Source organism: Xiphias gladius, chromosome 18, assembly GCF_016859285.1.
Source record: "Xiphias gladius isolate SHS-SW01 ecotype Sanya breed wild chromosome 18, ASM1685928v1, whole genome shotgun sequence".
NCBI lineage: Eukaryota > Metazoa > Chordata > Actinopteri > Istiophoriformes > Xiphiidae > Xiphias > Xiphias gladius.
The window spans coordinates 1,617,189-1,689,277 of record NC_053417.1 but is presented as its reverse complement, the minus strand read 5'-3'; the positions used below and the strand labels follow the sequence as shown (position 1 = coordinate 1,689,277).

The following is a 72,089-nucleotide window of genomic DNA, read 5'->3' as shown; positions in this document are numbered from 1 at the left end:
TTTCACATCTGTCATGGTTGTGTGCCCTCTTCCTTTCTTTTTGGGTTGTTATTTTCATTGTTGCTCACTCCCTTTGGATTAGTCTTCATGTCTTAACTTTATTTCTGATACCACTGTTCTGATTAACAACTCAAATTTGCCTAAATGACCATCAGTGTACCACAGGGATTTTCAACCACTTGGTGATATTTGAAGAGCAGCTTATTTCCTGAGGCTTTTCATATTTTTAATAACTGGCCCAGGACACGGTGGAAACAATTCCAGAAAGAAAAACTAGAGAAAAAGAAAATAGTCTTCTCTTTGCTTTTGACAACAGACTAGGGCTGGGCGATACCAAAAAATCTGCTTCCGGTCCAATAACACGTAACACCACGGGCAGAATCACCAGTAATGATACTGATACTATCATGCAGGGGAGATAATGTGTCATCTCTCCCCTGCATGAGGTCAATGCATTTTTAATCTACTTCTAAATACATTTATCATTGCCAAACATTATGCATTTCTTTTTAGTATTCCCGTTAATTACTTAATCGCATAGTTGTTTAAATATAGGACAGTTTTTAATGCTAAGTAAAAGATCTAGAGATGTCCCGAGCCAATTCTAAGGTTCAGTATTGGCTAAAATAAACCTGATCAAAATCCAGATATTCTTTTACTGAACTCTACTGTGTTTTGGCCACCTCAGCCTGCAAGCGCTGCAATGCTGCTCTCTTTTACCACAGCTGGGCCTTACAGTCAAATATTGCAGGTAGTATCAATGTTCCCTTATTAGGGGTCCAAGCCGTAGTGGACTGGGGGCAATGCATGCAAAGCAACGTGGCTCCCCATACCAGCGGTGGTGGGAATCCTATTGTAGTTGCTCAGATTTTTATATATATATTTTTTTTTTTATTCTTCCCTTGGTGTAAGTGGCACTGCAGCATACACCCTAATGGTTTTTACATGACATTTTTAGGGGAGGTGTAAAATGATGCACATGTCAGACACTAAAAATGAGCAGGTGCTGGTGGACGTGGCCTACATTGTTCACCACACTTTACATTGCATATTCAAAACACTTACAGGCATCCATTCCTTGAATTTAGCTGAATCTTGTGATATAGTCCATGCCCATTTCTGCTATCTTTTTTTTCTCAAAATTGCAAATGGTGAAACTTTTTTCAATTTCCTACTTTTTCAAACTCCTCCTAGGCTGTGAGTCTGATCTGCAAGAAATTTTGCACATGGGATCAAAATATGGATATGAATATGGACTCCCATACTCAAAAATTATTAAAAGAATTTTGATCATCCAAAAAAGCACAAGTTATGAGGGAAACAACTTCCTATTGGTTTCAGTCAAAACAGGAAGTGTTGCATAGCTTGGCAACAATCACTCCTATTTACAAAAAACTCAGTGGGTTCCTATGTTCCACTGTGGCTCTGTGCAAAATTTGGTAACAATGGGCCACTAGGTGGTGCTTTTGTTGCAAACTCATGAAATATGCTTAAAATTATTTTTGCAAACTACACTTAGGCTGTAAGTGCACTCTGCATGAAACTTTGCACCTATCATCTGTGTATTCTCATGATCACAGGTTAAAAGCGCTTTCTGGAATACTCCGCTGGAATACCCCTCAGAAACATTCCAACCTTGGTGGAATGCTGGATGACTAGTGCTTGGACCCTGTTAATACCTGCCTGCTAATCTAGTTAATCTTACATCTGTGAATAATTTGATGGCCAATATACTTGTCTGTTGTCGTTGGTTTGTGTGTCTGTACTAGTCAAAATTAATTTGCGAGTTAAGATGCTACACTCTGTTACACCACTTCCTGTTGTCCCAAAACTCCAACAGAGTGAGATGTCTTCTCTCTAGCTGACTGCGTCATGCTGGTTTCAGGAGCCGCAATGTACCACTAAAACCTTTAATCATATCCTATTAATAATTTAAACTTACATTACGTACCAGCACCTCCAGTATTTGGATCAAGTAGCACGTGGGATAAAAAGGTGTCAGATCAAGTAGCTATAGCTGTTATATCAGTGTGTCAGATACATATTTAATCAACATTTAGGAAAATAAAAGTATCAGATCACACTCAGATATCCAATTTCAAAGGATTTGGATCAGGATTGGGGACAAAAAATCCTGATGGGTACATAATTAACATTAATGTTAATTGTGTGAACCACTCCCATCTGCACTGTTTAACCCTCATATTTATTCCTTCGAGTTGCTGTTTTCATATCTGGCATACTTTGTGTTTAGACAATGGCCACATGTCAACAGACTGCTGTCTTGTTGTAACTCCCTCTCATTTCCTGGCTAACTAAGTACAAGTATTAGGCCCACAAAGTGAAAAAAAAATTCAAACCGAGATTTTTTGAATAATTCAAAAATCATACTTACACAAAAAGGTTGAAAAATATTCTGACTTTATTTTTCTTTAAAATAACTATTATACACTAATTACAAAATACTAATAAATACTAATTAGAATTTTTTTTTTCTACTTCCTTAAAATATTTCAACTTCACTCTTACTTTTTGGCCCTGATGGTCACTAATAGCCTATATACAGTTGTATGAAAAAGTTTGAGCACCCCAGTCAAAATTTCTGTTCCTCTGAATAGCTAAGCGAGTAAAAGATGAATTGATCTCCCAAAGGCAAGAAGTTTAAGATGACACATTTCTTTAATACTTTAAGCAAGATTACTTTTTTATTTCCATCTTTTACAGTCTTTTACACATTGAGGATTTTGAGGTGTGTTTAGGATCATTATCCTGTTGTGCAAGCCATCCTCTTTTCATCTTCAGCTTTTTTACAGACGGTGTGATGTTTGCTCCCAGAAATTGCTGGTATTTAATTGGATCCATTCCTTCCTCTAACAGTGAAATGTTCCCCATACCAATCACTGTATGTTCCCCATAAACTGATTGTTCTCTCATTAAAATGTAGGTTCTCCTAATTCATGTATTTATGTAGCACCATGTGAGGTTTCTTGGGGACTTTTGATTCTTAAGTTCCTAAGAATGGCCTTCATTTTCCATAATAATAAATAGTACTACTGCAAATACTAATGCAATGCTACATGAGCCGAGTTAATACTTATTAGCTTCCAGTCCCAAAAATAAAAACAACAAATTTTAACAGTATCTCAGCTATTTCTTCACTCTGTTTTAAAAAATGTCTCAAAGTAATTTTTGCGGTAAAGCAGAGTGTAAACATTATAACTTTTATCCCTTTAGTCTAATGACATCAGCAGGGTTATTTTCTCAAATTTGACAAAGCTCCCCATGATGCGTGCACTGATCTTAATGTGTAAAATGAACAAACATGTATGCAGAAGAGCATACCTTAGCACAAAAATCTGCACTATGAAAGAGCACAAACAACTCACTTTATGTAGTGGAAAAAGTCTGAGTTGATGAATGTTGTGATACTATAAGGACACAAAGACAAAAAGCATTAAGTCCATTTATCTTACAAGGTATAGTAGACAAGCTTTCAGGATTGTTACCCTTTAAAATGAAGCAGTGTCTAATGGGTAAAACAATTAGCTGCTCTGCCTCCATTAACCCCCATTCCTCCCAATCCCTACAAATGTGTACAGCTTTTCTGTGCTAGAATGCTACTTGGCCCCAGCTTTGCTGTGTAGTGAAACACATTAATTTAGGAAAATATATGCATAAAACTGTTAAGAAAAATGGACACAGGACCCACTTTATTAACTGACATTCAGTTAATATTGTAATTGAGTGGTACTTACAAACAAATGATCTATCTATTATCTATGACAGGACTGCTTTTTTTCTTGCAGGGCTGAAATCTGTCTGAAAGCACACTACGCCTTAAGCTTTCAGGTATGTATGTATGGTGACTCTAAGAAGACTACTGGACATACAGCTGATGCTCTGCCAACGCTCTTTTACTGTATTTAAGGCAGTTCCATTCTTTGTGAAATTGTCATTCTCTGCTACTGATTCTGCCTTTAGCATGAATGAAAAGAGCTCGTCATCTGGCCATCTGACTCTTTCTTAAAGTATGCAGACCTTATCCCTGAAATCCACAATTACAACTTTGTTTGAAGCATACTGACCCTTCTCGACTGGACTTTTAGTTCTGCATAGATACAGGTAAATGACTGTGTCAATCTAGGCAGAGAAAGGTATTTATGGGTAAATGTAAGTCGCAATGAATGTAAAGAACAACACCGGTGTACCTTTACTTATGCATATGTCCAGCCTTTGAGGTGGCCATAAATTGTGAACAGTGTAACCAAGAAGTGATTTTTCCTCCTCAGATGGTTTAATTAAATAAATAATGAAAAGTGTTTCAAAACAAATTATTTAGTATTTCTTCTCCACTTAATCATCTTCTGACCTATCAGTTTTATCTTGGGGCTCTTGACCCCGAGGTCGGGAAGCACTGCTCTAACCCAGCTGTCCTGTGCGCATTATTGTTTTTGCCCACCCAAAGTGGGCGATGACCCATCCCTACCCTGCCTCTGACTGGCTAGTACTTGTTGCCTTTGTTGGTTGGGTTGGTTAAGTTTAGGCACAAAGAATGATGATTGGTTAGGGTTAGGGTAAGAATATCAGGGTAAGCCAATCAGAGGCAGGGTAGAAGTGGGTCTTCAGCTACCTCAGGTGGGAAAAAAATAACACATCCTTTGCAGTGTAGCAGGAGCCAGGTGCCTATATCCCAGCATGCATTTGACAAGAGGTGGTGTACCCCCTGGACAGGTCAGCAGTCTATCACAGGACTATCAAATATAGACAACAATACTTTCATTAATAACTACAGGTGATTTAGTTTCTAGTTCACATCAGTATTTCAATGCTTACTTAAAAGAAAACTTTGTCATACACAAAAACACTTTTTTTTGTCATTCTCAACTTTACCAATCATAATATACACATTTCAAAACAATTCTATATTTTATCACAAAATCAGCCATTACTAGAAACAGAATGGCTCCCAGACACCCTCTACCTCTCACAGCACAGGTCAAGCAGTGTGGAAATTAGTTCATTAACCGTGGATCTCTTCAGAGATGAATGAGGGCATCCCTCAAGAAATCAGCTTTCCATTATGAGGAGTCTGATGCCAAGACAATGACTTAATTAAGGTACTGTCTGTCTTTTAAGGAAAATTATGTTGAGCGGTTCTGAATAAAGCAGTGTCCGACTGAGATACTAGGTTTAAAAAAGGACGGAGCTGCACTGCCCCCCTCTGATTGTGTGTACTATAGAGTAGAAAGAAACAGTACAACATACTTAACCTACTGACTTATTAAAATGTAGTAGCTGTATCTTAATGAAAATTATACACTCTCTATATTCTAAGGTAATTTAAGCCTAAATGAGGGGTGTAATATTAAAATTCCAAAATGCAGAATTCTGATAACATCAGGTATGGTCTTTTTTATGAAAATAACAGTGAAGTGCTATAATAATCTTTATTTCTCAGCAGAAAAGCTTCACAATACATCCAGAGCTTCCACTGTCATTTTGGCACAACATATTGCTTCATCTTCGCATTTAACACAGCTCAGATTGTCTGTTTTGTCAGCTCAGAATCAATCTGTTTTATGATTTGACAAGGTTATGGTTGAAGTTTGGTTAAGTTTAGGCACAAAGAATGATGATTGGTTAGGGTTAGGGTAAGAATATCAGGGTAAGCCAATCAGAGGCAGGGTAGAAGTGGGTCTTCAGCTACCTCAGGTGGGAAAAAAATAACACATCCTTTGCAGTGTAGCAGGAGCCAGGTGCCTATATCCCAGCATGCATTTGACAAGAGGTGGTGTACCCCCTGGACAGGTCAGCAGTCTATCACAGGACTATCAAATATAGACAACAATACTTTCATTAATAACTACAGGTGATTTAGTTTCTAGTTCACATCAGTATTTCAATGCTTACTTAAAAGAAAACTTTGTCATACACAAAAACACTTTTTTTTGTCATTCTCAACTTTACCAATCATAATATACACATTTCAAAACAATTCTATATTTTATCACAAAATCAGCCATTACTAGAAACAGAATGGCTCCCAGACACCCTCTACCTCTCACAGCACAGGTCAAGCAGTGTGGAAATTAGTTCATTAACCGTGGATCTCTTCAGAGATGAATGAGGGCATCCCTCAAGAAATCAGCTTTCCATTATGAGGAGTCTGATGCCAAGACAATGACTTAATTAAGGTACTGTCTGTCTTTTAAGGAAAATTATGTTGAGCGGTTCTGAATAAAGCAGTGTCCGACTGAGATACTAGGTTTAAAAAAGGACGGAGCTGCACTGCCCCCCTCTGATTGTGTGTACTATAGAGTAGAAAGAAACAGTACAACATACTTAACCTACTGACTTATTAAAATGTAGTAGCTGTATCTTAATGAAAATTATACACTCTCTATATTCTAAGGTAATTTAAGCCTAAATGAGGGGTGTAATATTAAAAATTCCAAAATGCAGAATTCTGATAACATCAGGTATGGTCTTTTTTATGAAAATAACAGTGAAGTGCTATAATAATCTTTATTTCTCAGCAGAAAAGCTTCACAATACATCCAGAGCTTCCACTGTCATTTTGGCACAACATATTGCTTCATCTTCGCATTTAACACAGCTCAGATTGTCTGTTTTGTCAGCTCAGAATCAATCTGTTTTATGATTTGACAAGGTTATGGTTGAAGTTTGGTTAGGTTTAGGCACAAAAACAACTTGGACAGGTTTAAGGAAAGATCATATAGTTTGGGTTAAAATAAGTATTTAGTTAAGATTACAGAAATATCATGGTTTGGGTCACAATTACTGCTTCATTAAGCTTAGGTTAAGGTAACTTGTAACATTGTCATGGTTACAGTAATAAACACATGGTTAAGGTTACTGAACAATCATGGTCATGGTTTAAAGAAACCAATGTTGATTGTCAGTGGGAAACAGGAAACAAACCCATGTTAATAACCAGTGTTATGTTGAGCCATATCCACCCTGACCTTCTCTGTCTGTGCATTTGTTGCCATATAATAACATCACTGGAGCTCCTCCTTTGCTTGTATCATAATTACTAGTGGGCTTTTTCCCTTAGAAACACATGGTTGGGGCACCTGCTGAAACAAATTATGCTCTCTTGTTGGATAGGAATGATGGACTAAACTATGACAGTGAGACACGACCATTTTGTAGTTATCCTTTACCCAGATGACTGGCTCTATGTCAAGGACAGTATGAGTCGTTAACTGTGGTAAATGTGAAACAAATTACTCTGAATGCTGCTTAACATCATTTTGAATTTGAATGATTTTACTCATACACTTCCTTTGCCTTCCTTTACATAATGTTTGATTCACTAATGGTTAAAAACATAAAAGCTCCTTGCATTTATTCTTAATTTTTGTAAATCAATCAATCAACTGTTTTCCAGCCCACTTCACAAGCCTGCAGCCTCAGTGCCATCCATTCACACATTTTCATTCATACACATTAATTCCCTCCATCTGCCTGGAAGTGCTTGCTGGTTGCTACCTGCTACTTTGGGAAAGTGGTCTCAGAGTTTTGGACTCCACTGTGTATATATATATATATATATATATATATGGTGTTGGTTGAAATAAGTGTACTTAGCAATTACACATTTTAAACTGTCTAAGTCATGGCACGCTGTTCCTCGTGCCACTCTGCATTTGTTTACCAGTGTAGCTTGTGCTTGTGTAATATAATGCTTGTGCGTTATATCCTCAGCATCCGACCGACTCTTCGTTGGTTTAGCTAGCCCTAACTTGTTAGCTGAGTTGAGCGCCTGCAGTATAGCATGTCATGGCGAGCTACCTCTTACACCATCTCTACAAAGGATGAGTGCGCTCAGAGCCCAATAAACAATCACTGTAGTTACATGCATAAGAAAAAAAAAATAGATGGGCTGCAAATTGCTCCAAGTATTGTAAAGTGGGAGGGAGCATGTAAGATGGACATTGAATGCTGAATCCCCAGACACGGCCTTGCTATTCAAGGAGCATGTTGACCATGAAAAGTGTGAGCAAGAGATACCCAGAGGAAGAGGAAGTTATTCAAACAAATCTTTTCAAATTTTGACACAAGAATTTTATTTAAAAGTGCTATATGTAAGTTTTTGGTATCACTACATAGCCAACGTTAGCATTAACAGCTGTTTACTTAACACTGTAAAAGAAATGTTGTGAGTTCAGTATCAAACTTCCTTCCTGTACTTGCCAAGAGCTGTCTCCAGCAGTGGAAAGCAACACCAATGTTAACTCTTGTTTTGCTTCTGTTTCTATCGTTTCTTTTCTTTGCCGCCAAACACGGTTTCTTGCCCTCTGGGCCGTGCTTCTTCTTTATCCTCTCATGTGGGACTGAAGTCAGACTAGACGCTACAGTGAGTCAGTATCGTCCCTTGAGGTACAAAGTGGTATAACAAGACAGGACGGGCTAGCTGGTTGGCATGCTAACTTCAATAGACATCTCTCTAAGACAATACATTTACGCCTTTGACAAAACATCAAAACTTCTTCACATTCTGTTGATAGTTTTAGTTAATTTTTGGTTGTTTGAAACTAAAACACCTACATATAGCACCTTTTACTCAAGCTGCTCACTAAAATTGGATTGTCTGTGGCCTGACAAATTTCACTGTTTGCATTGCACCAGGCACTATATGTATGCTTCATATATATGTTCCTCTCTAACCTCCACCTATACAACAATTCAAGAGCACAAATTACTAGTTAAGTAATTAACTTACTGTTAATTAATTAACAGAAATTAATTACTTGTTAAGAAATCAACTAGTAATTTGAGTGTGTGATTTAATTAATTTGAAAGCAGAAATTACCCTTAGAGGTTGCAACGTTCTTTATATCCAAATAAATGTTGTGTTGGATAGGAGGCCCAAGGTGACATGAGAAATAAATATATTTACACATTTGGCCATGAATGAATAATTTAATTTTTCTATATTTAGTTCTGTGTTTCTATTTATTATTGATTTATTTGCATTTTGCTTTTTATTTATTTGCGTTTTTAATGTATTTAATTTATTTCAGCATTTTTTTCAGTTGATAAAATGTGGAACTAAATGTTATACCATTAGAGACAGTTATTATGGTCAAAAAAAGAAAGCTTCAGAAGTCATAATCAATAAACTTGTATTTTCTGGGGGGGGGGACAAAACAACAAATTTCAGAACAATGCAGCCCAACTGGACAAAACGTTTTTATAATTCTTGTCAATTAATGATCATATAAGCTCTGCCAGACACATGTTGATGTCATTGCATTTTTGTAGTTGGAATTCACATTTTGTTAGAGTATGTGTTGTATGTTGCTGATATTTTTCTGTGTGTGTTCACCCCAAAAATATAAGGTCAAATGTATTTGTAAAGCTTAATGCAGTCAGTAAGGTAGTCTGCAGCCTCTTGTCTCTGTTGTTTTGGTGCAGCAGAACTTGGCACCAACGTTTCTGCTGCCGAATGATATTTGTGTTCTTTTCAGCCATGCAGACAGATAAAGCTAGGCCACTCCAGCAGCTTTCTCCAGGTCTGGAGAGCGAGAATATCAGTCTGATCAGAAATAGCAACACTGCTACTACCCCCTCAACTTTTGCAATTGCTTGATTATTTATAAAGGATACAATTCTGTGGCATGACAATATATGTTAGCTTTTATTAAGCTGCCATGCAAAATTATAGCTTTGAAAATATTCACAGAAAGTAAGCATTTTGGTAACTTTTCTTTTCCGGTATAACTCAAAATAATCACATTTTGCATATATATCATATTCAACCACGGAGGATGGTTGATCCACAGCCTACATGGTGAAAGCTGCTGTGAAGTACATTTTAATCAGCACTATCATGCATTGATATTTACTTACTTACTGTGTAACAGCTCTAAAATGGGAATGGAGTGTCTAAACAAGGCCTTACAAGTCCATCAGAAAAACTCCAGATATCCCCATTAGCTGCCTTCTTGCAGGTTATGTTCTTTTCTACATAAAGTTTTAATGAACACATGCCATAGAGTGCTTTTACCACCTTTGAGCCTGTCATCACCATGCTCTAATTATTCTGATTGCACCACATTTGTTGTAAAGGCAATTCAAATGAATATTTTGCTTATTTTCTTGCATTTAATGCCAACTGAATTGTTTGAACACATAAGAGTACAATATCTTCTAATAAAAGAAATAAAAACTTGACACTGAGAGTTTTTAAGAGGGTGCTATCATTACTGGCAGACATAACATCATCACCAGGATCTCTGACACAACTGTATCAGAAAACAGTTAAGAAACATGTTAGATGTTAATATGCAGATTAAACATGTAGTCACATATATTCTGGATGTTCAGCATGGTTTTGCAACCCGTAAATAGGATTTTAATCTCAAAAACAAATATTTGTTGTGTGTTTGTTACAGTGAAATTATGTAAAACACGTTGGGTGAAGTGACAAAGACTGCTCCACTGGTAGAGAACATATTTTAGAGAATGTTTAGAACATGTTATATACCATACTGCACACTATTCCAATAATGTATAACTATGTCCTGCACATGATATTACATCAATCATATAAATAGACATTCCACTATTGCACTGTTTCAATAGAGAGGGGACACCTGACTATTCTCACTGATAATCACTAACAATCACTTTCTGAATGGTGAAACGTTTAATGTTCAAACTGCAGTCTTGCTTTACGTAATTAAACTATTCAGCTGTGGCTGACTTTTCTCAACATCGGGCAATAAAAACCAGAGAATCAAACCCTGTATTAGAGCTTCTTCACCACATGACCACAGAGGACAGAGAAAAATATGCAAAGGACATTCTTCAGTTCCTTACAGACCACAGTTTACAAGCAACTGAATTCAGAGTGGGAGGGGACCCTTAAGAAAAGATGACTATACCTGATGGTGTTGGAAGGCCTGATCGCCTAAGCTGGACTGAAATAAGATGCTCAGTGGACTGAGAACAGCTTCGTTAGAACGAGAGTTCATGACATGACAAAATGCAAAGTTCCACTAATTCTGTGGGTGTAGTATTGGACGTAGTATTACTGTAGAAGTGGTAGTGGCCATAGTGTTAGTATTATCAGCAGAATTTACCAGGTAATACTAGTTTCATGCCAAAGTTTAAAGCCTTCACATGCCAACTAGAATGCCATTTTTCAAGTGCCAAGTTAAAAAGATGTTTGATTAAAGAAATGGCAAAAAAAAGTTTTCTATGAAATAGAATGATTCTTTGAGTCTTTGTACGGCCACTGGCCCCACTGATATCCTCTTATAAACTCTTATGTGCAATTTGTGGGTGGTATGGTTAGTAGTACAAAACTCCTCTCTCTGACCTATTCGTTTATACACTAGGGGTGTTCCCAAATCCAAATACATTATTAAATAATAAACTCTGAACACATATAGAAAAACATCAACATTTTTGAAACAATATTCATCCTCACCACACTCCCCTGACCTGTCTCTAGACTGACACAATTTACCACAAACATAACACCTCATCTCCAGTTTCCATCAAAAATAGGCATCTATAAATCTGTTTAGAAATCTAATTAAAAGGGCGCTCCTTAAAATTCCTCAGATATTGTCTCCTAACTATCCAGATCCATCCACATTGCAATTTTTTTTTTCAGTATCAGAGTTCTCCAGGTCATGTCTGGCAACAGTGTGGACAGGAACTGCCAGCAGCCAAAGTAGTAGGACTTTTCATGATACAGGTTTGTAAGAGTGTAAACAAATAGACTACAGTCTAGAATACTGAGGTGTACTTTGGCTTAAGTTAAATACCTAGATAATCAGCAACACTCTCCATTAAAGACTAGTTATCCAGTGTTGAATAAAGCTTGACTGATATGATTTACACTATGAAGAAAGGAAAACAAGGAGTTGAAACTAAAGACCATCTCAAAAGTGTATGGTAATGGGTAAACGGAGTACACTTAACTAGAAGTAAAGATTACGTGCTCTATGTGTCTTGGATAGGTGTGTGCATCTCCATCTTTTCAACATTTTCATCAGATTCTTTCTAGGCTTAAAAGAACTCTGCAATTGAAATTTGGTCTTTCTCTAATGAGACTTGGTTACATTAACACATGTTTTTTTTATATCAAATAGTCCTCCATCCAAAATGCATACAGAGATGAGATTCAATCACTCTCCACCTCTCTGACACACAATCAGCTCCTCCTGCACCTTGCAGCCTCAAGTCCATGACCTCTTTATCATCCCTGTATAACATCTGCATCAGACTCCAGACAGTGATGTCACATTGTGAGGTTTTCCTTCATATTTGAGACAAGAAGTCATTGAAGTCTTCCACCATTCTTAATTACTGAAATAAAAGCCTAGGCTTATTGTTTTCAGCAAAGCAACAATATGCATGAAGTTAAACAGTTCTAAACACCATAAGTCAGCAGAAACAACAGACAGCTCGTCACAACATGAGACCTAACACCTTAACACCTACAGACAGATTCCTGGCACATCGTCACTCTTCATTAATGAAACAAGCACTTATCACCATGCAAAGGTACCTTGCAGATCACGGAGGCAAACACTTACCAACACTGATGACATTGGCAGACAGGAAGTGGCTGCAGGGAAGGCTGGCAGTGCTCACAAAAGAGTCGCCGTCTGCTGTCACAGTAGTCCTCGATCTCAGCGACGGGTTGGGGGAGTCAGTTACCATGGCCATTCTAGCTGCCACAGACTCCATGACTGCAGATGTATGATGGACAATTGTAAAGTGCCAGGAGTTCACACTGTTATCAGATTTTCAAGATGTAGTTGCTGACCTCACACCTCAAAGAGTTGGTCTGTCAGTGCCTTTAGAAACTGTGATACAATCCGATAACACAAAGTAACCAAAGGGTTCAACTCAAGTAACATTGTATCTCATTCTCAAAAATATTCCGCAATATCACCGGTAGAAGTAAACCTTGGATGAAGGAGAAATGCAGCCTGAGAGGTACCTAAAATTGAAGTTCAGTGGTAGTGAAAAGGTGCGGGCATCATGGGACTGGACAGTCTAGAATTCAATTAATGACTGCAATCTAAAGCTTTCAAACTGTCAGACAATTCAAAAATTCAAAAAGCAACAGATTTAAAAACTTTTAAAAAACTAGTCCAATCCAACATTCAGAGATGCTAAATTAGATCCTTAAATTAAATGTTTTGTTCAAGTTGTGAAGTTGCAGAGGCCAAAGGGACTTCTCGTCTTTCCTCTGTGGAGAGCAGATTATAATGAATGACGTCTGTCAGAAGCCATCACCCAAAAACTTCTGGTACTCTTGGTGCAAACCATAATCATAGGTAGGCCAAGCTGCTACAGTCACCTACAGAGGAGAAGACAGACAAAGATACGGGGGAATATGTAAGACACATGAGAGACACATGAGAGAAACATGAGATTGTACATGGTTTATGATGAGAAACAACACATGGTAACAAATACTACACGTTTCAGTTTCTGCTCAGAATACATAATTTAGTCGAAAACTCTTAGATGTATTATATACAGTAGCTTTAAGTAATAATAACCCATTTGATTTTTTTGTGTATTTGTACTTTAAGAATTTTATGATCTCAGTGTCTTTTTTACATTATAATTAGCAAAAAACAGAAGTTGGGAATTCATGAGTGGACTTCAGTTCAGTCAGTTTGCATGGAGCCAACATATTGTGGCCATGACAGAAACTGCAGCCTAAAGTAGCTCAACACTGAGTTCTCTCATCCATGACGGTTGCTATTTGACCTAAGCCAACAAAATACAACATTGCAAAAAAGTTGACTTTTTCTAGTGTAGCAATCATTATCGATAGGGTTTAAGAAACAGAATGATAACAGACCCTCAGGTTAATGATTAAGAAACAGCTTTTACATATGGACTAATGCACCATGATACAGAAATGGCTGCAGGCAAACCTTCTAACTGGACAGCAAATGTCAGTGAAATAAACAAGAGACGCTCTGGTGGCCCAGGGGTTAAGGAACTGACAATAAAGACAGAACTTCACGCCCCTGTTTCGAGTCTGGTCTGGGACATTTGTTGCATGTCATTCCCTTTCTCTCTTCCAATATTTCCCATTTAGCTCTTTACTGTCAACTTGAAAATAGAGGCATAAAGTGCATAAGAAGACCTTTAAAAAAACAGTACAGAGCAACTGACCTTTACCTTAGGACTATGATATAGTATAAAACACTGGAAAAAACTGACTGCATATGCGTGTGTGTATTTTCACGATGCAACCCATCATGAGTAATTCCTGTACAAGTATGGTATAATTAAGTTGCAAAAAGCTGATACATTGTAAAAATACACCAAAATGTATTAGAACACTTAGCTTACCCAAGTAGTGTTGACACACAACAGGTTGTTTTAGCAGAAGACATTAGGAAAATCACAGGTGTAATTAATAAAATAGTAAATAATAATAACTATACCATACAATTTCTGAAGAAATTGCGGTGGGATTGCTGGCTTCTTGGAAAGCTAATTCTAAACTGCGTTGCTGGCTGCTAAAAAAAAAGGCTGAAGCTGAGCTTCATTACTGGAAATGCTGGAAACTCATCTGCATTGGTGGCATATAATTGTATGAAGGAGTAGATGAAGACATTTAGGGACTTGCAATTAAAATACAGAAAGCTTGAAAATTGAGGCTAAATTTGATGTTTCTTGTTGACATATTATATATAGACATATCACATTCTGAAAATCTATTGAAAAGTAGTCTAAAATACAGAGTTGGCTGTTAGCTGTTTTTTGGCCTTCTACCCTGTCAATGAGCAGAATCTAACTGACTTTGTCCCAAATTCAAGGACTACCATCTGCCTTCTTGACCCCATGCCCACTCTTCTGATAAAATCATGCCTACCTGTCTTCTGCATCCTGCTGAGACAAATCATTAATGCATCCATTCTGTCTGGCTCTGTTCCCTCCAGTCTAAAAATGGCTGCTATCAACGCAGTCTTAAAAAAACTTGGAACTAATCTGGAGGAGCATAACAACTACAGACCTATCTCTGAATCTCCCATTTCTTGTCAAACTCATTGAGCAGAACATGGCCAGCCAACAACTAATGGGAAGAGTTTCAATCTGAGTTTAGGACAAAATACAGAACAGAGACATTCCTCACCAAACTAACTAATGATAGCTTCGGACTGTGGTTACCTCCACACACTTATCCTGTTAGACATCACTGCTGCTTTTGATACAGTCAGTCATAATCTCCTGCTAAACCGGTTAGAAAAACTACTTGGTGTCACCAGCACTTCACTATCTTGGTTGAAGTCCTACCTCACAGCTGGAAAACCATTCGTTTCCATTAGTAGCTTTAGGTCTCCCACGTCCCCCCTTTCCCATGGTGTACCCAAGGGCTCAGTTCTTGGACCATTACTGTTCATTATTTATATTCTCCCTCTTGGACACATAATTCGTCAACATGGCCTCAATTTCCAATGCTATGCTGACAACTCTACATTCACACCTAGCCCTTGGACACTCTGCCACCATCAAATCTGACAGACTGATTAAATGGTATTAATGCTTGGATGACCTGCAATAACCTCAAACTTAACCAGGATAAGTATGAAGCTATCCTCAAAGTTTTCACATCGTGAGTGTTTAACATCTTCACAACATCATCAAACGTATGTTTCTATAGTCCAGATGCCAGCGTGGGGAATGGGGAAAAATTCATCCTATGGGGGAAAATTGCTGACAAAACATTGAAAATATCAGAAATTATGAGACATATCACTGACCATAGTAATGCTCAGTCACTGAGCATTACTAGCATTACTCAAGCCGCACATTTTGACATTCGAATGGAGTTTCTACAACTTACAGTGTAAAGTGAGCAGAAATTATAATAATAATAACTATAATATATATATAATAATAATAACTATACCATACAATTTCTGAAGAAATTGCGGTGGAATTGTTGACTTCTTGGAAAGCTAATGCTAAACTGCATTGCTGGCTGCTAAAAAAAAGGCTGAAGCTGAGCTTCATTGCTGGAAATGCTGATAACGAATTTGCATTGTTGGTGTAGATTTGTATGAAGGAGTAGATAAAGGAGTTCAGAGACCCTCTGTAATTCCAGCTCTAAATACAGAAAGCTTGAAAATTGAGGCAAAATTAAATTTCTGTATGTGTGTGCATGGTTATGTTAGTCACACAAATGATTGCAAGTCAATGTAATGTCCTCTGAAGTCAGTTAAGCATGATTGTGTGTGTGTGTGTGTGTGTGTGTGTGTGTGTGTGTGTGTGTGTGTGTGTGTGTGTGTGTGTGTGTGTGTGTGTGTGTGTGTGTGTGTGTGTGTGTGCGTGCGTGCGTGTGTGTGTGTGTGTGTGCTTTGTTTTTTTGGAGTCAGCAATAGGCACCAATTGAAATTAACTGCAGAATGTCACCTAAGTAACACCTTACTAAAACATATTATCTGTGAAATCTGTTGAAATATGTGTAAATCCATGTGTCATGTATTTAATGTGGAAACAATATGTAGCAGGACTTTGACAGAAATGTCAGTCAAGTGTTTGATAAACACCACAGAAATCAGTGAAGTATTGTAACTCCTGCTATTCAGTCAAAAACCATAACTCCTATCAACAGTTTAATGCCTTCTCCCAATCTGGTTGTGATGTCACCCACTCTATCTTCTGAACATTCTGTCCATTTATTTTTATGGTGAAAAATTACAAAACATTGAAAATATCAGAAATTATGAGACATATCACTGACCATAGTAATGCTCAGTCACTGAGCATTACTAGCATTACTCAAGCCGCACATTTTGACATTCGAATGGAGTTTCTACAACTTACAGTGTAAAGTGAGCAGAAATTATAATAATAATAACTATAATATATATATAATAATAATAACTATACCATACAATTTCTGAAGAAATTGCGGTGGAATTGTTGACTTCTTGGAAAGCTAATGCTAAACTGCATTGCTGGCTGCTAAAAAAAAGGCTGAAGCTGAGCTTCATTGCTGGAAATGCTGATAACGAATTTGCATTGTTGGTGTAGATTTGTATGAAGGAGTAGATAAAGGAGTTCAGAGACCCTCTGTAATTCCAGCTCTAAATACAGAAAGCTTGAAAATTGAGGCAAAATTATCTGTATGTGTGTGTGCATGGTTATGTTAGTCACACAAATGATTGCAAGTCAATGTAATGTCCTCTGAAGTCAGTTAAGCATGATTGTGTGTGTGTGTGTGTGTGTGTGTGTGTGTGTGTGTGTGTGTGTGTGTGTGTGTGTGTGTGTGTGTGTGTGTGTGTGTGTGTGTGTGCGTGCGTGCGTGCGTGCGTGTGTGTGTGTGTGTGTGTGCTTTGTTTTTTTGGAGTCAGCAATAGGCACCAATTGAAATTAACTGCAGAATGTCACCTAAGTAACACCTTACTAAAACATATTATCTGTGAAATCTGTTGAAATATGTGTAAATCCATGTGTCATGTATTTAATGTGGAAACAATATGTAGCAGGACTTTGACAGAAATGTCAGTCAAGTGTTTGATAAACACCACAGAAATCAGTGAAGTATTGTAACTCCTGCTATTCAGTCAAAAACCATAACTCCTATCAACAGTTTAATGCCTTCTCCCAATCTGGTTGTGATGTCACCCACTCTATCTTCTGAACATTCTGTCCATTTATTTTTATGGTGAAAAATTACAAAAAGTTGAATATTTCAGAAATTATGAGACATATTGCTTCAGTTTCAGGGTCCTGGTGTTGTTCGTTTTGGCTCACAGTCACTGTCATGGCTCACTGGGTCACATGAATAGAACAGACTCATCATTGATGTTGTTAGTTACACTTGTGATTTTCCTACTATGACAAGTAAAAATGTCTGCTTTGAAAAAGACCCTATGAACATCTAATTCTACATACGTATTGGGGTGAACCCAGTACATGCAAGCACATGTTTGACCAATTTGGACAGATTTAACAAAGTGAATATTAAATGCTGTAACCACCGGGGATCATTCAGATGGACATAGGACTCCAAATGTCCACTGGATGTGTAAATTGGCAACTATTTACTAGCATGATTAACAAATTTTAAGGTGGTTTTTAGTCTGTTTTGCTGGTGACAGGTAAGAGAACTCCACTGATTTAACACTGCATTCCTTTGACATGCCAGATGGACAGTTTAAAATACAAAGGATCAAAATCAATGTGGCAGAGCCAGAGATATCTTTTTCTATTCTACACATTCTTCTCCCTTGTCAAAACCTGGCGCCTACATTACCCCCTGTGCAAATTGATCCTCCACAGTTTGCTAGGAGATTTGGGTGTATTATGCTAGTAGCAGCTAATATAGCGTGAAGCCTATATCCACAGCCCCAGGGTTTTTCACTTTTCAAACTTGTAGTCCTCAGACCCAACTGAAGCTGACTCAGGTGACATCACCTGAGAACATTTATCAGACTTCACACAGATCCCTGTGGAGAAACTAAGGGCTTTACAATATATATGTATCATATATGTAAATAATGAGAGTGGAAAAAGTGGAAATATCGCAAACAGTACCAGGCATTTTTTTTTTTTAAAGCCAATAACAGACCCATATATCAGTTTACAAATGGCATCCTAGTTTGTTGCATCTCTGTCAGTGTGCATAAATACATATGACCAGTATAAATACATAAGACTGTCAGGGGTCACTGTGGGTCACTCTTAGTCCCCTTTGGGCTCTCTCAAATTTCATTTGACCTCAGATTCTACTTTGGCTGCTATATTTGGTTTTCACAGCACAAGTCACACATTAAATTATTCAGATAGCTGTGTTAAAATGAAACCTGGAGGTAACAGTGAACTCACACAAAACTGTAGACAGGGAAAGAGAAGATAGAATGTAGAGTGAATCATAAAACTAGGGATTGCATTGAAAGGTTCTAAATTGTTCAACACATTAATCTACTCCTTAATACCTCAGTGTGCATACAATGTAGCATGACAGCTGCCGGCATGTTAGACCACACCTCAGGCTCACTTCACCTCTCCTACCTAAACTTCCTTTGTTTAACTACCTTGCCACTTTCCGCCACGCATCCCATACAGAAACCTGCTCACGTAAAGATTGGATAAACCTCAGTACAGCTCAACTCAGCTTGAAAGATTCCTTTGAATAAGCTTTTAAAGTTGAAAGCTTTAATGCTGTGTATGTGATCCGCGACCCTGCTACTGAATAATGTGTGTATGTGTAATGTGTGGTGTGGGAGTCAGTCACAGTTAGCTAGATGTGGTGGGCCGGCTGGAGAACATGTTGAGAATTGTTTTTGAAAGGTTGGCAGTCAGATTGTCTGAGCTACAGGTCTGGGCACGTTGCTGTTACCAACAAACATACATATACACACTCCACCTGGACACAGGAGAAGGGGTGTGCGTGTGCAAGTGCTGGGGATTGTGTGTGTGACAATAGCTGAAATGTGAAGTGGTAATTCCAACACCAACATGCTGACAGAAGTATTTTTCATCCATTAATTCATTCAAATCTAGGACAGGTATTTTGAAATAATATTAAATTTAGGGAGATATTGCAGTGTAAACCAAAACATCTATGGTGAAAAGCATCGATTTAAAGAAAGACTACCATGTTGCAATCAGCAATCATTGAGTGTATATCCTAACATGAAATATTTAATAAACTCTTTCTATTCAGTGTTGTGAGTCAAAGACGACAGAACTGCAATAATTCAGTGCTGTGGGGGCAACAGGATGTTCAGTGTACCCCTAATTCTTTAAAAAAAAAAAGGTTTTGTTACATTTTGAAAGCTTAATACAACCCCAGTGCCATTGTTGACAATCCACTGCAAAACAAAAATGAGGTTCTCACAAGTTTGTTTACATTTATGGTATTTATTAGACACCTATGAACAGAGTTACATTAAGTCTTACTCAGAATTCATGATTAAGACCAGCTCAAGGTAGACCTTTGTCATTCATGAAATGATCCCAGTGGATCATAAGAATTATCAATGGGAGTTCAAGTCATCTTTTATTTGGGACAATCTGACAATCTTAAAGGAGCTCCTCTAGTAAATATTTTTAGATTAACAATGGGTCAAATGACTATGTGTAAAATGAAAGCTTTCACTTGTTATGATGAATCCACAGAAAATTATCACCAACTCTGCAGTTGCCCTAAGCTCTATGGAGCTTTTTTGCACCTTACGGAACGCAAATTTACTGCTTTGGTTTTTACTCTCATCAACTCTCAGCAGCAACAGGCAGTTGTATTCAGCAAAAAAAAAAAAAAAAAACTCTACTGTACACTACCTGCCCAACATCAAAAAGTAATTAATAAATATATTGGAGTATTTATCAGTTAAAAAGCCAGATATTTTCCTCAGGAGTTGCTGGAGACCAAACCAGAAGCAAAAGCAAAGTGAATATTGAACTTACATTCATCAGGTGGACACAAACACAACTCCAAATAAAAGGTAATGTTGCTCCGTGTCTGCTGGATGTGTAAACTGTGTGCTATATCAACTTTATAGGGTGAAAATATATCAGTCTATTTGCTTGTTGCACTGCCCCTGTGGCAGTGGCCAAAAAAATCAGTTAAAGCAGGTTTGAAGTGTGATTAACATAATCAAATGTGAGCAAACTGATTCAGTAATGTTTGTTAGACAGCAGCATCTATCTAAAGTTTGCTAACATTTGTTAACTTTAGATAGACCAAGTAAGACTGCAGCAGCACAAACCGCTCAGTGTGTTGAAATGAACGAAGATATGTTTTACTGGGTGTGAATTCAGCTTTCATTTGTAAGAGGAAGATTTTGTTTTTCCTTCTCACAAATGCTCTTTTAGAACAAAGACAGAACAAGACAGTATCATACTGTAGATGCACAGCACCCTGCTCAGTGCAGCAGTATACCAGAGTAGATGTGAATGTGTGATCTAGCTCTGATCCCTAATCACACTGCTAGCAAATGTGGGCAGGTTAACTAACCAAAGATAGTGAGTGAATAAATGAATGTACGTGTTGCTGGAAGTGACTCATTTTCTGAATGCAGGAGGTGCTTCCGCAATCAAACACAAAAAAAATATCAGGCACAAGGTTGTGTCCATGAAAGCCTTATTGTGGAAATGTGAGATAAGCATCTAGTCTCTCCACTTATCTTTGACTTGTACTGACATGTACATGTGGTGACTTTTCCTGAACAAGCCACACTACTCTTTTTGTCCAGGGTTGTGATAAGGGCATTGCATAATTAGAATCACCATACATCATCAAATAAGCAATCCTCAGTGGATATTTTACTGCTACATGTCAACACGGTGGTGTTATGGAATTCAGCACTGTTTTAGAGCATGAGCAAAATGGCTCACAACATCAAAAATTTACGGCAACAGGTAGAAGGATGCCTAAATAGATTACATCCATCGCAGGCCTGCTCTCTTGATTCTATTGCTGTGAGTTCTTCTGATCATATGATTGATCATGTGATTGAGGAGCTACTGTTTTTGTAGTCATGAAAGTGTCAAAAGTACCTGTTTGTCCCTCAATGTTCTTTAAAGTATTCATAATCACTTACAGTTAAAATCATACAATAAACCATTCTCTTCTCGCGCTCACGCTTGTCAGCTCTGAAAGATTAAGAACCTAAACCCTAACTACACAGCCTGGTGAAACAACCACGTGAAATAATATGAAACAACAAAGACACAGGACCAAAATACTATAAGGAAATGTATTATTGCATATGTTACGTTCAGTAGTCTCTTTCAATAGAATCTATTATGTGTGTATTGGTTTGAGAGGGAAACAAACCCATCTATCACTTGCTGTACCTATGACAAATTAAAGAAAAAAACTGAATAAATGAGTGGAGAAACATAACGAATGTAGGTGCATCCACACAACTGAACTATTAATGAATTAACATCCAAGCATGCTCTGTGGCATGTAAAAAAATGCTGATCAGATACAGATAATACAGATAATTCTGATTTTGTATCAATATGGCAAGAGGAAAATATTTAAATCACTTTGAAAGAGGGTTTATTGTTGGGGCACGGATAGCAGGAGCTTCAGTCACAAAGACTGCTCAACTGGCTTGTGTTTCAATAGGAATACTGACTAAAGTGACATCTGCATTTAGATCTATGGGAAAGACATCAGTAAATAGTGTCGGAAAATTTGGTTGACAACGCACATTTGATGACCGGGATGCTCACGCATTCGTGCGATATGTAAGAAAAAACAGAAGAGTGACTCTTCCTTAGGTGACTGAGAATGTCAATGCAGGATGTAATCAGACTGTATCAATAAGAACAGACCACCGACAATTACAATTAGAGGGATAGTATAGGAGGGTTGCAGTGCAGAAATCCCTCATTGCAAAGATGAATGCACATTTTAGAGTTCAGTGGTTCAAAAACGATAGGCACTGGTCTACAGAGATGTGGAAAAAAGTGATATGGTCAGATGAGTTATCATTCACAATATTCTCAACAAGTGGGTGAGTGCATATGTGGTGTGCACGAAGAGAATGGTAAAGGCCTGAATGCTTGACCCCTACAGTGAGGGTATCCAGTGGCTCTGTTGTGGGGGGCAGTTTGGTCTGGGTCCATTTGTCCCCTTAGAGGGAAGGGTGACTGCAAATCAATAGGAAGTTGTTCTGAGTGATCACATTTATCCAATGATGAAACATTTCTATCCTGATGGGAGTGGTCTCTTCCAGGATGACAATGCCCCCATCCATAGGGCATGAGGGGTCACTGAATGGTTTGATGAGTATGTATGAAAAGGATGTGAATCATATGATACAGCCTTCACAGTCACCAGATCTCAACCCAATTGAATACCTATAGGAGATGTTGGACCGACATGTTAAGACAGCGCTCTCCACCACCATCATCAAAACACCAAATGAGGGTATATCTTTTGGAAGCATTGTGTTCTATTCCTCCATTAGAATTCCAGAGATTTGTAGAATCAATGCCAAGGCGCATTGAAACTGTTTTTAGCGGGACTCGGCGGCCCAACACCTTACTAAGACAATTTATGTTGGTTTTTCCTTTAATTTGTTACCCATCTGTATTTATGAGAGGATCAGGACAATTCAAGGATTTTATACACTGTTTTGATAGCACACATAAACAACATTGTTGCATATCCAGCTTCATTCCAAAATGAGATATTATCTATGTGACACAAAAAACAAATAAAACAAAGGCCTCCTTAAAAAATATTATATTTAATTTTTCTTTTTTTATGTGTTTCCTATACGGGCAAGAACACACTTTTGTCTTTTCTGTTTTTTACATTATCTTAAATAAGACATAGCATCTCACAGAATGATTGCAGGAATAAAAGTAATGACATTAGGGGTGAGGGATACCACAATATTTGGTTTTGCTTTTTTTCACATTTTGGTTTGAATTATTCTCTCCTGTTTGAGTAATGTTTGCTATAAACTACAGTGGCCAGCTGTTTTAGAACATTACTGAGCCATTAAAAAAAAAAAAAAAAGAATAAATCTTACCATGTATTTGCAAGGTGTTTTTAAAGATCTACGTCTTCAAAAGGAATCAATTTGCATTCCTTTTCCTCAATAGGACACAAACATAAGTGCTGAGAGTCAGACAAACATTGTTGGGATTTGTTGGGTAATAAATAAATAATGATCAGAGATATCACAGACTGTAAATACTCAGAGTATTACTTCAGTTTGCAGTCTTTTAGTGTAACACTATACTAAATAAGGTGATGACACACTATTAAAATAATGACTCCTACTTCTAAGCCATGTTTCAAACACAATGCATCACTCTCAAATTATGCAAATTCACATGTCAGAGTTGAACAAAGGTGAACTCTGATGTGTCCAATGTAGATCACATTGAAAAGGAAATGTATCCTTGAATTCATTGGTGGTATAGACATCAAATGAAGTGAATGAGATACAGGGAAACCACTTTGGATCAAAGGAACAAGCTGTAAACACATCAGAGATATCTTGTCAGCTTATAAAATTAATATTGCTAATGCATTAGCAAACAGTTGTTTCTTTATACATCCAGTAGACACAGAGCAACATCATCATTTCTTTGGAGTCATGTTTGTGTCCATTTGATGAATGCAAGTCTCTTTAGCAGCTAAATGCTCCACTATGTTCACCTGCTAATCTCTATCTGTGTCTGTCTGTGTTTTGGTGCCGAGCAAGTAGTGTACAGTGGGTTTATCAGAGCTTCTTCACTGAAAACAGCTGCCTGCTGCATCTCAAAATGGTGCCGATGAAGGTGGTGTGATTGAACCAATAGAAAAGCTATGGGCTGTAAAACCAAAAGGATGGGCTGACAGACACTAAAATGTTCTATAGAGCTGAGGGGAAAATGGTATCTATTTTTGTCAAGGGATGACAACGAAATGTTGCAAAGACAGTTTCTCGACTCTGATAAAAGTGGAGAAAATGCATCAATCTGATTGATGCTGGTATGAATAACACTCAAAACAAGATTTAGTATTGGGTGTATCGATATTTTTGGTATCCAGCCACCCCCAACTTATTAGGGAATTTAAACTTTAAAAGTTTTTCCTCATCAAAAATGTTCATCCTTATTTAATGGCAGATGATACACTCTGAATTCTCAGCCTGGCCTCATCACCAGTTCTGCTGTAGTCTAACAAATCTATACGACAATATGTGGTGAGTACAGATAGCTACACAAGCATCACATGTTGAGCAAGGCTATTATGAAGAGTATGACTGTAAAATGGAAACAAAGAGTTCCTGAAAGTAGTAACATTAAACTGCAGGTTAATGCCCTTTTTGTTGCTAAGTACAGCAAGTTAGATACAAGCTCAAAGACAGTAATGCACTTGACTTCTTTTTCACAACACCAACTCTGACAAAACTGATTGTGTATTTAATTCACAGGGCTTCACATTAAGCCCTGTGAATTAAATACAACCGTACTGTAACCTCTGTGGATAAAACACATGGCATCAGTCCAATTGCCATGGCTGCCATGAAAGTGTCAGAGCACACAAAACTCTCATGACTAAAATCTACATGGCCACAATGAGAGTTTGAATAATGCATTAACAGTGTTTTCAGAGGTTGAGTCAGCCTGTTTCAATTCTCTGCAGATATGTTTCAGCTTGTGTTTGGACTGTTGGGTGTTGTTGTGACTACCTTGTTACATACACTGTGCTCTGTTTAACTGGCTGCTTTCCTAAACTGCCTGTTAGTGAGAGAATAAGAGAGGGAGACATGTACAGACACACATGCAGTGGATGTTCATTGCTATTATCACTCCATTTAAGAGCTGATTTATGTTATCGGAGCGACTGATAAATGTGTGTGTATGAGCTAAAGAGGCTAGTAAATTGATTAATTTGATTATGGCATTCAGCATGTGCACATGTAGCCAGATTTTACAGGCCAACACACAAAGGCAAACCAAGACAATAGGTCTTTCTTCTACATTCCCCACCTTACTGTTCCCTCCACACGACACATGCATACACAATAGAATCCATTCAGTGCACGTAATAAATAGAAGTTTCATGAAAGTGTGCAATCAGTGGCAACCAAGATAATGTGCGTACAGTAAAGTACATGCTGCTGAAAGGACGAAATTGTTCTTTATTCATGTAGTTTCACCATCATCTATTGCAGTGGTTCTCAAACCTTTCATGGCATGCTCCCCTTCAGAAGCCGAAGAAAAGTTAATGTCCCCCCACCCCACAATTTCAAACGATCATTAACAATGATAGGGGAAGCAACTAATAAAAAAGGATCCAAGTTAAATTGTAGTGAAATAAAGATCAGCAAGATAGCATCAGCAAACCCCCCCCCCCCCAAATTAGGTGCTTGACAAATTAAGGTGCTTTGTCACATTGATGCAAAGTATATAAAAATCCAATAGTGGCATAAATACCAGTACAACTCATGGACCAGATGTACCCTTTCCAATTTTGACCCTACATGGGCTTTCCACTTACACCATCCTCAAGACAAAATGTCCCTTTTAGTATACAACATGGTTGGATTAACATGGAATGTACTGTGGATATTCAGGGTCCAAAGATGATCAATACATTATCCCCTAAAATCCCTGTTTGGTGACCCCCAGACCTTACCTCTACTGCCACCATCAAGCCTAAATTTTCATTTGTGCACACAGGCTATCACAATCTAGTGGTCAAATGGCTGTGGAATTTGGTTCATTTATGCTTCATATGGACATAATAGTTTCAGTTTTATATCTTACACCCAAAGGAAGAATATATTTCAGTCAACGTTTCATTCTGTTGAATAACTGCATGTACACCCACACACAGCACCCACACAGCAGCAACAACAGCAACAGCAGCAACACACTTTCCCAGGAGGTTGGATTGTTTTCAGTCTCTCAGGTTTTTATCCCGGGTAAGGTGCTAGGTTTCAGTGCTGTTAAATCCCCCATGACTGAGCTGAAAGAGGCTGAAAACCAACACCCTGCTGAAAAACAAGCCTCCACAAAGGGTGAGAGAACCAGCTTTTCCCATCAAACTACACTCATGTTCATAGCTGCCAAGCTGGCGTGATACAGTTGACCAGCAGCATGTCACGGAGAGCAGTGTATGCTGTGTGTTCATTGCAGGAAAGTCAAGAAGTCACACATGCACACAAAGAACAGACAGTTATTGTACTTCTTGTAAAGTTGATCTAGCTAAGACGAAACAGGATGAGGAAAAATGTGAAAATAAATCAAGGGTTTTTCAGAATGTGTGCCAACACTGCTGTTCTCTTTCATGAAGCCAAACAAGGGGTTATAAGGTTTTTTTACTTTGTTACTGAGACAAGAGAGAATGGAAACGTGTGACAGAAAAGAAAAACAGTGCAGGCCTCAATCTGAAGAACACACCAACTTTGACAATTTCCTCCACATCACTGCATGGCTGGTCAGGACTGATTGTGTTTTGAATGATGTTGCACATGGGACATACCTTGACAGTACAGACTGTCAGTTGGGCAATGTTTGGAGCAGTGCAAATGGGAAAATTCTCTAAAACAGCAATGGCTGCACTTTCCTGCAGTTGGTGAAACGGCCTGTCAGTGAACATCTACTGCTTAACACATCCCTTTCTTATCTTTTTACTGAGAACTGTCTAATATAACAGAAATACTAATGACATAGTCTTTTAAAAAGTCCTACAGAAATAAGAGGGAGCTCTAACATCCAGGTAATTTTTGTGAAATCTTTGGGTATTTGCTTTCAAATATTCCCTTGTAGTGGGTACTATAAGGTTGTATGTACTGTACTCTCCATGTGCATGGCAGAATGCAATATGGTGCCATAAGAAAATGTCTCCATACACACGCTGCAGTGTATTTTTTGCCACTCTAGCAGAGATGCTATGAGGATGGCAACATTTGTCAGTTGGTCCACTTCTTTGGTCCAGAGTTAAATATCCCAACAACCATTAAATGGAATGCCATAATATTTTTGGGGAACATTCATGTTCTCCAGAGGATGAAGCCTACCAATGTTGGTGATCCTCTAAATTTTCATCTAGCACACCAACAGGAGGAAATTTTTGGTTCTCTCCAACTATCGGAGAGACTGCCATGACATTTAGTTCAGACATTCATGTTCCCCTCAGGATGAACTCAAATACCTTTGGTGATTGCTAACTTTTGGTCTATCAGATCAAAGTGTGAATTTTTCCAGTACTTTGGTTTATGACCGAATACCTGCAAAACTAATGACATTAACATCAGCTTCAGCTTTAATGGGTGTTTAGTGCTAATTAGCAAAACAGTAGCATGCTAACATTGTACTACACTGTAGTAAACATAACCTGTTGAGCATCAGCATTTAGCTCAAAGGATCACTTTGCGTACTTACATCCGCACAGAGTCATTTATGTGGCTGTAGATCCTTGGTCTTTTGTGGAAGGTACTTGTCATACATACTGAAAAAAAAATTTGTTGACACTGGAAAAGCTACCCCAGGTCCAAGTTTCTTCCAGTTTTCCTCCAGTTAAAGATAAAACAAGAATATGGTCACTCAGTGCTTTCCTTAAATCCCTTACAGTGAAGACTGAAATTTGGAGTAGTTATACACTCAGCTAGGAGTCAGACATAAATTGCTCAGTTATAACAGCCCCATTAACACTGTTACGAAATCAACCTACTGCAACTGCAACTTAAAAAAGGAGAATTAAGAGTCATGTCTGAACAAGACCTAGAAAAATGTGTGACTACTGTATATTCAGGTCAGATTGTAATAGTCTGTGCTCAGGTCTCTCCAAAGAAGCAATCAAAGCTGTGCCTCATTCAGAACACCATCATTTCTAAAATTCTTTGTCAGAAGAAAGTGCATACTCCAATTCTCAGATCACCTCACTGGATATCTGTGTGGCAAAATATTGTGTGTCAGAAATGTGTATTTCTACTTGTTTATCAAGCACAAATGCTTTAGGGCCAAAATTCTTCCTTAATCTGTTTCTGTGTTACAAACTCTCTGGACATCTCAGGTTACAGGTTTCCTCCTAATGCGTCAATGAACAGCGTGAACATATGACGACAACACAGACTTGCACCTTTGTAGTAAACAGAGTGCCTTGTCCAACCTTTCCCAAAAAAAAATACTCTGGGCATGTTAGGGCTTTGTATGCATGAACAAAATCTATACTCTAAAGTAAGGGCATGACTTTGTCAGTATGGTCTCATCAACATCCGGACTTTAGTAAGACTCCACTGATTGTCATATTAACAGAGAACTGTCACAGGAACTAGTTTGGAATGATCAGACAGAAACACACAGAAATTAGCCATGTCTATTTGTGAGACTTGTGAGACACTAAAGTTATAAATTATACAGACATTTAAAAATATCATCATCATCAAAAGTAGAGAACATTCAGCATGACTGCAGAACACTGTGTTTGGTGACATGAAAATTTGAATGTTTGAGTGTGCTTGATAAAAATAGTTGGTCAATTAAACCATGACAAAATATATTGATTATGGCCTTTTTCACAATGAAAAAGTGACAAAAAGTATACTTAAAATATATAATCTCATCAGTTTTGTTGTTTGACTTGTTGGAATAATAAGCAGTGATTTGTTTCTTCCAATAATGTTATCTGACAAAAATGTTTTTAGAAGAAAAAAATGAATGGGCTAAAATCATTTACAGTCCAACTGAAAATTAGAAAACAAGCATCAAAAAAACAGCCTGTACAAACCATGAAAACAAGTGGGCCAGCATGCCAATATTTTGTTAAAACACAAGCTAACATAACATTATCGTTACATTTAGTTTTGTTTCTTTGGTATTTTTGGGGATTTGAGTGTACAGGTAAGTGAATCCAGCCCCTGAACGCTCCTTGCACTGTAGAGCACATAACTTCAGTAATGTCTATTAACCAAAGCGATAGTGAATCTATTGAATTACAGTCTGGTATGAACAATAGGCATTTCCACTAACCTTGTGATGGACTAAAACTAACAACAATCAAATGATTAATATGTTACTAAAACTAAAATTAGGTGCCAAAATTAACATTGGAAGCTATAAAACTCTGAAAAGTTATTGTGGTTCTTGAAAAGCTCATAGTAATTCGCAACCAGGGTGCCAAGATGAAATGTAGGAAATTATTTGGTAGAAAAAACGGAAGCTGCAACCCTGAAAAGGTCAGGAAGCGTGTTGTGCTTTCTCAGATGCTTTTCTGCTCACCACGGTTATAAACAGTGGTTATCTAAGTTACCATACCCTTTCTGTCAGCTGCAACCAGTCTAGCCTTTCTCCTCTGACCTCTCTCATTAACATGACATTTCTGTCCACCGAACTTTCACTCACTGGGTGTTTTTTGTTTGTTTGTTTGTTTGTTTTTGGGACCATTCTGAGTAAACTCAATAAAATCCCAGGAGATCTGCAGTTTCAGAAATACTCAAACTAGCCCGTCAGGCACCAACAGTCATGCCACGGTCACTGAGATCAAATTTTTTCCCCTATTCTGTAGTTTGATTTGAACATTAACTGAAGCTCTTGACCTGTATCTGCATGATTTTATACATTGCACTGCTGCCACACGATTGGCTGATTGGATAATAAGCAGTTCTACAGGTGTTCCTAATAAAGTGCTAGGTGACTGTACATACTACATGTCATGGACAGACAGTGTCTTGTTAGTGGTACTGACAAGTAAGGAGCACAGCAGCATCTAATATGTGGTTGTTGTTCTGACTCTGTGGTTCTTTTGTTGTGTAGCAGCTGCTGTCTGGCTCAGTGTGCCTGTCTGCACGATTTGATTGGCTGTATCGAAATAAGGTCTACATCTATGTTGACGGATATGGACATGGTATTAAGTCAGATTATTTTAAAACCAGGGGGTGCCATCATGAAACCAAAAATTATAAAATACAAAATGTTTCTCTTCTGATTTCAGAACAAGTGATTTACAGAGCAGATATGCTGTAGCACACAAATAATAATAATAGTAATTTTGGTTGGATTCACTAATAAATACACTGTGTCTTCTGTATTGAATTTCTCATCTCACATTTGGAAAGAAACATGTTTAACTATTCTTTTGATTTTTATATCCTATTATCTAATGTAACACCATAAAATATTCAAAACAATTCACAAAAAATAAGTGACTGTATACCAAATAATTGTTTAAGGTTATTCAGCTATATCGTATACACTAAGTACAAAATTTAACCTATGGTCCACCAACACAGGTGATTTCACGTTGGCTGGCTAGAGCTCTTCTACGGTCTGTGAGGGTTTTGTAAAGATTGTTTGATTGACATCTCTCGCTGTAGACATCTCTAGCAGGGCTGTAAACACACATTACCTTCTATATGTTGACATAAAAAGATGATAATTTGGCAAAACTTTGAGATATAATAATTTAATAACTATAAGGAATAAAGTCTCACACACACTCAGAGAAGGCATTAGTACTGAAACACTGTTTCCAATAAATCCTCTTTGAGAAGTATTTCAAGTAGACAGTGCGCAAAAGCTTTTTTTTTAACCCTGATGCTGGTGATACATTTTTAGTTGTTGTCAACAAACCCTGTGAAAAGGTCCAAACCAAAAATGAGTGCCTCCTACAAATAAGTATAATTTGTGTATTAAAGTCTGCTATATCTCCTTCCTCTGTGCCATAGTGCTTGTTGTCTGAAAGCTATTTAAAACGCATCAGTGAGCCACACTGTTGCACTGGGTGACATGTTCCTTCATTACCATGAACACACACACCATATTTATAACCTTTTATTTTGGCCGAATTCAAATGTCCACCCTCTGCTATGTGGACTGAGCCCTTGTAGACTTTTGTCATACAAGCAGTCACATCTTCATTGTAATCAGCTCAAGTCTGCAAGCTGCTGGACCGTGAGGGATGCAATGTGCTATAAAACAAGACTTTAAGACCTTGTCTTGAGTTTAACTGAAATGTCTGACCCTGTAACTCATGTAACTCATTTGGAAGTATTATTCTGAACTGTTCTTAACAGTATTGACATTGGCAGTCATTGGAGTCACCTGAGGTCAAGTGTGAATGGTTGCTAAATTTCCTGGGAAGGGATGAAAGGACAGCATTATAGGTGGGGGATAAGTGGTGCCGTAAACCTCCTCCTCTGTTGAGGGATGTTTTCTCTACTTTAAAGTAGATAGCCTCCTTAACTCCTCTTGAAAAACCACCTGTCCTGCCTGTCCAAAATATGTATGTTGTTGTCCTCGAAGGAGTGTTCCTTATACTTCAGGTGTATGTAACCTGCTGAGTCTTGACCTGATGAGTTGGCCCTCCTGTGTTGAGCCATGTGTTTGTTCAATGGTTGTTTAGTTTCACCAGTATATAAGTCTGTGTATTCCTCACGTCATTGGACTGCATACATGAGATTGCTTCTCTTGTTTTTGGGTGTGTGGTCTTTCGGATGGCCCAGTTTCTGTTTCTTTTTTGAAAAGCATAGGGATGCGGTGCTTGTTGAAGATGCTCCTGAGTTTCTCAGATACTCAAGTTATTTTTCTTTTCTTCACCACCCACAGTCGATGTTCTTCCTAGATCTGTGGTTGTTTTCACAAAGGTCCAGGTAGGGTATCCACAAGCTTTAAGTGCTTCTCTTGGGTGGTGAAAGAGTTTTCTCCCCTTTTAACCCGTGATGTTTCGTCTCAGTCAGGCCAATTTTTGACTATGTGCCATATAATTTATACAGTAACAGTAAGTTTGCACAGTCTTATCAGCACCAAACAAACCCCTGTTTGTTTTACCTTTTGGCCTCATTAAAAGTCATATGGTACAATACCTGTTCTCTGACTTCAAACAGTCCATGCTTTCAAGCCAGATAAATTACCAACATTAAGCCAGAGGCTAAATAAGATTTACTGTGAGTACATATACTGTCTGTATTGTGTGATGTATGACTTTCCTACCCCTGGGTACTGCAAGTGAGAAAATCAGGAGTCAAGATAAAGCATAAGTTAGTTAAGTTTGAACAGCATTCTTAACGCCGGATCCACCTTATGTGCCTGAGTCAACACTCTACCATATGTACAGTGGTAGGAACATTAAAGGTCTCAGTATGCCTCAAATTAACTACAACATGTCATTCAACCACATCTAAAACAAAAATTGTTTGATTTGTGTCACACTTGGGTCACACTTCAAGCGTGGAGAAAATCCTGCTGCCATAAAGAGGGAGGGGCTGGAAAATGGCGGATGAATCATAAATGTTGATAACTGTGCACAATTTTAGTCGGTCTCTCGTCAAAGTCATTCATGTTGTTACACTCAGTTGTACACATAAGTGTGTGAACAACGAACAAATGCAAAACCAAAAAACTGGCCAGGCATGAAGTGGGTGTGAGTGGCTGTTGCGGAAAGTTCCACTTTCATAAAAGGGGTTTCAGATGATGTTAGACATTCTGACAAGCACACACGAAAGCGTGCTTTATTTAGCACTGTACATGGAAAGCTTACTGCTGAGGTGACCACTGAATGAAAAAGTCTGAATGTGAAAGTCTCCGACAAGGCTGCCAACTTAATAACAAAAATACAAAAAAAAGTAAAAATTGCCTTCCAAAACAGCCCATATGAGAATTATACAGTCTGATACCCCTATCAGCAGGATGACTTAATTTGTCTGTGCCCTCCAAAACCATTACAACTGTTTTCCAGTCTGCCATTTTATTGTTAAGGTTTGGTGTGGACGTTTAGACTGAAATCTGCCCTGTGTTAATAAAATGCAAGGGGCTGTGTTGGAAATTATTCATGCTGGCACTTATTTATCTTATTAGAATAGTGAGGTAAACAGTAGCAAAAGTCTGTTCATGTTACAAGGCAATCCACCTGGAATGTGCATTTGCATGCATGTGAGTGGCTAATTGCAGTGCCTTGATGGATTCTGCTGATTTGCAGCAAAGGTTGAGCCTGGGTTTACCCTTTTGCCAGATGACACATTGTTGTTTTGCCAGAGCCCCCTATGTGATCATCCCTGCTACGCTGCTGCACCGGTTCCATTCAAATTTTTTTTCACCTGTTTTCACAGGTGAAAAAAAAGTAATTTTGAAAAATTATCCTGGCTAAACTTTTTTACCACTTGTTTCACAGATGAAAAAAATTAAGGACCTTTAAAAAGATTATCCTGGCAAAACCTTTTCTTCACATTCTTAAGTCATAAACACAGAAGATAAAACAATATAGTTGGAACAATGAATCATCAGATCTTTTTTAGCTGCGCAAAATTATGTGTGTGTGTGTGTGTGTGTGTGTGTGTGTGTGTGTGTGTGTGTGTGTGTGTGTGTGTGTGTGTGTGTGTGTGTGTGAGTGTGTTGTTCAGCGTGAATCCCAGACATGAAATGTGTTTGATGCTGCAGCTTAAGCAGATGTTGTCTGAAGTAATTATGGAAATAACTTGCTCTCTTTCTCCTCAGCAGGTCATCTCAATTCAGTGTGTGTGTGTGTGTGTGTGTGTGTGTGTGTGTGTGTGTGTGTGTGTGTGTGTGTGTGTGTGTGTGTGTGTGTGTGCGTGTGTATGTGTTTGTGTGCGTTTGCTTGTGACTGTATCTGTTCGGTCTTTTAAGAATGTCCCTTTACAAACAACCTGCCACACATGCACAATCTACAACACCTACTGTTTCCCCTATTGTTACTTTGCAGTTGTGTACTCAGTTTAACTTCACTAACACAGGTTAAGTTCAGATAACCCAAATATAAGCAACAATAAATTATACAGATATTGGCCTCTTTTAAAAATCAGATCTGATGTAGACAGTGCTGTCAAACTCTGATGTGATACAGTTGTGAATGTGCTTATATGTATAAAATCCACATATAGGTTTGTGTTGTTTTCAGATTTTTTACATGATAAATTTACATGAATAAAGGCATATGTCATTTTCAGAAATTTTGTATGTGAAATGACATACATCACACACGAAAACATAAATTTCATATATACTATCACATATGAAACACCATTTCACTTGTGAAAAATTAACATCATATACAATATGTGATTGTTAGAACTTCCACACCTGAAATCACAAGTGAAACACCATTGCACTAAATTCACATTTTTTGGTGTGTGATTTTCAGAAATTCCACCTAAAATGTCATACACGCAAAATTGTAAATTTTACATGTGATATTACATTACACCTTATAGGCATATATAATTTTCAGAAATAGGCATGGGAAATAACTTATATTACATTTAAAAACACCAGAGTGAAATGAAGTATCACATTTGAATACAATAATTTCAGAGATTGTAGCACATGTGAAAACACACATATTTCCTTTGTGATAATTTTACATTTTATAGGCACATGTGATTTTCAAATACTTAAGATGTGAAATATAAGACATCACATGTGAAAACAATTTCACATTTAAGTTCACATGTAAAAAGCTCTTTCACAAATTCAAATCTACACCACTTATCACATCAAATGTGAAACAGCATTTCACATATACAGGGATGTGGTTTTATTTCATCATATAGTTGATGTTTTACCTTCCTACTAAATGTTGTTTCACAACTTCAAAGAATATAAACCTTATGGAAACACTGAAAAATAAAAAAATCCAATTTTTGGAAAATGACTTACACAAAAATAATTCAATTGAAAGTATTAAATATCAATGTCTGACAATTATGTCTGCATGTATTAGGGATATTCTGCGACGGATCGCTTATTAAGACTGGAATGATACAATACCACAGTGTATTGAAAGCCATAACTGTGATTTCATATGGTTGTGATAACACACAAGTACACATGGCGATGTTTATCTGTTAGCAACATCCTGAGTTACATCTGTTGGCCTCTAAGAATCAGATTTGCTCTGCTTAGTCATCCAGCTCAAATATGAATGTAATGCACCTGATTTATGTACAATCCATTATAGAGCTACAGGAAAGCTTTTCCTGAACTGACTGGTGCATAACCTGAGTATCAAGGAAGAGTTTTACCTCTCTCTATTCAAATCAGAATCAACCTCTGGGGGACATTCTGAGGATTGAGGACTTTTTCAGCACACCAAAGGTGCAATTTGAACATATTAATCAAAGCAGCTGAGATCACTAAAGCGTTGTTATCAGCCTTCCAAATCCTGTATAGTCTAAACGCCTTGAAACGAGCTTAGCTAACAAATAATGTAGTTGATGTTACAAACCTGAAACCTGCAGCTAGACAAACACAAGGTGCATTCAGAGATGTCACGTTTGTGTCTTACCTTTCGAAATCTCAGACTCTCCCCGTGTGCTCGTCAGTGGTTTATTCCAAGCAGTAAAGTACTTCCAACACCATCCACCTTGAATCTGCAATAAGTAACAAGTAGCTTCCAAGTTAAAGAGAGGAGGGAAAGGAAAACTCCAGCTCCTCCCCTCACACTGAGAGCAAAGTTCAACTTCCTGGTGTGCAGGATGGTGGGGCAAACAGCCAAGGGGTTGATATAAGTGCTGAGAAAAATCACAGTAAAAGGATCAGAGTGGGCTTATAAAGGGATATTCCCCATAGCGGTTATAGTACGCCCAGCTAGCTCAGGGACCAGCACTGAGGAGACAAAGAAACTGGTTCTGCAACTTTTCTGGCAGATCCCAGTAGAGCTGCCTGAGGTTTGAATGAATAAATGAAAGTACTTCACCTACTTACCCAGGTAGAGGAGGGGTTACATTATAGTTTCTGTGTTAAAACATCCTGTCTGTAGCAGCAATTGCAACATTACAGCAAATATAGGTTTTACAGGTTTATTTAAAAGGTACATAACTAAATTAAAATTGTTATATAATATCTGTCAGATGTTCGGATATTTATTAGGATGTTTTACTGTATTACCTGCACATTTATAATCCATGAAGAGGCACAAACATTTTATAACATTTTTACTAGAGCCTGACTGATCGATTTTCCAGGTCATTGTATTTATTTATCAGAGGTTATTATGGGTGGTATCAACCTGGGTGGAGTTTACATTCTTTTGTTAAAAACTTGATGGGTACTGGTGGTGGCTAAGTTGCTTCCGGTTTGTTAACTCAATGTTCAAATTTACCATCCACAACACAATAAATAAGTACAGGAAATGGCATTTCTGCATTTAGGCCTTCATGTAATTGGCAATAAAATATGATTTTAATATATATAAATAAGTAAAAATAAGTAAAAACATAAAGACAGTTTATGAGATGAAAGGTTAATTCCTTATCAACTATTTTAATGGAAAGTGAGCTTGTAATACTTCCTCCTGCCTGTAAGTGGCAATGTGAGTTATGAGGTTGAGTATCAGACTGTCTCGTTTGTTTTCAGAGCAGCAATTTACCCAATGTTTCCTGGATTTAGCTACATTAAAATTATAAATATTATATGGAGGTATTAGTGCATATTCCGATTGTGCAGGACACAGCGGCAGATGGTCACTCCACGGACAGCCTGTATTTTTCGCAGCCCAGTAGTATCTTGAATGTTTGTAGCCACAGGGTTGTGTTTGACTGGACTGAGGAGGTCTGACAAGCTGCTGTGTTGATGGTACGTTAGAGATGTACTCGGGAGATTTCCCCTTTTGAAAAACTTCGGCCAGTCGACATGAATATTTCACCATGATCTTAAACTTAATTGTGTATGCTAGCGTCTGACTTTTGCTCTCTAATGGTAGTCAACAATGCCCCTCGCCCCTGCAAACCAGTCCCAGTTGATTCGGTCAAGCCAAAAGGACGAATACTATCAAACCTTCCTGAGAAACAACGCCAACGAAGCTTTTCAAACTCTTGCTGGTAAGTTTTTTTTCAAATTCAACAGAGTGGGAAGTTACGTCTTGTTTAGCCAGGTTACTTCAGTTTAGCATGTAGCTTTAGAGCTAACTATAGGTGCGTTCTCTCCTCTAGCCTGGATAGTTGCAAAACTCCTCCGAAGTACGACACTTTGTGTTTTGTCACGGGTTAAAAAACATAACTGGAATACTTTTCGGACCTTCATCAGTTAGAGTACTGAGTCAGTTAGTTACTTTGTTTGAAATTGAAGTTTCAGAACTGGTTGATGGCTCCTGCAGTCGGCGCTGTGTTTTGGTGGACTTGTATACTATGGAAACATAAGGCCAATTCTCTTGATATAAATGCTGCTGTGTATTGGATAAATAGAGTTGAAGAGTATAAGCTATTAATCACTAAGGACAGCGATTGTATATTTGGTGTTACAAACACTCACTACCTTTGCTGAGTTTGTGAGACCCAAACCTCATACGTCTTTCTCTACTTTCCATGAGTAGTTAATTCAAATCAGTAGTCGCTCTAAGTTGTTAACAAAAGAGGGCAAATAGTTTTCTTTAAATGTGGGTAGAATATTTTCAGTGAAGTGATTGTTACTTTTCGAGCAATAAATGAGCTGGTTATCCTCGAAATTAAGGCTGTGGTCTGTGTAGGAATTTCAGCACTTGTTCTGGATATTAAAGTTTGTTGAACTTTGTTTTTTATTTCCTGTAGGATCCAAAAGATGGCTGGACTGGAGGAAGGAGATTGAGCTGCTGTCAGACCTTGTATACTATGGGTTAACAACATTCTCAGGTAGACCAAACCAATAGGAAATCTGACTTTACTTAATTAATTTTTAACTGTTTATAAGATCATCTTGATTTGAATCATCCTGCTCCCTAGGCTACCAAACTCTGGGCGAAGAGTACGTCAGCATCGTCCAGGTGGATCCCACTAAACAACGGATCCCCTCCTGGCCCAGACGCGGGCTCTTTCTCTTATGCCATGCCTTCTTCCCTTACCTCCTGGATAAGATCCTGGTGTGCCTGGAGAACGAGCTAGAACGTGGGCAGGAGAGCCTCAGTGGTGTCAGTTGGCGGCAGGTGGTGTCCGGGCCGTGGAGCCTGGAGTCTTGGCTGAGGAGGTGGATGGAGAGGGTAGTGGGGCTGTTGTCAGAGTCCCAGAGGAGAGTGTGTCTATCAGCCTTGTTTGTCTTCCAGCAGGGTCTTACCCTCCTGCACCAACTTCACGTGGCTCTGTTTTACATAAGCGGCTCATTCTATCACCTGTCCAAGAGGATGGCTGGCATCAGCTATGTAGGTAACTTTTTTTTCATGTTTTAAATGTATTTCTTATGTCAGACAGAATACAAAAATACTAGTATTATTACTATTGTTGTTGTTGTTGTTGTTGTTGTTGTTGTTGTTGTTGTAATTTATGTTATTATTTTAATTGATTATTACTTAAGTAGGCCGAGCCATAGAGTTACCATGTTTGCATTCATACTTTAATCAAATAATGTGCTCTCTCAAATCAAGTCAGGTCAATTTTATTTATATAGCGCCAAATCATAACACAAGTTATATCAGGGCACTTTTCACATAGAACAGGTCTAGACTCTACGCTTTATAACCTTATTTACAGAGGCCCAACATTCCAATCAAAATCACATGAGCAATCACATGAGCAATCACAGATCCAGACTCTGCAGCCCCAGTGGCAGAAACACCTGCAGAAAACTACAGGAGGAGTGAAGGCAGAGACAAGAGAGACAAAACTACAAGAGAGAGAGAAGATGCTAAGTTAGTAACTTGCGTTAAAGGGATAGGAATGATTACAGATGGAGATGGAGAGGAGGAGGGAGGAGCTTGGTGCATCATGGGAAGCCCCCTAGCAGCCTCGGCCTAAAGCAGCATAACTAGAGTATGATTCAAGTATGATTCAAGCCTTAGCCAGCCCTATCTATAAGCTTTTATCAAAGAGGAAAGTTTTAAACCTACTCTTAAACATGGAGAGGGTGTCTGCCTACCGGACCCAAGCAGGAAGAAAGATCCTCAAGAAGGTATCCTGACAACTGAAGGCTCTGCCTCCCATTCTACGGGGAGTAGGGGGTAATAGAGTACTATGAGCTCTTTAAGATATTATGGTGCCTGATCATTAAGGGCTTTGTAGGTGAGGGGAAGGATTTTAAATCCTGTGCTGAATTTTACAAGGACCCAGTGCAGAGAAGCTAATATGGGAGAAATATGATCCCATTTCCTTGTACTTGTCATTACTCATGCTGCAGTACTCAACTGGAGGCTTTTCATGGAGTCATTGAAACTTCCTGATAATAAGGAATTGAAAAAATCCAACCAAGAAGCTTATTAAGTTTATGTGGGATATAAAGAACATATCCTGATCAAAGATAACTCAGAGATTCCTAACAGTGGTGTTGAGGCCAGGGCAATGCCATCTAGAGTAACTGTATAAATAGATAATGTGTTTCTGAGGTGTTTAGGGTCAATTACAATAACTTTAGCAGAAAATGACTCGTCATCCAGGTTTTTATGTCCTTAAGGCATCCTTGAAGCCATGGCATCCTTAAGGCATGCCAAGTGATTGGTTTTATCTGGCTTCATGATAAATGTAATTGGGTATCATCTGCATAACAATGGATGTTTATAGAGTGTATCCTAATAATATTGCCTTAAGGAAGCATATATAAGGTGAATAGAATTGGTCCAAGCACAGAACCTTAGAGTGGTTTCCTTAATGCCAATTAAAAAATCCAGTCTCTGAAATAGGAGCTGTAAATTCTGTTTCTGCAAATTTTAGCTACAGAAAATATCCTGGGTTACACTCTCCCCCTTTAAACTGCAAGTTTCTGCATGCACATTGTCACATGTCATGCCACCCCCCACCACAAGTAAATTCACAACCTGTGGGAAACACTGGATATGCCTATTTTTATTTAATATAGGCTATTTATTCTATATAAAGTTTCATTTACATGTTTTGCACTTGTATATTTCCAAACAGGGAAGGAAACCCTGTCTTTGCATTTTATGCATTTTATGCATTTTATTATGTTTTAATAAAGGTGTTTATGATATCTCACATGTTGCTTGACCTACAACTGAACATTTAGCTCACTTTGTAGAAAATACCAAGATAAATCGTGTTTCGCCGTTCAGTCTAAAAATACTGAGATATGATTTTTGGTCTAAATCGCCCAGCCCTACTTTAAAGGACTATGGTACACAGCCTGTTCATGAAGACAGATTGATTATATTTAGTAAAGAAGTGCTAACTAAGGGTTAAACTTCCTGAAGCAGCCTAGTTGAGATGGGGTCGAAGAGATAGGTTGAGGGTTTAGAAGAAGAAATCATAGAAGTTAGTTCGGGGAGGTTGATTGGAGAAAAACTGACCATACAGTTGAAAGTGACCATACAGTTGAATCAACACCTCTCTAAAACAATTTTCAGCAACTCTCTAAAACAGTCTCAACTCAAACTGAAAATTATACCCTTTATTAGGGAGGATTTATTGCTTACTTTTAAGTTTGTATAATTAATAAGCTGGCAACTGAGTGTATGTTTACTAGGGAACACCCACTCTGGCAGGTCAAAGATGCTTACATATCACATTTACATTTATAGAGGCATTGACTACAGAATTCTGTACATTTGCCAAATTATCTTCCAAAGTTTGTGTTTTGCAAACCCTCCACTGTACAGATCTCAAACTGCCTGTCTGAAAAAGAACATTATGATCTCCATATGTAGCAGTGTAGTTATGTCGTTTGTCCTCCAGAGAGATTGTAGTTGAAGCCAACTTTATTAAAATGTTGATGTTGATGTGGTATAGAATTGTAGATCAGTTTGAGCTAAACCACTGCCTGAAGGATTTATTTCAAAATGTTATATTTAACGTTTGGTCCATAAGCATTTGGACAGAGAGACAGTTTTTTTTCGTAATTTTGCCTCTACACAACCCATGAAGGAACCCATGAATTTGAAAGAAAGCCATCAAGATGTGAATGAAGTGTAGACTTTCACCTTTAATTCAAGGGGTTTAGCGATCACATATCGCATTAACCATTTAGGAATTACAGCCATTTTTATACATATTCCCTCTTTTTCAGTGGCTCAAAAGTAATTGGACAAACACATATAATTATAAATATAAGGAATATTTTTAATACTTGGATGAAATTTCTTTGCAGTCTGTGCCTGCCTGACATCTGGAAGCCATGGACATTGCCAAATGCTGAGTTTCCTCCCTTGAGATGCTTTACCAGGCTAATACTTCAGACACCTTCAGATGATGCTTGTCTGTGGGTCTTACTGAAGACAAAACTGAGGGCAGAAAGTGAAAAGAATGCTCAATTGGCCTGGTCTGATATTGTGAAGGGGTTTTCCTTTGCCAAGGAAAGTATTCTGTGATCATCCACTTTGTCTTCCTTGGTCTTCCAGGTCTTTTGGTGTTGCTTAGCTCCAGTGCAGTCCTTCTTTTTAAGAATGTACCAAAATGTTGATTGGCCACTCCTGAAGATTCTTGCCATCTGTCAAATAGCTTTGTTTTGTTTTTTTCAGCCGAATGATGGACTCCTTCATTTGCATCAGCACCTCTTTGGACAGCATATTGAGAGTTCTCATGAACAGCTACCAAATGCAAATTCATCACTTGGAATCAACTCCAGACCTTTTATCTTTTGTCATGAAAGAACAAGGGAACAGGCCACACCTGGCCATGAAACTGATCAATTGTCAATTGTCCAATTACTTTTGAGCCTCTGAAAATGAGAGACTATGTATAAAGATGGCTGTTATTACTAAACGCCTAATGCAATATTTTATGCTAAACTCCTTGAATTAAAGCTGAAAGTCTACACTTAAATCACATCTTGATTCATTCGTTTCAAATCCAACGTGGTGGTGTACAGAGGCAAAATCACAAAAATTGTGTCACTGTCCAAATACTTATGGACCTAACTGTACATCCATGTCGTGTGTGTTTGTGTGTATGTGTTTGTGTTGTGTGTAGTTGCATGTCATGGGACCTAACAGCAATGACGGGACCATCAGGAGTAGCTACAGGCTGCTGGGGGCAGTGTCCCTTCTTCAGCTGCTCATCACTGTTTGTCTCCAGCTCAACAACTTTAGACAGAGACAGAGAGTCAAGCAGGAGTGGAAGCTCTACAGGAACCTCAGGTACAGGATCAGGACCAGACCAATGGACACAGCTCTGGATATTTGTAGGCTACCCTCTTACACTCCTTCTACATCTCTGTCTTAATGTCGGGGCAGAATTTTAGATTAAAACTACTGATCCTTTTCTACAGTAAGTATTAAAATGTTAAAGTCTACAGTGTTTTGTCAGTATTTCCAATGGTGAGCTAACCAAAGTCATTCAAAGAATTCATCCTCTTTGGTCCTTTGAGAAAATTTCAATGCAATCTGGCCAGTAGTTGTAGAAATATTTTGCTCTGCACTTGAACAGACCTGACAGCAATTAATTGAAAGTCTTTTGGTCAGGCCATCTCTTTTGGGTTCCCAGCATTCCGCAGGTGAACCATACAGAAAATCTTCGATGTTGATTGTACTCAATCAAGATTTCCATTCATCATTAGCTATCTAGAAACAACCACTGCAAGAACCACTACAGTTTTTGTAATTGAGGCATTGTAGTAAAAGACCTAAATAAAATACATGACATGAGTTTGATGCCTAATTCTTTGAACTGTCTGTCTGCAGTCCGCAGCACACAGAGATCTCAAGTCCCAGAGCTGCCTGCTGTATCCTCTGTCTGGAAGAGAGGAGACACTCCACCTCCACCCCCTGTGGACACCTCTTCTGCTGGGAATGCATCACAGACTGGTGCAATACCAAGGTCAGGCTTATGTCATGTCTCGCTCAAGTTACACCAGGATATTTTCAATCAACAGTACTAAATCTCAGCATCCATAACCGCTTAAATAATGCCAAGGAATCAAAATCAATACCAGTGTTATTGAGAGGTATAGCCCATTTACTGACTGTGTACATCTATTAATTATTCCCCAAAATGGTTTTGCAACACAAAATTTTTAAGATATCAGGTTTTGAGGGATTATTTCCCTAGCAGAAACTGACATTTCTTGTGACTTAAGCCTTTTTTCCCCAAGGACAGTATTGCCTCCTTTAGCCATGCCAAGGTTTGATCCCATGAATTTCAACTTCAGCATCATAGCATGCTATAACAGCGCCCACCTGCAATACTGTGGTCTTGTTTGGTAGCAGATTAGACAAGGGTCAATCTGTGTCATCCTCCCCCAACCAAACCTATTCGTTTGGCTAAACTGTTGGGCTCAAAACATGCGTGGCCATGTGTGGCTGACTAGGAAAAAAACTTTCTCTGCTTCCACTTATATGTTCTTACTTACTCACATCAGATGTCAACCTCTGCTCTTGTACAGGTTCCCTGTGGAGTTTTTGACCTATAGTAGCTAGGGAGCTATTTTTCTATGAGTGGGTCCCCGTTTTGATTGTCTCATGCATGCGGGGTGACATGATACACATTCCATCCAATTTTGTTAGACTATGTCACTGATCAACAGGTGTTGATACTACGTCAAGAAATGCAGCAGTGTGCCAAAAAATGCAGGGAAGAAGACTGCTAGCCAGTAAACATGGATGTAAATAATGCAGGTTTAAAACTTTTAATGAAAAACTGGCTTTGCAAATAGTTTATGGGGAAGGTATTGTTCGAGTTGTTCCACAATGCACTCTATTCACACCAGGTTTTGACTGCTGTTAACTGCCCAATGTAAATTATGGTGGTTATACTGTTTGTTGGGTTTTGCACTGAGTATTAACACACTGGATTATAGCTCCCAAAACTGTATTTTAACTAAACATTTCGACCCCACAAGCCCTAAAAACCTTACAGTGTCAAATGTTGCCTGTTTAGTTAAAATACATGTTTTGAAGCTAGAGTATAAACCAGCATGCAATTACGCTCTGCACCCGACCTTTTGTGTTTAAATGTAACATTGCCACATGTGTTTGTGTGATACTTCTCACAGAAAGAGTGCCCCCTGTGTCGGGAGAAGATCCAGCCTCACAGACTGGTGTACCTGAGGAACTACAGCTAGAACTACCGAGTCAGACACTGCACACACACAAGCACACACTGCTGGTGGACTGTAATGCATTTTAATACCTGTGTAGGCAGGCTGCCCCTCAAGAACATGTGAAGACATAAAACAGTGTTTTCCAGCAATCACACAGAAGTTTCTGCCAACATACTGTAGCTTCTTCTTCATCTTCTTTTTATTCTTTTTTTTTTTTGATTAATTAAAGAAATAAAATTCAATTTTAGATTGTATCAGTCAAATCTTGTAAATATTACTTTTAGTTCTATTTAAAACTTCAACAGATGTTAAGAAAATGCAGGAAGAGTCTTAATACTTGTCTGTTTTGTTTTTGGGTGTTTAAAGGTTAAGTTGAATATGAGCATAAAAAGATTTCATGTGTAGTAGTCCTACAGTACACATCTTGATGGCTTGGTTTCAAATCTATTGTGGTGGTGTACAGAGGCAAAATTACGAAAATTGTGTCCACTGGCCTGGTTGATGTATGATGTTGTTGGTTTAATTATAGCAGGCTGTCAGACAGCTAATGTCATATTAGGCAACATCATCAGATGTAATTCATATTTAGTTTGAATATTTGGAATCTGAGGTGTTGCCAACATTTTAGGGTGCTCACGCCTCTCAGCAGCCTCAGCTGGAGCTTTGTTCACTCATTCAGTAACTGTCTGTTCTTTTAGTACTTCTCGGTTTCAAGATAGAGAATTTCTGGAATATTTGATCAACACGTGGCACAGAAAGTGAAAATTAATATTTTCTGAAGATATTAAATGTTTAAATCAGTGTACATCATTTTAAATTCGTTATGCTTTTTCTCTTAAGCTATTAGGGTTAACGAGTTTTACCAGTTACATACTGTTATGTTATTTTGAGATATTGGGTGGAGGGAGTTGTAATTTGTTTTTGTTTTCTTTCTTCTTAGTCAAGGTCGAGCATGCAAAGAAAATATTAACTTTGGGGAGGGACTTTGTTTCTAAAAAAAAGTGCACCATAAGGTTCAGTCTTCCTCCCCACCACAGTTCTTATAGTCCCTAATTTAACAGTGCCCAGCGCAGAGATGACCAAGTCAGAGTGTAGTTACTGCTAATTTCTTTTTCTTAAGGCACAGTAATTATTTTTATGGTAAGACAGTGTCAGTGTCAGATTCTGGCCTTACCATATTTTTCACTAAATGCAGTCTCTGCGTTTTTGTTTTGGATAGCATTATGGTCCATTGCCGTTCTCAATAAACACAGTTTTGATCAAATCCATCAGAGCAAAGGAAATACTCTTGCACTTTCTTTCTCCTTTTAGTCAACCTCAGTGTGCAGTGCACACTTTCTTTTCACAGAGGATACTGTTGGGCCTGAGGTAATATGGAACCTAGATATGCCATTTTCTATTACACTGTGAATCCATTCCTGAAGTCAAATGTGCTTTAAAATATAAGGTATGTGAGCTGCATGAATAAGGGAAAAACAGCTTAAGAAATACACCAGGACAACAGAGGTGGTTTTTTCAGAGAGAGTTTAGGAAGAAGGATAACTATGTCACCATTACCTGAGGATCCTTTAAGTTTGCAAGAGCCCTTTTTGCAATGGCAGATTTCAGCTCTCTTCAAAGGTTTTCAACGGGATTGAGGTCAGGACTCATTGCTGTCCAGTTTAAAACAATCTCCTCTTTTTCAACTATTCTTTCTGCTGCTGTGCTGCAGGATGTATGCTTTGTGTTGTTGTCCTGCTGAAAGACCCAAGATCTTTGCCTCAAACCTAGTTTCCTGACACTGGGTAACACATTTCGCTCTAAAGTGCCTTGGTAATCTTCTGATTTCATCATTCCTTTGATACATTCAGTGCCTCCAGTACCAGAGGCAGCAAAGCAGCCTTACACTATGATAGAACCTTCGCCACGTTTTACTGTACTTAGGGTTTCCTCCATTTCTACAAACAAACAAACTGAAGCACTGAATTCCTACAGATCTCTACTATGGTTTCATATGTCCATAGAACATTATCCCAGAAAGACTGTGGTTTATATATGAAAGCTTTTGCAAACATTAGTCTTGCCTTTCTGTGCCTTTCTATTAATAGTGGTGTCCTCCTTTGCCTTCACCCATGGAGCACTACCTGATTTAGTGTGCAGCGTATGGTACGGGCTGAAACGACCACTCCAGTTAAATCAAGGTCAGCCTGAGGCTCTTTAGATGTCTTGTGTGGTGTTTTTTTTTTCACAATCCGCATCAACCTTCACAGACTTCTCTCACTGAGTTTCTTCTTAGCACCTCATCCTGGAAGCGTTTTATAACCTTTAGCGTTTTATAACTGTGAAACTTCTCGATAACATTACAAACTTTTGAAGCAGGGGTTTAAAGATCTTTGCAGATTGCCTTGTAGCCTTTGGAATGGTTATGTTTTTTGATAATAGCACTTCTGATATTCTCAGACAGCTCTCTCATCTCCACCATTGTGAGAAAACCTGGAAACAATCAGCCCCTTTTTTATGAAGTAAAAACTTCATTCATTGGCAATTAAAGTAAATTATTATAAGTTTTTAATTGTATGTACACATCCAGCAGATACATGTTTGTGGCAACCTGATGAATTTTAAGTACAATGTTCCTTTTAGCATCCAGATTTTGGGGGCAGTTGCCTGCTTTGCCCAGTAATCCAGCCTTGCTCCTGTGCTGTAATGGTTACAGATGTGCTTAATGTAGAAGAACAGACCATAATCATTCCACATCTATGAATTAAATGTTTTATAAGAAGGAAAGTATTCAAGTGTCATGATGTAGCTCTCAGTCAGTTTTTTATCTGTTGAATCTACGATGCAACGACGTATTCAAATCCATTCCATAAGGCTTATAGAAGAAGGTATTTCTACATGTAAATTGAATTTTGCAGCAAATGTATCACTGGCCATGTTTTTCCTTTCCAAGTTTCTGTCAGTATTTAGAACAAACACAGTCTAATCAGATCAGAAGTTACAGATTTGTGTTTACAAAGCTACTGAGCCCACCTTGGAGAGTTTCAGTCTCGATCTGTCCTTAATGAAAGATTCAGGTTGAACCTGTGAATTTGAGGCTACAGTGGAGTTGGGCTGAACTGCAGCTGCCATAAATCTGTTATCTTTCACAATTATCTGTGTAATACTTATTATTATATTTTCTTTTCCGTCATACTACCAGAAAGCCCCAGGGAGTTGGTTAAAGTCTCCTGGGCTTAAACCCTGATTCAGATTAATTGCAGGTCAGTAAGAGGATGCAAACTCTTCTATAATAGTGATATGGATTTTGGAGGGCACTGCCAAATCCTCCTACTAATAGGGACGCCAAATCAGAAAACAGGGGGTACCCTGGTGGCCTGGGGCTATAGAGACTAAACATGAACTGCAGCGTGCCTGCTGCTGGACCTTTGTTGCTCTCCCATCATTTTCTTTCATATTTCTGCTTTAAGCCATCAATGGAGGAAAAAATACACAAAAAAGTACTTTAAAAAAGAAAACCCTCATGGGTAGTTTTTTAAGGCAATGGCAAACAACCTATTTTGTAATAAAGGTTGGAGGACTTCGTAGGACAGATTGATGAAAGACCAACTTTGCTGTCATTATGCCTGACCAAGTGTCATGAAGTGTAAAAATGCCAGTTATCCTACAATGGTCATGTTATTAATATTCTTTTGTGTTGTCCCATCTGCTCCTAATTAACTATCATGTACTTATAGTTCCCGTACCCAAAGCTCATTCATTCAAACGTCTTCAGACAGTTCAGTAAATACACAAAGCAGGTGTGGGGTAAGACTTGGCATCACATTCACTTTTTTAACAGATATTTGTTGATGCTGCTCTCTAGGGATACAGCATAGGGTGATGTAAACAAAATGCCACAGTTTATAATCATAGGCTTTTAACCTTACACGGCAGCTGCAATAGGCTACTTTCTCTGTCTCCAGACTGTCTCTATTGAAAGACATTAAACTTGGTATGGCTCTGAAAAACTACTACAGTAAGTGTGTTATATGGAATAGAAAGAATGGGAAGTTAGCAGACATGTTCCAACATCTGTCTGTTGTGGATGTTAAGTGATCGACTGTGAAGTCATATCTGTATCTAGATCTGGAAGTCGTTATTTCTCATGACAGTGAGATAAACGAGTTAACTCATCAGATAAGATATGCTGTCACATTTAGCTCTGGGCTGAGTGTCGATCAAGCCCAGCTGATACGTAGATTTCAAATACACAGTTGTCATCATTTACACCCAGGTTTGTATGGTTAACATTTTTGTTGGGGGCAAGTGAGGCGGGCTCAAGGAGGAGAAGGAGCAGTGTGGGGAGCAGGAGCTGAGTTGATGAGTGGGCAGGCAATTGGGGTTAGGAGGACTGGAGGCTGGCAAGGCAGGCAGGTGGTCTGGAGGGTGGCAATCTGATGAGCAGGCAGGCAAGCAGTGATCCTGAGCAAAAGTAGACAAACGTTAGTACGAGGAAAAAACACTGGAGCAAAATTTAGAATGTAAATTCTAAGCGGCCTTAGCGTAATCTGGTTAGAACAACAATCTGGCAAAGAGTGGCTGTAGACCCAGTCAGCTGTCCTTTACAGGTTTGACATTTGAGCAACAAATATAATTACTCATGTTACAAATGGCGGGCAAAAAGGCAAAACGAGGCTGAGCAACAACACTACAATCTCACACACCCACTCACTAACTGATTGTACATCAGTTAGTGCTACACTGTGGTGCCATTCAGTAAACCATTACATCCTCAACTACTGCAGAGACACTGCCCTCAGGTCAAACAATTATTTGTAGTCAGCAGAACCTGCAGAGCCCGCTGAAACCAAGCAGATGGTCTTTAAAGGAGCACTAGCAGCAAAAACAAAAAAACATTAATGACTTTTTAGAGCTTTCTCATGGCCCAGACCAACTGCCAGCACTCAAAAGTGTTAACATCCAAACATTCAGGCCCAACACACTCTAGTAGTGTATTCTCTCTCCCGTTGACAATCAGCCAATTCACTTACACTGCTGTCATTTTGGATAATCAGGTTTTCCCCTCTGTGGAGAATATGGCTGGCTATGGAAGCAGATGCTGCCAGGATAGCACTGATCCCTGAGCTCAATCATGTCTATTAAAAACACTGCAATGATGGCTGTCTGCTGCTCTTCCACTTCTCTCTCCTCATCACTAACAGCTAAGCAGTTAGCTGTGTAATATAGTCAATAACACCCTGAAACCTTTCCTTCTGTGTCTTTAAGGAGGCAGCAAGGAAAGCTGTGGAGGTTGTTAGCTCCATTTAGTGGACAGAGAGAGAATGCAGACTGTAAGACACTACTAATCTATAAATGAGTTTTGTGCTTTGTAATGCTGCAAACTGCTTCCATTTGAATGAATTTGTTGGTAAAAATAAAAGACATCAACTAAAATCAATCAATCAATCCAAACCTTTATTTAATCAGGTAAGTCCCAATACGATTGAGATCTCATTTTCAGAGAGCTGGGTAAACAAGTGTATAGAACATAAAACAAACAATTTAGAATGTACAATATCAATCGTGAAATTTACAAGAATACCATAATAGTAGCACAAAAGGATTAAAAAATATTAATAAAATAAAAATCCCAAAAATAGTAAATGATAAATGTACTGCGCTTATATAGCGTTTTTCTACACTTATCGACCACTCAAAGCACTTTACACTACTGCCACATTCACCCATTCAAACCCATAGTGGGTGACCCGCTCTACCAAAGCAAAGAAAAGCAGGAGGGAGCAGTAATATAATACAATTAATCAGGGTTTTGACTAGAATTTTACATTGACCCATTGGAAGATTCAAGGTACACTGCAATTCATTCCAATTGTATGGTTCAAAAAATCTGAAAGCAGTTTTTTCCAGTTCAGTGTTGACTCCAACAGCCTGCAGCACCAAGCCAGTCCTGAGAGCGAGTGTTATGTCTTCGATCTCTCCTGCCAATAAGTGATGTAAAATATGAGGGTAATTTTTGCAGAAGACCTTTATAAATAAATAAAAACAAATGCTGGTCTCCTGTAATGGAAAGGGAAGGCCAACCCACTTTCTGATGCAGAATACAGCGATGAGTGCTGTAGATGTCTATAAATCTAAGGGCTGTATGGTTTACAGCAATTAGGGGCATAAGAGTGGATGTTGCTGCATATCTGTAAATCACATCACCATAATCTAACACTTAGACAAAGACTGCTTCCACAATCCTCCATCTACAAAACACAGGGGAAACAAGACTTCTATAAAAACCTGTGTTTCTTATAATCCCATCAATATGTGGTTTAAAGTTGAATTTATCATCAATCCAGATGCCTAAATAATTATAATGTGGGACTCTTCCAAATGTAAAATCTGAAGTGCAGATTTGGAGATTACTCTAGTCAATGTCTTTGGCTCTAGAAAATAGCATACATTTTTGTTTTATGGGCATTTAATACAAGTTTAAGATCTATAAGTGCATCTTGCAAAGCATTGGAAAAAAAAGCTTCAGATTTTTAGTAGCCAATTTTAAAGAGTCAGCCCAACGGTATAAAACAATGTCATCTACATAAGGTGGATATTACAGGTTTGTAAAGACATGACTATATTATTTATATAAATAGTGAACAAGACTAGTCCTAAGATTGAACCTTGTTGGACACCTTTTGTTATTGGTAAAAACTGATTTATTATTACCCACTTTCATACACTGTTATACTGACACAATATCATTTAAAATTAGGGAGCAGAGCTGGTGCTATGATCTGCTCTAAAACTGGATTGGTAGGGGGTTAATACAGAGTGTCTAGTTAAGAATGACTTGAATTGATTGTTTACTAATGATTCCAGGGATTTTGACAGACACAGCACTGTTTTGAAATAGGTAGTAGTTATTTAGGTCGGATGATAGGTGTATTATAAGACAGAGAAACAGACCAAAAGTAGAAAAAGGGTGGCACACCATCAAAGCAAACAATGCCTGTAGAGCTTTATATTTTAGTCAAATATAACTGATTACACACTTCAGCCGTAGGCCTTGCTCTGAGCATGAACAGTCCATTATACAACAGTCAAGGCAATGGGTTAATTCAACACAGGTGTGCAGCAGATCACACCCAAAGGTCATTTCCCACAAGAGACAAATAAAGGGACAGAGAAAAGAGACCCAGGCCTAATATCTACTACTGGAGACTTGCTGCCCCTTTTTTTAAAATTCACAGACAGCTGTTTGCAGACAGTATGGGACATCTAACTTTGACCAATCTATGGGAAGAGATATGACATAAACAGGTAGAAGTATGCAGCTCTCATTGGTAAAATAGAAGCCTTTCCTCTGTCATTATTTCATGTTTTTTTTTAATCCACTGCACTGCACAGCAAGATCTAGTTGTTTACCTTGATGATGTGTTGGTGGTGTGCTTGTTATAAGATCCTATTGCCTACAGCCCTTTTCAGCTCACTGTGGCTTTTTCTGTTTGTACAATTCCTCCCTACAATATTGAAAACTGATCTGCTGACCATATAGCGAAGAATGTGTCCATATCTGTTCAATCAGACTTGTTTTTGTATAAGAATAGCACCACCAATGAAGCTCCAGTAACTTGGTGACAGACCCATTGCAATTCCTCACAATAAAAGCATCCAGTTAATTTGCCAGGAGAAAGCTTTTATTTGTGCAGCGGCAACAGCAGGAAAGGTACGGTTTGCATGAGCAATAACTTTACACAGCTCTGATGCAGCTGAAACTGATCAGTAAACCGTAAAATAAGGCTGATTTCTGAAAGTACTAACAAGAACACAGGAGTGAGGGTGCAATATATTGTGGTACTGTTCCCACCTTTTTCCTCTTTAAATACACAATTAGAAAAAGGTTGTTAACACCATTTTCCCAAACTTCATTTTTATTTCATAGTACTGTACCCTGTAGGTACCAAGTACTTTCAAAAATACTTGAAATCCAGTTTTTAATCCCTCATTCCGCATATTCTTATTTTCTTCCATTGTACTTACATATAGGTATCAGTAAGACCAGTGAGTATTTTCATGCTCACTATTTTATGTTAAAGGTTAGGATCAGGGTGTGTGTTTGTGTACAATGAATGAAAAAGAAAGTTATCAACACATATAAACATTTGAGATTGCAAGATTTGTATTCCAGAGCACTCCATTCAGTTATTTCTTATGTCAAGCCCATATAATATCCAAATAACTGATGTTACATGAGCATGGAAATTTACTGTCATCGTGAACAGAAGTGGGATAAAAGAGAAAAAAATCTGAACTCTGGGTCCATTTACTTGCTTTTTCAGAGGTTTCAGCCACATCCCATAGTCTTCTTCAGCAAACTGAGTTGGCTCACACGTCATCATGTGACCTAAGTCACGACAGTAACCACTCTCTCGGTTAAAAATGGTCTTTGATCTCAGATGTGAATGCTTAGTTGTATGAATGATAGTGAGTATGAATATATATATTTTGTTCCTTCAGACACTAGAAGGATATATAGGTGCTAACAATGTGAAACCAGAAACACGGAACAGCTTCACTGAGCTGCCCAGCTCTCTGGATGAGCTGGTTAATGTAGATACTCTCGGATGGCTTTTGTGGCCATCATGAAAGGGTTGCTGCTTGGTCTTCTGATGGAGCTAAACCAACAAACTCCACTGCGGCAACCTCAGCCTCCTGTGGTCGCACAAAAAATTACTAAAGAGGATTCGTAGATTCGTTAGTCAAATCAAAGCTACCTTTTTTTGCTGCTGGCATTCAGCTGTGATTTCTTACTCATAATTTGTGTTTACTTTTTTTTTTATCTTTCTTAACATATGTTTGGTTAGTTTTACTTTATTTTGAATAGTTTGTCTTTCTTATATTTTGTAAATAAAATTAATTGATTTCACTTCAATACACTGCATCAGACTACAAAGTGAATTTAAAAATGTAGGCCTTTTCTTTACAGAACGTTTTCATTCTGTAAACAGTAGTAATGTTCCAAACCTCTTCAGTTTGTGGACCAGTATGTATAAAACTCAGAATGGTCCTCTTCTTTTACTTAACGGTCAAGAAAGTCTTATTAAAAAGTTCGAGCTATAATCTGTGTGGAAAGAAGCTAAGAGTAACTTTTAGTAAGTCTAAAGGGGAACTCTGCCAATGTCACACAACAAAATCTGAACCTTTTGAACCTTTTTTTAAACTGTGCATAGTGAGTGTGACAATGTTATGGGAATGCAATGCTAAATCAGTGGAGTATTCGTTAAGTGTGATTCTTAAATGATGATGGCCGTGCCACCTAAATGTTGTAAAATAAGGTCTACAATAATGTCCACCCACAATACCCTTCCTTGATCACTGAATCAGCTAATAGCAGGCTTCCAGAGGTGACATTTCAGAGCTGCATTACATCAGTCCTAAAATAGCTTTATTCACACCTTGGCTGTGTCTAAAATCACTCCGTATTTACTATATAGTACACCATATTTACTGTCTTCCATTTCATTTGAGTGTTCATTTAAGTGTGAAATTTACACTCTATAAAGTCAGGTGCCTGCAAAATATGACAATGGAATGAAATAAGTAGTTCCTATGGCATGTACACTACTTTCTACTTGTAATCCCACAATGTGTGATGATGAATGGATGAATGTAGAAGTGAAAATTACAACCATGCTACACGTGAACTTCAGAGATGATGCAAAATAGTAATGATTCATAAGTGTCTGAAATTTTGAATAACTGCTCAGTAAACTACTGAGTGTCTATTATACAAGGAACAGTGAATGAGTGAACAATGGAATAATTTTGGGCAGAGCCCTTGACATGATTAAGATGAAAGACAACTGGCTGGAAACTTACTTGTACAGAAAATCTTATTTAGTGCACAGATGTTTCAGGCCGAGCCATTCCTCAGTGTGCTAAACCAAGTCACCAAGTAATCTACTGTAGTTCACCATTGGCCCTCTGCACAATCACGTCACCAAGGTTTGGGCTCCAGCCATTTATGCATGGATGAGGGAATGTCACTTTGAGGTGTGACCACCACATAATTCTTACAAATCAACTACAAACTACCATTTGAGGGATTGTGGGTATTAAAAGACCTTGTATTTTTTTTTCCTTATAATCATATCTTTGCATACAATAAAAATACAAAAATATATTTCCATGAATACAATCAAATGTTCACATTGGTCCAATCCTACCTAAAGTTCACATTAACCACAGCTACACTTTATCAATGCAATAATTATTTTACCATCTATCCTCCTTTAACTCATTTAGGATATTTCTAAAACATAAATACCATGCGGGGTTGTAAAAGCTGTGTAACTCCAAAATGTCAACTTTTCTCGAGCTAAAAAAAAAAAGCTGTTTTACAGTAAGCTCTGTGACAATTTTTCGTGTATTTTTTTTCCCATTACATGGTACTCATTTGCATGATACTACGAGTTAGAGGCAATTTGTGAAGTGCTTTTGATTAAACGCTATGTAGAGTAAATGCAGCCAATGAAATCAATAAGATCCAACAAGTGAGTATGCATAATGCTTTTTAAAAATATCATGTCAAGATACTGGAATCCAATTTAGTATTAGTCCAAATTAAGCTGTAACAAAAATAATGCCATTTTCCTACCAGTCCACCTTGTGAAGAGTTTTCTTATTAAAAGTAATAACCCTTCATTATTAAACATCCCTGACTTGATAAAGTGTCTGGTAGATTGTTGTCCACTGTTTGTAGAAATCACTTACATCAAGTGCTGAAGCAACATAGATCTTCTGTTTCCAGATCCTATCTGAGTCACAATTCTGAAGAGGAAGTATTAAAATCCTTTATTGCTCTTTATTTCTTAAGATGTTTCAAGCATACACTATTTTGACCAAGTGGAACATCCAAGTCTTGACATTTCATTACAAAGCATAAATATTTATCAGTTTCACTCAGACAAAGGAAGACAGTGTCAACTGATCCTTTAAAAGGTTTTGTTTTTCTATGTTTATCTTTTCTACATGACCATTACATATTAGCTGTGTTATTTTTGTGGCCAACTTTAATGTGATGGTTAAAAGTCTCTGAAATGGAATCATATCTAGCTCAGTTCAGGTAGTGAGAAGTTCTTCAAACTTAGCTGCAATTTTCATGAAACCATATAAAAAGATGATCGTTATTAGGGTTTTTCCTGCAAACACATAGGCCAGTGTGGTGGTCCAGAAAGCAAACAGGTACACAGTTCTGTCACAGTAAGGCACTGCAGCCATGACACGTCGTGCTTGTGGAGCATTCAGGTGCTCTCTGTTTGTCTTACTGCTGATGTTGCCGAGGGCCAAAGTTTGAATCAGCTTCCTTAATGTCTGGTTGTTATTGATCAATCTGGTCTGGTTAAGGTTTGGAAGGCTCTGGTTCTGTTTCTCCAAGGTGAGGCCGAGCTTGCTGTCAGGTGCAGTAGGAGTATCGACACTGTTGTTGACTCTCTTTGGGTCGGTGATGTTCTTGTCGTAGTTTGGTGGATATACAGAATAAATCTGGTAACTACCTGATGACAGAGAGGGACAAAATGACTGAATCGATTACAGTCAACAAAGCCTTGAGATTCTCAAGTGTCACTTACCATAGAGGAACCAGACGAAGATAAACAGGACCAAGCTGAGGAGCAACACAGACCAGATTGTTTTGCCCTGTGCTGCTGGACAGAGGAGCCTTGGCAAAGCTAACACACCCATCACCAGCAGGGCCAATATCCCCAACACCATCAAGTACACTGGAATAAGTGCTGCTGCTGGACACTCATACATGTATACTGCACCTGTTCACAAAGAGTTCAGAGGCATTAGGAAAACTCTTATTATAGATGTTTAAGTGGAGTTTAGTCATTTATTCATGCACGTGGACTGGAGGAGCTCGGGACTGAACCATCGATCTTCTGGTTAGGTGACAACCTGCTCTACCCCACAGCCACAGTCTATGGTGTTAATTGCAACAGTAATTACTGTTTTCGCCCTTTCTCAGAGAAAATCCAGTAATTCTGTCCTTCAGACCACACACAAAAAAAATGTTTGAAAAATCAATGATGATAGCTTTTAGTTTCAGGGCATCATAGTCATTTTTTTTCTATAAGGGGGCATGTTAAGGTACCTAGCTAAACTTCCGTAGCTGTACATACTAGTCAAGTAAGTAATAATGGAAAGGAAATTTCATTTGGATTCAATTTCATTCAAATTATGTGTCATAGCACAGATTAAAACAGTTTAAGTCCACTTTATATGATGTGTACACAGAGCTTTGCTTAATTTACTCTACCACAGTGTGTCCTTGAATACGAGTTGTTGTTGCTGTTCGTGTTCCTTTTTAAAAAATGTTCAAACATGCAGAGCAAGAGAAAGGATTTTAAAACATGTAAACCACATTACTACCTTTTACCACTATAGTTCATGGTGTCTATAAACTATAAAGTTCTCAAAAATTTGGAATGTCTCATTAATGAACAGAAAAGACATCACTTACCTATAGTGATCTGGATAACTGGGAAAGCTGTTACAAGGAGAATAGCACATCCTGAAGGAGGATATATAGAGAAGATTCCAATTCATGATTTATAAATCTAGTTGTTCTCATGTTGGCTTTTTTTTTTGCAGTTACTTACCTGCAATAAAAACACTTCCACTGAAAAAGATACAATAACCATTCCCTGCCATCTTGACACACAGAACAGGTTACAGTGAACTGGGGTAAAAGAGAAAGATCTGCTAAATCACCACAGGTAAAAAAAAAAAAAAAAAACTGACAATGCTGGACAAGGAGACACTGGCTGATGGATTAAAATCTTTGTTTGTTAGATAAAACGAAGAGGTAAATGTATGAAAGGAAAGTGGCTTACCATCTGTGTTGTATGGGTCTGTTCAAACACCTGAGTGTCAGTTTGGGTTGTGGGCCAACTCGACGTGTCTCAACTCTTCACTGTGTCTAAAGAGATGTGTTCAAGAAATCCATTGCAACACCTCAGGAGGGAAGGTGCAATCAAAGATTTTCCTTTGTTTAGTCATTATTACAACATTACAGCAATACTAACACTAACACTACTACAACTGCCACATCTGCTACTACTGATGCTAATAGTAATCCAAATTCCAGGGGCAGAAATGGCACAAGACGGAGCCATAAAAAGGTTTAAACATTCAAAGCCACACTCACCAACACTAGAATGGGGGATTAATTTGGAAAGGGGATATACTGTAAATACTAGATACGATCTCCATCACTTCCATGATGGATTAATTAAAATGTTAACAGATGAATTAGCATTATGCTGTTAGAAAAAATGGGAATTCTCTGTTGTCTTTGCTCCTATGTTATCCTGATGTTGCCTTCTCTCTGCATTCTGTAGTCCTTGTATGCCAACTCAGTCTGCTTCTCACTCTCGTTCTGCTCCACCAATGCCACAACATTTTTGCTCTTACAAAATGTGGCACATACTGTATATAAGTGGCAGTGGCGTAGCTGGACTTTTCACTATGTGGGTCTACCGCCCCAGGTAGGCAGCTCTGTGTATTTTGGCCTTGAGCATGTAACATGCAATGTGTAAGAGAGCCAGCTGCTGGTGGCTAGTTGGTTTCTCAGTGTTTGAAAAAGTATCTTTTGGTGGGTACTTGGCAACTGCTTTCACTTTACAATGCCTGTACAGGTAGTGGAGTGATGAAAAGAACCAGGCGTGAGGCGCACGGCTAATGGACCTGTTGGTACTGTCTCGGGCACATTACAGTAAGCGGCAGAACTAAAAACTGTGGTTATAAACTTGATGGGACAGAGGAAACTCTGTGGGGGAAGCATAATTCAATCTTTACATTCTGAAATGTTTTTTTCAGACACCTCTAAACGAGCTCGGGATTGATCGGGATGACGGCTGCTTTACTCCAAACAATTTCACTGGACGAACCTCGCCCGCCTGCTTCCGCAGCGTTGCCAGAACATCATTAATAGCCAGAAAAAAAAGAAAAAAAAATGTCCGCACTATGACAAACCAGGTAAACATTTTGTCAGCCCACCCAAGATCATTTCTACCGACATAATCCATCCTAAAACTGTACAATTGAGCGGAAAAATCGCTCAATCTGGCAACATTTCTTGGGTGTAAAATTTTCCGCCGCAGATCCACATGTTTTCCGTGTGCAGTCTTAACCGATCAGCCCATCTGCCGTCCGACAGAGAAAAGTAGGCCCCTCGGCACACGGGTAAAGATTTTTTCTTTTTCATTAGTCATCGCAAGTGTCTGTGATTTATATATGATTTATGTGAGAGTAACAACTTAAATGTTTACGGACAAACAACACAGCAATAACAAAACGATGTTTCATAAAAATATGTATTTCACATTTGAAATTGCAGGAGGGCCCTGATGAGAGCCATCTTTAATGAGGAGTTGGGGTGTCCGAATCAGCCCCTGTTAGCGTCACACAGAAACTAGTTTTTCCTTTTTGCCTTGTAGCATCCCTTGGAATTAGAATTGGCATGCAATTCATCAGTGGTCATTTGGCAACCAGTTGTTCCAGATGTAGGCCGCTGTTAGTCCGCGCGTTTTTGACCATCCAGGATTTATAAGTAAACGGGTTTTTTTGGCTCCTTGTGAGCAGCAGAACAACTCCTTGGTCTTATAAAGTTTGTATGGGCTATGTGTTAGCACAGGCAGTTGCTTATTTGCATATCCAGCTGAAAAAGAGCAACATGATCATTCATTTGGAGTATTATTTGTGGCCACCTGATGATTGTTAGTCCAAAATTCACTCTGTCTTTGGTCTCTACCAACTCCTTAGAAAAGTATGTGTCTCTCTAGCCGCTTTGGCTTTACTGATTTTATTAATAGCTTTATGCTTCCTCTTTTTTATCTAATCTAAAGCACTTTGTAGTTTTTTTTGAAAACGGCTATATAAATAATAATATTAACAATATCTTTTTATTCACTGGAGGTAAAATCCAAAGGGGAACCAGGACAGCATGTTCCTAAAACTAAAACATCCCTTAGCAGCACCTTCCACATGAATCACAGTTGTGCAGTTGATGATTAACTCAGTCAACCTATCAGTCATAGCATGACTGGAGAGTGTGTCGGTCCAGTGTTTCTTTTTGCTGTTTTAAGTGACTAAGCATTGTCACCAGGGGCAGCGGATGATCTGATCAGTGATGCTCACACCGCCCTGCAGCAAGTGAGGAGGGGCAGTGCTGTGAGACGTGCACGGTGCCATACAGAACAGTAGTGCACGTGTGTCGGTGTGTAAATCTGTGTATGTACCTAACATGGGAAAAGCATGTAATAGGGATTAACTGAATACAGATACATGATTGTTTTTTTAATTATATGTCTATTTTGTTAATACTCTCTGTCATCCTGATGTGTAATGTCCTTTTAAATGAACAAATAAAAGGTAGTAGAGGAAGCTTGAATCTTGGTACAGTGGACCAGTCCATGCTGCCATCTGCTGGTTTCTGATCAATACCGTAGGAACCCTTCATTCTCTGGCCATCAAACACATCATTTCCTCCCAAAGACATTTATGAAAAGGATAGTACCCGCAAAATACACTCAGGTATAACATGTGTTCTTTCCCTTTATGTTGTACATGCTAAACAAAAACTGCAGAAATGACTTACATGCATAATTTCAGAAAGCTCCTTGTATATGAATGTAATTCTATAAACTGATGACATTATGATTATAGTTTCTTGAAGATATGCTTTCTTCAATATATGTGGTGGTAATGTGTGTCTCGAAGAACATGGAAGTATACGTGTGTGAAAAATGATATTTCATAGAATTTCATCATACAGACAGTATACATTACTTAGGCCTTACTCGATATGTCTAATGAAGGGTCATATAGTACAGATTAGAATGCACCGATGGTGGAGATTTATGTTCTGACACAAGTCAGACCTGGCTTCTATCAGCACTTACAGTAATACAGTTCACAATACAGTTCTCACACTTTGCGTAATAGCAGGTCTATTGAGACTGTCTAAACAACAATATAATAAGTCACTGGATGTGGTTTTTGCTGTTGCCCAAATGTTACTATTTAAGAAACAGTGTGTCTCTCCATCCATTCAAGACGTTAAATTTACTGTTTAAAACAGCTAAACTGAGTCATTTACCTTAATAGATGGTCTCTGGATAATTGCATTACTTTATGGTCATCCTTCTTAAAATCTCAGCCTTTAAACCCAGACTTCTGTATGTGTGTTTGTGTGTGCACATGTGTATGTGAGGGAAAGAGAGAGAAAGGGAGAGATTTTTAAAAAAAAAACAGTTTTATTTATCAATAATTGGATCAAATTTAACAAGACATAGTTACCATATCAAACAGTGATAAAAAAATGTATATTGGAAATATCTCATAGAAACAATGGGTTAAAGCATATCTCCCCCTCAACAACGTAACAGACAACTTGACTGACACTATGACTTTAGCCTTTACCAGTTTTGCTGCATACATGCAATCATGATCAGAGTACAGTAATATCAATGTGCACATGGCATCAAATAAATTTGAGTCTAAATCCGACCATTACTTAAGTAAATAATAAAGGGAAGTGACATTAATAATGGAGAAACATTTAATTGTACTATAGGTTGCTGTAGTTGTTTCTTCAATGCACAGGTATCTGTCCTTATGCCCTGACAGATTTGTTTCTGTTTTCTGAAGCGTAAAAATGAAATCATCTGCCACTGACAGCATGTTTGGGGTGATGCATGTTTATATTTTGTGCAAAAACAATTTGATTGTTAATGTACATTTATTGCATACAACAGACATCAAAGGATATTTTAAACTCGGGCCTTACTAAAATGATGAATTGTGTGCAGAACAATGCTGGTAGCTGCAGAAATGAGAAACTAACCCCCACTGCTGCGGCTTCTGAGTTCACACAGATAGTCAGTTGTGCATTTCTACATCAGTCAGGTTGTCCTTTTCGCGACTATAAAGGGAAGAAAAAAACACACGCTTTGTTTTATGGCCATTTGGTTATTTGTTGATATTATTTCAAATGAGAATCCGTTTAATATTAATATACATTTTTTTTATTTTGTAGAAGCAGGGTTTTAAATATTTAAATGTAACATTTTTTCACTGGTGTTGTTGTGGGCCCCAGTTTGGCTTCCCATTCGAAATTTTCTAGACCCGCCTGTTAGGCCCCATGTCAAAACCTAGCTTTCATACATTTAATTTTTGAATTGATATTATGCTAAACTGGTTTTAAATAAATAAATTAGTCTCTAAGGCCAGGTAGCTGAATAGGGCCCCACGATTAATTTTTAACCCTTGGCCCCTTGAGTTTGTTTAGTTAAGCCATATAATCTGTATAATGAGTTAAGTAGCCTAAATGTGAATTTTTGTGTAGCTTATTTATAGTTTTGTGTATATATTTATAAACTTTTTGTCCTATCTTCTGATATTCAAAAAAGCATTTTCTTTGTATTGTTTTGATTTCTCTGTATTATGGTGTGGCCCACTGTTATCTGTTTGCTGTCTGTACCCTGTAATATCTTCTTCTTTTTTATTTTTAAGAGAGAAGAAAAAAGTTGATTGCGCTCCCTCTTACTTCCAGCATTATTACACAACATCCCCCAGTTCGCTCACCTGATTCCACTTCCCTTCCTGACCATTATCCTACAGTATCTTAAAAACAACACTAGTACTCTACACTTAATGCACATGTGCAAATCGCAGTCTTTTGATAGCCGAGTTATATTTACTTCATTAGGAGCGCTCTGTTTAAATTTCTGCTGTGAACCGCTTTCCCACTTCCTTTTCCAGAGTCGGTGCACGCTGGTCATGTGATATCTAGTCAACACAAACAGAGAGCCGACAGACTGAACACAGCGTTTTCTGTTGTCTTAGCTGACTTGTACCCGAAGGTAAGAACATTTTTATGTGCAGACTTGTCTGCTGTCTTTTTACTACTGTTGAAACGTTTGTCTCGTTTTTGAACAAGACCAAAGAACAAGCAATCACTAATCTTTGGTTGGACTATTTGTTAAAAACCAAAAAGTGGCTAGCTTGACTTGATTTTGACTTGACTATAGATTTTTGATTGCGAAAGCTTCGTCAAGCTAGCAAAAATAAGAAGACAGTATTCTGGTTTGTGTGTTCAGCCTTCAACGTTAACGTTTTAAAGAGTTCCATTCAAGTGAATGGAAAATTTGTTTCCATTCCTGAGCCAGTCTTACATTCAGCATACAATATGTATATGGTACACTAAGCAATGCTTTTTGGGTAGAATTTCAGTTTTATGCATTTTTATGACACCTAATACCTTTTATAATATTGTCTTACCAAAATTATATAGTTTAGGAGCCGTTTTTTTCACATTTACTTTTTAACAAGAGCACTTTGGTTGTAAATAATATGCCAAATTTACCAGAACACTTGATTCGAAGTACTCAATTCCTGTTCTATAATATGTTAAGTATTCTTGTAAGTAAAGCAAAGGTAAACAGTGGAATGTCACACACACATACCTTTCACCACAAACTAATTTCAATGTTTTTACTGAAAGGAACAATGTCTATGGTGAAGCTGGAGGAGAGTCGAGAGCGGATTCGCACAGAACTGGATAACATAGTGGACTTCTGGCTCAAATACTCTCATGACACTTTACATGGGTACTGTGGTTACACTTAAATGCTTTTGAAATTAAAATATTGTCTGCTTATGTCTTTTTAAAATACTATCGCCTTGTATGCCAAGCAGTTGTATACAACATTTTATACTGCCTACAGTCTGTATCCTTGTAATAACTTGACTTTCTGCTTCCTGTTCAGAGGCTTCTTCACTTGTATTGGAAGAGATGGGAAAGTTTATGATGAGCTGAAATACGTCTGGCTGCAGGGTAGACAGGTATGTCTCTGCATGTGTACTGGCAATGTAAAGCAAGCAATCCACTATATGAAATTGGGTGTTCAGATGTTATATGAGTAAAGTGGCTTGTTTCTTTCACAGGTGTGGATGTATTGCCGCCTTTACCGAACCATGGATCGCTTCCGCAAGCCTGAAATCCTTGAGGCAGCAAAAGCTGGTATTTAGAAATTTTAAGTTTGAGTCTGCTTGTTTAACCTGTCTAGTAAGAGCAGGTCGTAATCAGGTTCAGTAAAGTACAGAATGACTTGCTATCACTAGAATTTAGTTTCCCTATGTGACTTACATGTTGGTCTGTATGACAACACACTTACACCACTTGGTTTGTTTTGTAAAGTGCCAGTGGGAACACAAACTGGACAACAACTACAGGGCAACAGTGTGTCTTTTTTTTTTCTTGGTCAGGGCTAAACTTAAGGTGTAAAAGTATTCAGCTCAGTGATGCTTTGAGCTAAATGCCAGTGTCAGAATGCTAACATGCTCACAGTGACTATGCTACCATGCTGTTGTTTACCATGTTCTCCATTTCAGTTTTGCATGAACAAATTAGAGAAACAAATTAGTTTTTTCCTGTTGATTAAGATATTTTGATTTCAGAATATTTTCACCTTTAAAATTCTGGATTTTCGGTTGTTGTTAAGGTGAAGCTTTTGTTTAATGTGACCTCAAAATTTCACACATCCACAGGTAAATCTTTGCAACAGATGGTGAAACACGATTTTATTTTGTAGACTCAGGTGATTAATGACAATCATGATAGTGTTTGTCCTGTACTTTTTGCTAATTATCTTAAAGGCACAGTAAAATGCACAAAAAATTGTCACTGTTGGGTTGAAATCTTGGACCTGCAGTCAGTCATGCTTTAACTTTACCACCATTTATTTGTGATGTTAGCTAAGAAGCTTTAAAAGGGTTTCACAGTACAAGGCTAATGATAGTAGGATTTGTCCACAGAGAAGCATGGGTTCTTTTAATTGAGGTCAAACCATGAACTTAACTAAGATATGTGGATAAATATATTGTTGTTGTCATGTTTGAATATAGCCACAACATACATTTACATGTGACACCTATGTCTGAATGACAACTACTTGAACAGGCAGATGAAGTCATCAGTGTTATGAATTCATGGGTGAAAATCGCTTTATACTTATTGCTAATACTGATGTGTCTATCATAAGCTAATGTTATATTGTTCTGTTTGCATCTTAGGAGGAGCATTCCTCAGAAGGTTTGCTCGTGTGTCCAGCAGCAGTGGTCAGTGGAAATGTGCCTTCTGCTTAACAAGAGATGGTAAAGCAGTCCAAATCCAGAGGACTATATTCAGTGAATGTTTCTATATCATGGCCATGGATGAATTGAGCAGGGTCACTGGTGACAAGGACATGCAGGTACAAAAAATAATAATATTAAACTTCATTAATACAGTATCTGTACCACTTTCTTGATCTTGCCTCTTTGAACTTGTAAAAGCCTAGCACCATTTTACCAGCTCAAAGTTTTAGATTGCTTTTTGGTTTAACCCTGAGCACAGCAAGGTTGACAGCTCTTGTGATTTGTTCGTCAAATGAGAGGTCACCGTCATACATTACATTCACATTTCTGGCTGCAGGATTAATATTTGTAGACAGGAAGCTGAGATGATTTCTCAGTTGCTTTCTTCATTAGTTTTTAACAGGACATACATTTCTGTGTCATCTGCAAAACAATGGTAGTCAGTGTTGTGTTTGCGGATAGTATGACGTACTAGAAGTATATATACTCAGAACAACAGGGGACCAAGTACGGGGCCTTGGGCAACACCACAGATTAGTGAGGGCACTGGAGAGGAGGCGTCAACGTACTAAAAAGAGCTCAGTTTGATAAATATGATTTAAATCCGTATAAGGCAGCATCCCTGATGCCAACCCATTTTCCAAGGCAGTCTAACAAATTTGCATGATCAAGTGGTTCATTGTAGATAAATGTTGCATTATAGGGTCAGCACCAATTAGTTAAGAATACATGGTTTCAGTGCCTTTGAAGCAGAGTGTGAATTATTAGGGCGTTAGGGGTTGTGTTGAATTGCTAGCTAACATGCCGTGTGTTATGTGGACATACTACACAGTTTACAAGTAATTCAGCTTACAATACAGAAGGCTTCATCTCTGGGTAAGCATGCCTGACCATGCTTGATCCTTCTACAGTTGCCCTCCGATTCCCACATTATCACACCATCACTCTGGTAGGATGCCCTTTGCTCTGTTGTGTTACTAGCTGGAGGCTGATCAGATGATGGAGCAGTTGATCTACTGGGTTCGAGTGGACTCGTCAGGCCTGGGCCGGCCCCAGCTTCCTGGAGTGGTTCCCACCAACAGCATGGCAGTTCCCATGATGCTGTTGTGTCTGGTGCAACAGCTCACTGAAGGCCAGGGTCAGGAGTTGGTTCAGAAGTACAGAGAGCTGGGCAGTTGGTGTGTACAGCAGATTCTAAAGCACATCCAGGTATGGACAAACAGGCCATGACTGATGCTTTGTGGTTAAAATGACTTGCCAGAGTTATAGAATTACAAGTAGGGCACTTTGTGACTCTGCCTCATGAAGCGATGAGGCGTACGTCAGTTAGTTTATGGTGTACATTCACACACAGCCTAAAAGAATACTCCACAGAAAAGGCATCTTTTAAGTAACAAATGCATAGAGTAGAAAGGTGTGTCTGTAAAGCTTGTATCTTGTCTCAACTGTAGTCTTGGATTCTCAGGTGGTGCTAGACTTGGTGACGCAGTGACTACTCGCAGGACTAGTTGGCGAACCACTGCAGCTGGCAAGCTAACTGCTAACATTTTAGCCAACTGGTACATGTTATTACAATAAATTCTCAAGCTAGCTGTGTTACTAACAAACTTGCATTTCTTTGGTTCACCAGATTTGAACTTGAAGCAAAAGATTTGCACAGATTTACTTTGTCTCTGAAAGGTGATCCACTGATTGTTGTGATTCCATTGAAAATAATTGATTTTACTTTGAAATTGTGCTGTTTAAAAACACAGGTATATTTCAGTGGAGAACCAGAGTCACAGCAGGAAAAAAGTATAAACCATCGAAAGAAAATATACCACTGCAGCTAGTCCACTGCTCCACTCAGTATGTTCCAAACATTATTAGTTTTCAGCAGTAAAATGCTAAATATACTACTTCAGGCAGAGCTTCAGAGTTGTAAGGAGGCAATAGCACAGCATGGAGATACTGAGTTTAGCTCTGCTGTGGAGAAACTGTGTGTGCATGCTCATAGTTAAGCAAACTTTTTTGGCAAGGCAACAACCGTGTAATACAGCAAAAAAAAAAAAAAAAACATCTCACCTTGAAAGCAACTTAATCTTTCTCACTGATTCCACCAGTATCATGCCACTTTACCACTTGATGCTTTGTCACCCACTCAAATGTGGCAATATTCTTAAAGGAATATTACAATTATTTACGACTTATTATTTTATTTTTGTGGCTTTATTTTGGTTGCTCTGTTGCAACCAATAAAACCACCAGCCAAATTAATTATTTCTGAGATCTCATAACTGTGTGGTAGAAGATTGTCCAATTATTATGCGGAATTGTCTTTTTTATTCTTCTGTAACTTGGTACAGAGAGACGGCACCGCTATTTTAGAGAATGTTTCACTAGATGAAGCAGAGCTGCCAGGTTGCCAGGGCCGACTGCAGAACCCAGGTAAACACTCCACTGCCTGCTAACGAGTCAGCCAGATAATAGCAAATAGCATGAGGAAGCTAAGGTCAAACTCTTTTTCCTGTTCTTAGTTGCCTACCTCAACATTTTCCCTTTCTTTGGTCTTCCCCACATGCTAACCCATGCTGACTAAGGCCATGCCCTGGAGGCAGGCTGGTTCCTGCTTCAGTACAGTACAGAGTGGGGGGATGAGGAGCTCCAGAGGACTGCCATTAACAAGTTTATGGAGCTGCCTTATCAGTGTGGCTGGGATAAAGAGCACGGTGGCCTCTTCTACTTCCTGGATGTGGATGGTCACTGCCCCACACAGGTGAGTCAGTTATGTAGAGTATACACATGATAAGGGTTTCCTTTAGACAGAGGATACTTTTGCATTTTGTTTGCAATAGTAGATATTGTTTGCATTTAGGTTAAGTTTCATAAAATGCGTCAAATCAGGCTGTCTGATACTGCTTGTATATCTGACTAGTTGGAATGGAGTATGAAGCTGTGGTGGCCTCACTGTGAGGCTCTCATTGCCTTCCTGATGGCCTACAGTCAAACCAAGAAGCCAGAGTTGATGGACAGATTCTCTCAAGTTTATGAATACACCTTTAGCCATGTGAGTTCACACAGTATGGCCAATAAGGCACAGTAAGACAACTGCACATTTCTCATTACTAATTTTAAGGTATAATTCAACATTCTGGGAAATATGCGTATTCTTTCTTTATGTGAGTGAGATGTTCAGATTAGTCTGATGTCTGTGTAAAGTACAGAGCTGGAGTCAGGACGTAGCTAGCCTAACTTTGCATAAAGACTGAAAAGAAGGGGAAGCTAAAGTTAAAAAAAATCACCCTACCAGCACCTCTAGTAGGTTAACAATTTTGTTTCTCATTCATTTAATCTGTACACAAACAGAAAAATAAAAATGTGGTTATGTCAAGAAGAAGTGAAATTAGATTTATTAATCTCATGAGTAGGGCCAAAATGTAGGTTCATTTTAAGAGTACAGTGAAAAGAAAAGCAGACCAAGTTGCAGGTCATTACATTCATTAGAAAAGGCTTAAATTAGGTTTTTAGGTGTTGTACCATCGCGTCTGTACACAGACCTATAAAAAACTGTGCTCACTATATCTGCCAATCTACACTATAGCTGGAGACACTGCACAGAGGTGCTGGGATAGTTTACCATTACCATTCAAGCATAAATTACGTAACATTCAAAGATCACATATTCGTTATGTGGATGACTCAACCTTTGACGCTTGCTAAATATTGATTTTGTGAATATACAAAATACATATATATTGTATATATGAATGCACTGTAATTCTTATATACCATACATGTGCTTGATTCTTTACAGTTTCCTGATGCTGAGAACGGGGAGTGGTTTGGCTATTTGACACAAGAAGGGAAAGTAGCACTGGATTTTAAAGGAGGCCCCTTCAAAGGTACGAACATAACTGAGATGTAGAATTGACTGAATGCCATAGAAAACAAAAAAACCTGCCAAATGACTTTACTGAAAGGAAAGTCATGAATGAAAAAGTTTTTAACTGTATCTCATGACAAACATTAGCTCTGTCAGGTTTAAGCTCTGTGTGAAACCAAGACTCTTAATTATTCTTAAAGGGGCGTTCCATTGATTTTCTACATCATTGTGTGTTTCCAGGTGCTGGGGATTACTACTGTACATGTGGGGAAAAAAGTTGAATAAAGCCTTAAGTTTCTCCAGAGGGAGCTGTGTGAAGTCTAAATTATGTCCTCAAGTGATGTCACCCGAGTCAGCTACAGTTGAGTCTGAAGACTACAAGTTTGAAAAGTAAAAAAATCTGGGGATGTGAAGTTAGAAAGAAGTTGGCTCACCAGACCTCTGTAGTCTACTGCTCATCTCCGCTGCAGGTTAGAAGCTCTAGGCTACATTAGCTGCTAGTAGCATAACCCACCAGAATCTCCAACCAGACTGTCGGTGGTCAAGTTGCACGAAGGCTCCAAGTTCTGACATGGGGGAAAAATGTGTGAAATAAAAACATGACATCTCTGGTTGTCCTGCATCAGTTTGAATCCTGTCTTTTTTTCTGTCCATCCTGGGTCTGGCAATATTATACGAGTACAATGCTAAATCAGTGGAGTACTCTTCTGATTCTGTCTGACTGTGGGTGAGATGACAGACAGGTGTATTTTCCAAAATGTTGGACTGCTCCATTAAGTTGTCAGCAGTGATGCTCTAACAACCATATTAATTTAAGCCTTATCTGGGTTTAGTCATCACAACACTTGCACCTTCATGTATATGATAAAAAATAGCTTACCAGCTCATGAAATACAGCTGTTCCCCTCAAAAAGCAAACCTAAAAACTAAAAAACTTTTACAACCCTTAAGTAATATTTGTGAATTGGTATCAACTGAGTTGTGGAACACAGTCATACTCACGATGGACAGGTAAAAAAATAAATAAATAAAATCAAAATCAACGTCTCAGAGTCAGAGATGACATCTTTTTTTTATTCAATGCATCATTATTCTTTGTCAAATCCTGGAGCCTACATTGCCCACAATACAACTTGCCTTCTGACAGTTCAGTTGGAGACTCACATATGTTGCAATCTAGCAGCAGCTAGCATAACATGGAGCCTGTACCCTGCAGCAAAGATGAGGAGTGGGCCACAGATGTCTGGTTAGCTCACATCTTTCTAACTCCACGTCCCCAGAGTTTTTCCCCTTTCAAACTTGTAGTGTTGACACCCAACCAACGCTGACTCAAGTGACATCACTTGAAATCAGACTTCACACAGCTCCCTCTGGAGACACTACAGGCTTTATACAATAGAAAACATGGCACAGTTCTCATTCAAGGCCTTTACCATTTCAGTTTATATTGTGCTTTAGTTGTGCAAAAAGTATTGCCAGAGACCTTTCCATAAACAAATTGTGACAAAGTAAACCCGGGGCCTGTAAGATAATTGTGTTTTTCTTCTCTTCTCCAGGGTTCTTCCATGTGCCTCGCTGCCTGTACATGTGTGAGCGTATTCTGGATGATCTGCTAGTGAACAAGGACTGAGCATTCTGACATGAATTTTATCATTGTGGGACTGAATCTGGGGTCTTTTAATTAAATCAAACCATAATAATCAGATTATAATGCAATTATCATATGCATTTCCGTAAAGTTACTTGTTTCTTCTCAACACAAATATCCAGTCACTGAGCGGACTATAAAACTTGTTGGGAAGTTATATTACAAAACAGTAATCTTTTTTGTGTATGTTCTGGTACCAATGGCAGTTTGTGTCAATATTAAGATATCCTTCTTGGTCAGACTAAATCATCCTTTCTCTTACTTTGACATCTGTTTTTTCACTATAAGTGGTTAAGAAGATAACCAACTATCCGATGAGTTTGTATTGGTTTTTTTTTCTTTTTTTTTTTTTGTATTCTTCCCCGTAATGAATTTTGTGAGCTGCTCAGCGACTAAAAGGGCCAAATGAGCGGATGATACCTACTATGAAAGTCCTGCATCAATGCTAATAGTCAGACATTTACATTTGCACTGACATCTATATGCAGTGTAGATTTCCCACTTCACATGGCTGCATGTCTTGAGACTGTAGAAGGAAACCCACGCAGACACAGGGAAATCTCAGATCAACTCAGCATGCTGGATCAGGTTCCATCCCAGGATCAACACTTTAACCAGTGACACACTGTCCCTACCTCATCATACACACTAAAACATAAAAACCAAAAACATGGCAAATTGTGCCTTCTAGATGCACACTAAACTTTTGAGCCAGCTTTAAAGACCTGTAAGAGAGCATGTATCTTTACATCTTATTCATTCCAGTTTATAGTGTTCAAGCATACAAATTGCTATACTGATGAACCGTATGTCAGAGAAAAATTAAAGCTACAGTATCTTACTGCTAGTGACATGCTTGGCATAAGTTGACTTACAGGCCAGTAAATGAATTGTATATTGAAATATTACTCCTGATGATTAAATGTCCAATATGATGTATACAAATTATTTCATGGCATTCATTTGTACTTAGTCAGTTAATGACACTGAAGCTTCAGATTTGAAAGGTGATTGCGGGACATTTTGTGAAGCCAGCACTTCATGGATCAGAATCTAAACATCTAAAGTGATTAAAACCTTGGCAAAGTACAGTGTAAATACTGTATATAACGATACTGTAATGTATAGTTTATACATTAAAGCCTGTATAATCTTTGAATAGGAGAGGGCCTCATAAGACGAAAATCTCCTTTACAGGAGTGTCCTGGCTAAGATACCAGAAATATGTATATTTAGAGAGATTCTGCTCCGAACGTGCGCATGGTAATCAATACCTTTAGCTAGCCACGCGCGACTTGCGCATTAAGAATGGTCACGTTTGTCTTACATATCGACAGGGAAAGAGACTTTGCTTCCCGCAGAATCTCCTCCCAGGCATCATCTTTTTCTCTTCTTTTTTAGGGCAGCTGGCATCCACGATGTTGCATTACTGCCACTCTTTACAGTCCAGTTGTCCTTAAGAAAATTAATAACCATTTCCTCCCTTGACAACTGTCTCCGCATTCTAATATACTTCCTCCCAGGCATTGTAATCTAACTAATTTATCAAGGCGCAAACTAAGACACCAGAACACAAATCCCAAATGAAGGGATATCAAAATGGTCGAATGGGCGGCTGCACTTTTAGCAAGGTCTAAAGATGAAAACTTTTTTTTTGTCCTAAAACTCATTTCAGACAAAGCAACCAACCCATCATATACCAAGACCAACCCAACAGCGTAAAGTGAGTTTTTAACACATCAGCGGGATTAGGAAGAAGAATTTATTCGGACTAACCACATGGCTAATGGTAAACAACCTGCTAGCATGCTTGATCATGACTATGACATAGCAACTCTCAAAGAGATGTGATAAAGATACTATTGAGGAGATGGAATGGAGTACAAAAATGTACCTTAACAAACACACTGCTGCCCAGACCTGAGAAGACTAGATAGCGAAATAAGCAATGAAAACATTTACAAAGCCATTCAAGCAGTAATTGAGATTTGATAAGTAAGACAAGCGTCTCAAAATTTCAAACTCCGCATAGAGGCCAAGACAGAAACTGAAAAAGAAAACAAACAAGAAATT

General features: G+C 38.3%; 3 protein-coding genes across 9 annotated transcripts; 2 read left to right on the top strand and 1 right to left on the bottom strand.

Moving 5' to 3' along the window:
• The first annotated feature begins 36,766 nt into the window (after positions 1-36,766).
• On the top strand, positions 36,767-45,972 carry pex10 (peroxisomal biogenesis factor 10). The gene is made up of 7 exons (XM_040153702.1): positions 36,767-37,023; positions 37,151-37,268; positions 37,974-38,054; positions 38,145-38,557; positions 42,270-42,436; positions 42,980-43,115; positions 44,290-45,972. The coding sequence occupies exons 1-7, from the start codon at positions 37,021-37,023 to the stop codon at positions 44,356-44,358; spliced, it is 987 nt and encodes a 328-aa protein (XP_040009636.1). The 5' UTR covers positions 36,767-37,020; the 3' UTR covers positions 44,359-45,972.
• Positions 45,973-54,694: 8,722 nt separating this feature from the next.
• On the bottom strand, positions 54,695-60,526 carry LOC120803524. 5 transcript variants are annotated; one of them, XM_040152038.1, is made up of 7 exons: positions 60,467-60,526; positions 57,201-57,286; positions 56,967-57,046; positions 56,828-56,854; positions 56,624-56,667; positions 55,935-56,129; positions 54,695-55,859 (listed from the first exon to the last, which is right to left on the bottom strand). In XM_040152038.1, the coding sequence occupies exons 2-7, from the start codon at positions 57,201-57,203 to the stop codon at positions 55,426-55,428; spliced, it is 783 nt and encodes a 260-aa protein (XP_040007972.1). In that variant the 5' UTR covers positions 57,204-57,286; positions 60,467-60,526; the 3' UTR covers positions 54,695-55,425. The 5 variants fall into 5 exon arrangements, with proteins under 5 accessions (XP_040007972.1, XP_040007973.1, XP_040007974.1 ...); XM_040152039.1 differs by lacking the exon at positions 56,624-56,667 and having other exon boundaries at positions 56,828-56,878; XM_040152040.1 differs by lacking the exon at positions 56,624-56,667.
• Positions 60,527-62,054: 1,528 nt separating this feature from the next.
• Positions 62,055-71,076, top strand: LOC120804423 (renin binding protein). 3 transcript variants are annotated; one of them, XM_040153871.1, is made up of 11 exons: positions 62,058-62,231; positions 62,873-62,978; positions 63,138-63,213; positions 63,316-63,391; positions 64,444-64,622; positions 65,488-65,715; positions 66,852-66,933; positions 67,086-67,261; positions 67,421-67,552; positions 68,300-68,387; positions 68,609-68,949. In XM_040153871.1, exons 2-11 carry the CDS (start codon positions 62,878-62,880, stop codon positions 68,647-68,649), a joined length of 1,179 nt encoding a protein of 392 aa, XP_040009805.1. In that variant the 5' UTR covers positions 62,058-62,231; positions 62,873-62,877; the 3' UTR covers positions 68,650-68,949. The 3 variants fall into 3 exon arrangements, with proteins under 3 accessions (XP_040009806.1, XP_040009805.1, XP_040009804.1); XM_040153870.1 differs by lacking the exon at positions 68,609-68,949 and adding an exon at positions 69,925-71,072 and having other exon boundaries at positions 62,060-62,231; XM_040153872.1 differs by lacking the exons at positions 67,421-67,552; positions 68,609-68,949 and adding an exon at positions 69,925-71,076 and having other exon boundaries at positions 62,055-62,231.
• Positions 71,077-72,089: the final 1,013 nt, after the last annotated feature.

Coding starts and splice junctions, on each gene's coding strand:
- pex10 (XM_040153702.1), top strand. Junction 38,558..42,269: donor GGATGGCTGGCATCAGCTAT/GTAGGTAACTTT, acceptor TGTTGTGTGTAG/TTGCATGTCATGGGACCTAA. Junction 42,437..42,979: donor AAGCTCTACAGGAACCTCAG/GTACAGGATCAG, acceptor GTCTGTCTGCAG/TCCGCAGCACACAGAGATCT.
- LOC120803524 (XM_040152038.1), bottom strand. Junction 56,668..56,827: donor AGTTATCCAGATCACTATAG/GTAAGTGATGTC, acceptor TTTTTTAAAAAG/GAACACGAACAGCAACAACA. Junction 56,130..56,623: donor GTATTCAAGGACACACTGTG/GTAGAGTAAATT, acceptor CTTTGTGAACAG/GTGCAGTATACATGTATGAG.
- LOC120804423 (XM_040153870.1), top strand. CDS start 62,878: ATGTCTATGGTGAAGCTGGAGGAGAGTCGAGAGCGGATTCGCACAGAA. Junction 62,979..63,137: donor TCTCATGACACTTTACATGG/GTACTGTGGTTA, acceptor CTTCCTGTTCAG/AGGCTTCTTCACTTGTATTG. Junction 64,623..65,487: donor CTGGTGACAAGGACATGCAG/GTACAAAAAATA, acceptor TTGTGTTACTAG/CTGGAGGCTGATCAGATGAT.